General features: G+C 40.5%; 2 protein-coding genes across 2 annotated transcripts; one reads left to right on the top strand and one right to left on the bottom strand.

The window, feature by feature from the left end:
- Positions 1 to 1858: 1858 nt before the first annotated feature.
- On the bottom strand, positions 1859 to 4516 carry LOC124262873. The gene is made up of 4 exons (XM_046697457.1): positions 4333 to 4516; positions 3282 to 3316; positions 2510 to 2765; positions 1859 to 2100 (listed from the first exon to the last, which is right to left on the bottom strand). The coding sequence occupies exons 1-4, from the start codon at positions 4514 to 4516 to the stop codon at positions 1886 to 1888; spliced, it is 690 nt and encodes a 229-aa protein (XP_046553413.1). The 3' UTR covers positions 1859 to 1885.
- An 18911-nt stretch (positions 4517 to 23427) lies between these two features.
- Positions 23428 to 45843, top strand: LOC124262939. Its single transcript, XM_046697551.1, has 17 exons — positions 23428 to 23505; positions 24698 to 24828; positions 25326 to 25334; positions 29682 to 29939; positions 30357 to 30541; positions 31235 to 31273; positions 31499 to 31588; positions 32139 to 32267; positions 33026 to 33307; positions 33628 to 33708; positions 34083 to 34160; positions 34657 to 34743; positions 41153 to 41245; positions 41885 to 42227; positions 43926 to 43990; positions 44808 to 44970; positions 45560 to 45843. Exons 2-17 carry the CDS (start codon positions 24711 to 24713, stop codon positions 45763 to 45765), a joined length of 2226 nt encoding a protein of 741 aa, XP_046553507.1. The 5' UTR covers positions 23428 to 23505; positions 24698 to 24710; the 3' UTR covers positions 45766 to 45843.
- Positions 45844 to 52709: the final 6866 nt, after the last annotated feature.

The following is a 52709-nucleotide window of genomic DNA, read 5'->3' as shown; positions in this document are numbered from 1 at the left end:
CAGTGTTAAATAAGATGGAGAAGGTGATTATACAAGCCGTACAATAGTATCGAATGGGTCGAAGGTATTTTCATAATAGAATGACGAAACTGTTCGTAAGGTGTAAAAGAATGTTGAAACATGATGACAGCATCAGGAAGTATTCATATAACATAGTGTAGGCACAGCGAATATAATTGTTTCCCACTCACACACTGACCTCTTCAAACGAGACTTTAATTATCAGTCAATACTCGACCCTAACACGCATGAAAAGACAGCAGTGAGTGAGTATTTATTGATGCCACTGTCAAGCATTGCTACAGCTGGGATCCAGAAATGGATTAATGTATGCATCGTAGGAGTCTTGGTCTTCAGCCTGACGAGTGAATGGTCTTACCCCTTGACTACATCACTGATCCGAATAATGTGTGAATTTATCAAATAGTTTTACCTTGACATGACACACCGATCTTTACATATCATCACTGCAACTTCTTTTCCGCTGATGGTCTTTAATCGGGCACATGGGTATGCATTAGTCATCTTTACATTTCCCAAAGCAACGCAGCAGGGACTAAGTGATATTAAACAACATATTTGACACGAGAATGATAATCCGAGGAGAGTTTCTATGTAAATCATTCAACAATCGTTCCGATGGTACACGTTCCCAGCATCAACGCTGTGGGAAAATGACAATATCATTGTTGGTGGTACTTGTCAACGGGGTGATCAAGAATGTCTGAAACTTTAATCCCTGTATAGAAATATGATTATGTCGTCACCTTACGTGAGTATTCGGGAATATTTAACATGTGTTATTTTCAAAAGAAGAGGTGATTTGCTCGGCCTACCGTCGGGCGAGGTCTTTATTGTTCAGTCCGAAACGCCTACTCACACAATGAATGATCCACTTTGAACTGTAGAATGAACTATTCATTATCCTTCATGTGCATGTGATGTATAAACTGCAAAAGTAACTATTGTTCACCGTGCTTCATGTGCACGCATTGTATAAACTGCCAAGCAAACATACCATTGTTTATCATGCCTCATGTGCATACATTGTTAAACTGTCGGGCAAAAGAATCGAAAGAGAAATATTTCATGATGGCTAAACTTGAAACAAAAGGAAATAGCCATTCAGCCTGATGTATTTTATGTTGTTACAACGCTTTGAAATGGACCTTGAGATGGCGGTGTTTTAGCAACGTAATGTTTGTAATAGTTAAGTCAAATCTCAGATTCTTTTTCTTGAGAACACCGAATCTGTGATCGAGCGCTTATCCCCGGGTTGAGGTGCCAACCGCTGATCGAGAGCATACCTTTCGGGATCGAGACCATAACCCTTGGATCCAGAGTTTATCATTGTTATAGAGTGCTTTTGAGGTCGATTGTTTACCTATCATATCGAATGAAGATCTTGGATTGGGTGTCTGCCTATCGTATCATGTGCTTACCGTAGTCTGTTACTGTCGGATTAGAAACGAAGGCCATACATGCCCACAAGATGATGATTGTCATCTAGAATATTTTCAAATTATTCTTAAAATACAAACTGACAAGAACTTATTCAACCACCTATACATACATTTGTGATTCACTCATATAGTGTTGTAATTCAAACCCTGTAATATTTCTCACACACTCATAGGGCAACACTGTTTGCCTCCTCGAATGGAAGATAACACAAGGGCTTCTGATTTATTCCTGACTGAAGAGCTGAGAACAATTGCAGGAATATATGCGTTAACTCTATGTACAATAACGAGACACTAACACAGTACGTACTTATATACTTCTATTTACATATAATATACAATGATGTTTGCGAACGCGAGGTCCCCTGCAACATTCAGATACACCGACAGTAAAGCAGAAAGTTACATCCGGGGCCTTGGTGTCAGCATACTGTTTTATGCCGCGCAATTGATGGTCTTTGTGTGTCTGTGTCGTCCTGGATGAAAGCTGATTTGGATCGTTCAAGTTTAAACCCAATAGCAGTGACGGACGGGCGCTGGGGGAGTGGGCCTTTTTCCTCCCAGTACAGCGCCATCTGCAGCAAGTATTCCCGCCCGTGAGTGGCCATTTGCTTCACTTTCTCGTCATCGTTAGATTCTGAAATTAAATATTCATATAAATGTAAAAAGTCATAACCGATAAAAGAATTACTTAAGAACAATAATAGTTTGTGTTCAGTAAGACTTCTTCTATATCACGGCTATCTGTAAATTATTATTAAAGAACGGGCGTCTACACTGTCAAAGTGCATCTAAAGGTTAATTATAGCAATAAAACAATGCCTGTAAATATGAAAGCTTTTGAAAGTCCGACCAATGGGCCGTCCACGAAAACCGTCAACCAAGTCACCAATCCGACCGAAAATAGTCGCCTCCCACAATTAGGAAGTGCCGTTTCTAACCAAATGGAACACGTGCGGAACTGTCCCTTCAATACTACAGAACGTCCTTGAACTCTGAACATGGGCAATTCGTAAATACAAGGACGGGGTATGGACATCTGTTACCTTCTGCATCAATGATAGTGTCCATGTACTTCTTGTCCTTGTACAGCTCTTCCAGCAGCCGGCGTAGTCTGGCGTCGTCCATTGTCATCCTCTTGGGCGCCCGTATGCCTCTACAGTAGCTGGCATCTCTGTCGGTCAGGTGACCTGGTCGATCAGTGGATGTGTGTCCTCGAAGGAAGTTTAGGTAAGAGTGGAACTTTGGAGCTGATACTGTGTACGGGACCGTTGGCTTGCCGTTGCCAACCGGCCTTGGGCTCTGTAAGGAGGCGAGAAATTCTGACTTCAGCATGATAAACACCTTTTTACATCCTTTTCACGAATTTCCTTACTGATACGTTACGATATACGCCTCACAGTGTCCTTGAGAATATCCTATATGCAACATGTCTACTTCTTAATATCAATTATTTGGTTACTTAATCAGATAAACAAATGTCGCAGTTCAATAAGGGCCCTTCTGGCCCATTGGATCTTGAGACATTGACGAAATAAGCACATTGGTAATCTTAGAAAACGTTATGATATTTTCAGAACATTTACATACATGAATGGGATTTAGATTACAAACAGTTGCATGTTTTGGATCAGGTAAGGCTAACACTTTTGAGGAATTTTGGAGATTTGTTAGGTGTAATTTTTAAGTTATTTGAGTAAGTTTAGTAAGTGTTTTGTCAACATCTTTAGCAAATTCAGTGTTAGAAAGATAAACTAGCCCTCAGCTATTTGAACATGGCTATTTTCGAAACACAGTAAATGCTAGCAAACGACATACCAATCCATCATGGCCCCAGGCTTCACGGGTGTGGTCTGAGGATATAAATATGAACATTTTCATGCACAAAACAGTTAAAGTATTTTTTAAGTCTCCAGATTCATTTATAAGTGGCATTTATTTCAAAACGTGACAACTGCATGCAATCACTGCTTTACTAATTGCCGATCTAAATAACATCTCGTCACGTAATAACTGCATTTATTAGTATATCCTGTATCCTGTATTGCGTACTTCTGTATGATGCTAAAACAAATTGCTAAATACCTTTGGCGCTTGGAAAGTGACCAGTTTGTGGACCACGATTTTTCTGGGAGTCAGGGGCGATAGTCGGGAATGTCCTCCTATGTCACTCTCTCCATCCTTGGCGAATCGGAAAATGTAGACATAAATGTTGGAATGTATTGTCCACAAGAAGGCAAGAAATAATCTATTTGCAATATTTTGCCCACTTTTGGTTTATAGTTATGTTGTAGTTGGTATCCAGTACTGTTGATTCAGAACATGTCATTGTTGATAAGTGCTCGTTGGCTCTTTTTGTCAAATCAATGTATGGTATGACACACTAGATATTTATGGTACTTATATTTAGCCAAACGTTTATATGTTTTGATAGATAGGGTTTCAAATGGGCTACGTTCTCGACACATTGATGCTCTTTTCGAACATATATAGTGGAAAATACAACATTGTTACCTTCTAATATAGATATTAGCACAAACCGACAATATTCTCAAAATTAACAGGTTTAAATGCCAAAGAGTTTTTATGATATATTTCGAAGAACCTGAATAACTACATTACTATTGGTTCCGTTTCTTCAGTATACCATTGTATACTCTTCTTGCCTTACCTCATAGTCATTCTCTAGCTCCCAGGAATCTTCAGCTGCAATGTAGAAGAATATAGAATACTGTACCCATGTGTTAAACCAGACAGTGATTTTCGGTGTAAGGAGAGGACATTTTAACACCAGTCTACGTCATCTTCTTTAACATGTTGAATCTAAGAGTTGCATATAACGTCAGGATCACTGACAAATCCACCAGACCTGTCAATGCATCCACGATGTGTTTATCCTTTGCCAGGCCTTCTCTGTAGATGGCTGCTTTCTCGGGGTCCATTATAACTGGTCGTCTCTGACCCGGAAGTGACCCTTTGCCTACAACTTTCTTGATTGGTGCTAATTCTTTGCGTCTGCTAGTCTGAGTACCAGGGGCTTGTCTTTGTTTCATCTCCTCAACAAAGATGACACGGCCCTTCTGAAGAACACAACAGAAAGAGAAACTAACTGTTGCTTTCAAATTTCTAAAGAACAGATGTTGATTCGGCTTGTGATATGCAACATACGAACGTACTTGTAAATGTAAATTTCAGTGTTTTCATTATATTATGTAAACAATAATTTGAAACAAAATTATAAATAGATGTTGCTGGAGGAAAACACCCGTAGTGAGTCATCTGAATATGCATATCGGTCATTTTTTTAAATATGAATTTGAATTCGATGCAATATTTCAGCATTTCGTCATTTTTACATTAAGAATAACGTGCATATGCATCACATGTATTTGCGCATGTTCACAATCGGCGGTGTTGTTTTGGGATGTTACGTTTCTTTCAATGTTTGATCGGGATTCTGGGGAAATATATCCACAATACTTTATGTCAGAGTCAACTATGTGATTGTAACTTGTGTCCCGAAGTCATTTGGATGTTGTAACCCTGATGAAACAACCTGGGACCAAGAGCCGTATATAGTCCTCTTTGTAATGTTTGTAGAATAACACTGTGGGTACTACCTTTCTGGACTCGCTGAGTTTCATGGCTGATTTGACGTCTTTTGGCTGATCCTCCCCGAACAGCCTCTGAGTGAGGAGTTGACTCACCCTGGCTGTGACCTGCTTCCTGGTCTGGATGAAACAGGACAATAAGAAACACAGGTATGCACAGGTATGACAGGGAACATATTTTAAGGTACATAGAATGCTGGAAACAGCTAAACAAAGGATAGGTAACACTATATGTAACCGAAACGTACAAGGCAAAGTTTGACAAAAAATATAATTATAAAATTATATTTTATATATAATATAAGGCATCGCGCAACATACGCGTAAGTCAACAGTGCTAAAGACAATGTAATACATGAATACGTTTCAAATGACAAAAAACACTGAACATAATCGGTTTGCTTGAAGTAATTTAACAGATGGGGGTATATGAACAGGTTGCACAAATCACACCATCGACAATGTCGGAATATAGCATACGTGGGTTGATATGAACGACAACGGTTTATAATTAAAGTTTACTCTCGAAAGTGCCTGTACATGTCATGAAAATGTGTCTGTTAGAAATATGATACTGTAGGATTCAAACAAAATAGAAGACACTACCAATGTAATGAATCATTCATTATTATAGAGTCCTTAACCTGAGCAAGACCTAATTCAGTTCCGTGTATTACTCGATTTCTCCACATACTTGTCTAATGAACTCAGTGGTTACTATAATACATTTGTCAAACTAAATTATTTTTATACGGTTCCGCGGTTATTTAAAGAATTGACGTGAACCTTTTTCTTAGCCTACTGACCCCCAATGGTGATTGCTGATATCAAACGGATGGCAACAACGAATGTACGGTGTCACGAAAATTGAGAAGATTTGCATTACCTTGTCATCATCATCGTATTCTGTCTCAGATAGCCCGTCCTCCTTAAACTTCACCGATGCTTCATCCTTGCCCTAATATGAACACATTGACACAATGACCGAATAATTCACAATCGACATAAACATCTCAGGTAATCGTTAAAGTACCACATTCTACCGGAGTTAATCATCACCTTTGTAATATTTACCTTCTGTCTGACCTTGTCTTTGAGCCGGTTGATGGAATTCTTTCTCTTCGTTTCATCTTCAACAGTCACCTTCTGTGTTGATGTTTCCATCGCTGACGACTGGTGTAATTTGTGGACAGTGTTAATTCTTCACAGTGAAATAGATGAGTGAAACATTTCGCAATGATGGATGTTGAACATTTCACTTTTATGGCATATGTATACATGCTCAGTTGTAAGATGCATGTTTAACCTTTTCGCGAACACTTGTAATGACTCACCAGAGAGTGTCAGTAATCCATTTATATTATTTGTTACCACACTTCTCAGATTTAGGCCTACTGGACAGCGTTTCTGGAGATGATCGAGACTAGTTATTCTCTGACGTTAACTTTACATACAACATACTGCCTCTGCCTCTCACCTCCTCCTTACCATCGACTAGTGTTGGTATTCAGGATGAAGATGTTGAATTAACCGATTAATTAATACCATGTTTATGTCGACATACCTGTTCATCGTCGGCAGCCTCACTAACAAACTCTATGTCTTGGGATGCGGATTTCCCCTCTAACTCAGCCTCGAGTCGTTCCAATTCCTTCAAATAAAGACAGATAACATTCAAACGCTATCATTTGTAGACTCATACGCACATCTAAAAAGGAACGATAAAAGAAACTTACAAATATTTGTTCAGCTGTCTGTTTCGCTCTCTCCTCATCCCAGAATCCTTCGTCCTCCAGCACACCCTCAAGGCGCTTTTTCTTCATGTACTGTTCCATGTACTGGTCCCGCGCAGGGCCGTCCACATCTTTATCCTCCTCCTCCTCCTCCTCCTCATCCCTGAGCTCCTGCACCTTCTTCTGCTTGCGTCGAGCCAGTTTCTTGAAGTTGCCAGGCTTTGTGTTTCCTCGATGCTCCTCTCTTCCAGTTTTCTGTTCGTACATGAGTCTCGTGACGATAGGACCTTGGCGGGGTTGTGCCAGTTCAAGCTGTAAGGAAAGTCAGCAAAGCGAAAAATAGTATATTTGACATGGACTTTTGGTCAAAGCGTCAAAACGGATTCCTGGCTTCCATTCGTCCACGTTATCAATATCTGTCCCGGCAGAAACTTTTGATCATAGGTTAGCATACTAAATTGGCCCTGATAATATTTCTAGGTTGGCCAGCACCATAGCTCCATTCATGCTTGGTTAATGTTCAAGGTTCATCTCGGGTGACTCACAGAACTATTATTGATAACGGGGTTTATAAACTCACTCACTCTTATACTGCCCAGAAGTTATGCTGGCTGGCTTTCTAAATGTTGTTGATAAATACAGTTCTTCACTCTTAGAAAGATATTTACAACTACCATCATGTCATCCCTCTCCTTCTTCCGGCGAAGTCTCGCGTGGTGTATCTCTGCTCTGACGGGATCAACCTCCCATGATTCAATGCTTTCTTCAGAGCATGTGGACCAATAGTCACTCTCAACCAACTCCTTCACCTAGGTATATAGATGTTTGCAAATGTTATAAAAAACGAAAATAATGTATGACATCACAGATATATTGTTTGCAAATATACATACACAGAAATGTACAGGTATAAATGCGCAACGTGTTTCTTCCATAATTATATTAAGCAGAAATTATTCCTGTTGTACTGGCGGTGTACCTTCTTTCCATTTGGAAGTTTCCTCTCTTTGATGTACTTCCTCGTCTTCTTCTCCCGTCTCTTCTTCACCTGCCTGCCGTCCTCAGTTACTGTGTAGATCTGGTAAAGGTATGTATATAGAGCATAAGTCGTTGAAGAGGAATTGTCCTTCTATACATTGTAACGGTGGAGAAGATGTCAATGATCACCTAACCTGGGACAAATGGCGACACATGTTCACACACAGTCTCATCTCATTTAATACCCAAAACAAATACCTGAATTTACCTACCGTTTCATCACCAGAATCATCTGAGTCCATCGGTATTTCTTCCTGAAAGATACATTGAATATTATGTTACAACAATATCTTAAATTCAAAGTTGTACAACCGTAAACGTTTAAATTTTCGTTTACGATAAATTGAGGCATACCTCTCGAATAAGGTTGCCCTTTTCATCGTAGATCTTTCTGAACTTCTTTCCTAATTTCTTGGGTGTCGTAGGTCTTTTCTTCCTGATGATGGGCTTGTCATCTGTTTCCTCCAAAGTGGTGTTGGACTGTGTGCTGTAGCAGGAGTCGGAGTCGGAGACGCTGTCCAGGTCACTGACGGGGAGGCCTCCTGCAACACCACACGTGTCTCGAGCGATGCAATTATTGACGGTCTGACGTTACTCCACGTATACGTATCACACTTGTCATGAACTACATGCTCATACGCCAATGACAAATGTACATTTTACAATAATACCTTGTCTGAAAGTCAGTACATGGTACCTGATAATACTGTTATATCTTTAGCATTCAAGGGCGCCTCAATGTGCAGTTCTATGGAGACGCGTCAAATGAATGATTAGATGCACAGATTAAACGTGTATCATTAAGTGAGAAACTGGTGAGTAGACAGATAACTGTATCTATAAGGTGAAAATCTGGTCAGTGTAGATACATTCTTCTACTGGAGAGAACCTGGGGTGTAAGCACATATTTGCTGTCCTGAGTGATGCTTTGACACACAACTGTCTTGTTCATGTGAGAATATAGCTTGTAAAAATGTGCGTGTGTTGTTTAGGTCAGAATCTTGAGGTTTAGACATATACGTGCATTAGTAAGTGAGGATCCATAGAATGTAGACATATGCGTGTACTTAGATAATGAATGCAGACATTATATTTGTATCCATTAGAATTAGGACAGTATAAATATAATACTCCATTGACTGAATCGGGACTGTCGTCTTATTGTATTGTAAGGGAAACATGTAGAATATTTCCTTGCACTGGTTAAGTGGGAATCTAGAGCGTGCATATATCTACATGTCTAGGTTCAGGGGAACCTATAGGTTCGCTGATTAGCTGGAAATCTGGACAATATCGACATCTACATTTACTGAAACGTATCAAGGATGAGTCGATATTTACTTGTGTTGGATAAGTAGAACAGAAGGGCGGAGAAGATCTATATTTGTGTAAGATAGGTATGTAAACAATGTCAACATACACATGTTGGTTAAATGGGGCTCTCGGGAGCATACACCTCAACTCGAGTTGTTTCGTAGAGAACCTAGACAGTGTACACGTACTTCGTATTCTATCCTGTCTCTCAAGTCTCCGTCTTCGTCTCTCTTCTCTCCTCTGCGCTCGTCTCTCCAACCTTTTCTTCTCTTTTTCTCTCTTCTTTCTCCTCTTACAGATGATGATTATGACGATGACAGCGATGATGATAGTGATGACGATAATCGCCACCACAGCCCCGATAATCGACAGGACTGTGGCACTAAGTGCACCATCTTCAGGTACAACAGCTGCAACATTGCATATCACACTGCAGCATCACTTCATAACCAAAATACACTAACAACCATCTCGCATAAATACGATAGTTAACATATAAGATTAAACAATAAATATTATGGAAAGAATATCCAAATATATCCGGGTTAGATTCGAGTGGATAAAGGAGACATATTCCTCCCCTGAGATGTATAGATAGATTAACGCTTGGAAACTTCACAAAACACCCTTTCTTGTAGTCAAATGAAGATTGCAAGTTAAATATGCTCAGAAAGCCACTGAGATTACCCGTGTTCCTGGTAAAGCACTCACAGTCACAGTCGTTACATCGAGTCTGCACACTTGTTTCTGATTATTGATCAGGATACTTACGACAGGTTTCTGAAAAGAAAACAATGATAATACAACTATCTGGTTTAAATTCGGAATAAAGACATGAAAATTGACTTGATAATCTCTCCATTCGACAATTACATTTAGCATTCCGTAGCACAATCAAGGTGTTGATGTTATACTACACCAATGTCTCATGTCTCCTCAGGTAAGCTTGTCTGATGTGTACTGATTATGTTCTGACATTACAAAAAAAAATAACTGCTGTCACATGTATTATTATTACGAACGTGGCACTAGCACTTTACCTTTTCCAAATGTAAAGGCTTCACCCCCTGTTGCAGAAGTGGATGACTGATTCTCGTCGCATTGCAGAGGTCTTTGTGAGAAGCTGATAGTAGATGCAGATGTAGATTCCTTCACAACCTAAACAAATCCATGTCGACATTACATATGTGTGAGGCACTACACCATTGGCGTTCAGTCATCAGCTCTATCTGTCGCCAGCAAATCATGTGTACACTTGAGTAAAACAGCAGACATGTAGGATTTACGATACCTGAGCTCACAAAGAAACAGAGATCTTGAATAAAATAGGATACATGTATATTTTTTCAGAGATTTGTCCTTATTCGACATTATAGTGTCACTGCCGGAGAGTGAGTGAATGAGTGATTTTAGTTTGACGAGTTTAATCGAGTCTCGTGTTGTTGGAGGAAAACTCGAGAGGATATATATATGTCGGACTCAGATTTTGAATGTACCATAAAAAGGATAAATCGGGATGGCGACTCAGACGGTTTTTCCCCCTGCCCCGTCAAATGGGAGGAGAGATTGTAATCAGGAAACTTCGTTCAGTCTCTACAAGCAAGGTTAGTGATGGAGTTACATGCGAATGAGGCGTTTTGCTATATCCTTTTCAGTTTGAAGGTTTTCTAGCACATACATAGTATTACGATGCACTTACAATGCATATAAATCTCTGTGTCAGATCCGGGTTGATGAGGGTGACGTAGGACCGGCTGTTGGTAGTGTCTGTTCTGTTCAGCAAACACCTCACCGGACTTGTTGCTGGGACAACAAGGAAACGTAGATGTTAATTCTCATGTTTCACCAAAAGTTGATGATAATTTTGCACCAGTGAGTCCCCATTTAGTATTATTACAGTGAAACAAAAGAAACTCGCGGCGAACCATCTTTGCCTACAATTTTAGTGTCAACAATTTCAACACTGGACATGAGTTTCTTTTGATCTATTGTTTTAAGTTTACACAAATAGCAAAAAAGCGTCGGGTGTCATGATCGTGAATAAAGAATATTCGCAGTTCCGTGAATAATAATGATCTTAGATAACATCCTCATGTCGAAGACAGAAAGCAATTTGAAGTAGAGTTTATTATATTTCGGTAACTGGAAGGAATTCCCATACTTTGTTTCACGAAGCAGCGCATGTCACGGAATATGAAACAGTAAACTTACACGCGAATTGTCACTACAAACAGCTAATAACCCGCTCCAAATTTGTGAAACAGGTCTCATACAATGAAACCTAGTATACCTACATGTATTTATACCTACCGTAGTATAAGGGTGCGGCGCAGCCGGTGCAGCTGCAGGTGGTGCTGTCGCCCTTCTGCACTGACGTCGTGCTGCTGCAGCCGGTCAGTGACGCTGGACATGCAGTGGTCGGGCTGATGACCGTCAGTAGACCTTGCAGCTCCCCCGGGCAGGCCACGCCCACACTGCCGAGGACAGCTGTTGACGGGATCAGGTAAATGAGGGTAGCATCTGTGTATTGTTGTAACTAATATGAAATATTACCTAACTTTGCACATGTACTGGCATGTGAAATATTCGGCTGTAAAAGCTGACATTGTACAAACACCGAAATATTAGTCGATATTTTGTTCTTTGTAGAACTTCATACCAGCATGAGTGTAATGTGAGCATTGTCTGTCCACGTAGCGTCGAGTTTCCATTCATATATTGTCACCAATATATTGCCTTTTGCCCCATATGGAATCTGATGTAGCATAATGACTTGTCCGTAATGTAATACATTGTTAGTAAGAATCACTTTTAGAAATTGAGAAATATCACTTAAATATCTGGAGGTATCTGAATCTCTTAACGTGAATGTTACGTAAGTGGTCCTATACTTCTTCCCTGGATGAGGAGTCACATCCTTCTGAATACTTGTCAGACTAATGGATTGTAAGAGGAAGCAGGGCCCGGGTAAAAAGATAGTACACGGAACTGTGAATCAAATGGTCAATCATTACCAATCATTGCCTGTTTGATTACCAATATTACACCGCAATTCCAGGTAGTTTTCACAAAGTCTACCCCAAGGCCGATGATGACACCACACCTCAGAGCACAATCCTCTTTCACTTCTCCTTACGACAGATTTATGATTTCAATACCAACGAAGACTTTGAGACAATAGGAACGGTTTATACTACCTTCATTGACAAAGACATGGTATCTGTGTTCAGGGTAGGGCGTGGCCAGATCACACACGTTGTTGAGGTAATCCGCACTTAAAGAGGCCGCAGTGATGTACTTCATGAGGAACGGAGCTGTCGCCGGACCTAGAAACATAATCATTGAATAATTATCATTTGTTTGTTGTTTAACGCCACATTTTGCAACATTTCAGCTATATATGACGATAGCGTTCTGTACAATCGAAACAAACCAGAGCAATAAGAGCCGCTGACCAACCGATTCATTGGGTCACGACAAGTATAGGCTGCTAAGGAGCAATATGGACCGAAAAGGGGTAAAACATGCATGGAGCAATAGACTGACGTACAAAAGAAAGTACACACCTGATTGTTTTGAAAACAGCCACACGGTCGTGTTATAAATGTTACTTACAGGTACAAAATGGTGTGCGTCATTCCAAGCAATCAGACTGAGGTATATTTATCAGTACTACATTGGACAAACTGCCTTACAGTGTATGACTCTTGGAATGATCTGTGGAAGTCTGGACAAACTGAGTGACAGTGCAGCATAAGAGTTTAACTTGATTTCCATTGTATTTAATACATTCGTTGATAGACTTCAATTATCCGTAAATCGATATATATACAAATCCTTTCCGGACGGTGCTAACAGAAGCAATTATTTAGACACGGCAAAAACGTTCACGTGGAATCGGGAAACACTGTACTATATATTTCATGTACACACACTGAGTAAATGTATAGTTGTTACGTTGCATGGGTACGTGTGTCCGATCTGACAGATTATCTATGCATGTAAACATATAAGGCTCTTAAACAGATGCCATGAGAAGTACCTGTTACTGTTGCTTGTACAAACGTGGCGACATTTCCAGTTGAAATGAAGTGAAGGCAGGTGAAGGCGTATTGCAGACCGGCACCCTCCAACGCGCCAACGTTGCTCCTGTCAGAGATACAACCCGCATGTGTTTACAGGGTATCACAACATTAAACAGACAGTGTCATTTACCTACTACACTGAGGGGCAAATGAAATTATACATCACTTAATGTACCATATGTTTGATTTTGTTTTTCATTTGGAAATAAATCTGCGATCAGCCCTCGAATATGTTTACATTGTGTTTTGTTGAAATTATTACTTGAGTTTAACTTTTACAAATAAAACAAATAAGCATTATACACGACTTCAGACTGGTATGTATCCATGAAGGTCCGGGTTAGAATATTGATCTTCAGTAACCCATGCTTGTGGTAAGAGGCAACTTACGGGATCGGGTGGTCAGGCTCGCTGACTTGGTTGAAACATGTCATCGGTTCCCTATTGCGCAGATAGATGCTCATGCTGTTGATCACTGGATTGTCTGGTCCAGACTCGATTATTTACAGACCGACGCCATATAGCTGGAATATTGCTGAGTGCGGCGTAAATCTCACTCACTCACTCAGACTGGTATATTAGGCAAGGTATTCTTGAAATTCTATGAACTTGCTTTTTTAAATTTCTTATCCGAATCTTCATCGAAGCAATGTATTTTTACCCAAAATTGTCCATCTACAGGTTACTTTAAAAGGAAAAAAAAAGAAGTAGTGATGGTTAAATAGACAAAATCAAATTTGACAATGTTCCTATACATCAGAAACAAAATCAGTATACTTTGGATATATTTGCTAATGTCATAGTGACGATGTAGCAGATTCTAACCAATATGCGTCAAGTGAGTCGGGGAATGGTGTGTTATACCACTGCCAGCAATATGTTAGTCACATCACAATGGACCATATGTTAAGTACTACCCAGTAGTTGTTAGCATGAACAAAATTCTCTAATTGTGTAACCACCCAATCCTCATTTACATCGTCTTTTAAAAACACAAACAGATGGAATCCATCACATCACGAATTTCACAAGAATCTGGGTCTCATTATCATCCAAAGCCATCAACTTAGGAAGGCAAACAGATGCTTGGATTTATTCTATTCTTGAATTGAAAACATGCCCGTTATATATTCTACCTCAGAATACACACGAGGACACAAGGACATGGTATTGGGAATCACTCGTCTCTGAATCCCGACAGGAGTTCGTGGACGACATGCAGCAGTCATAATTATTCTACAAGTATCCAGAACTTTGGAAGGTGTGACGAGTCTAAGGTAGTCAACCTCTCCACCTGCATGGATGTATACTTGGTATAAACACAGCTGGAGGTAGCGTGAGGTTTACTTACTGTATAACAAATCTACTGCCATCGGTGGCAATACAGTTGTATGTTGATGTCAGAGTATTCTGAAGTAGAGGACCTCCTTCAAATGTAAAACCAACAACACGCGATCCTTGAAAAGTCAGCTTCTCGTTATTTGTGGACATATACCAGTTACCTTGTATAGGGAAGTTACACTGGCAATCTGTGAAAAGAAACATTATCAATATGAGTTTCCGGGAATGTTCACTATTAAAGATTGGCTTTAAATTACAATGGGTTAGTGAGTGAAGTTCTACAGTTTGGAGCAATATTTCAGTCATATTATGGAATGAAGGAAAACCAAGTTCTATGGACAGTCCACTTCTTTATTGCAATGAGTGCGACGTTTTGGTGTAGGTACTAACACCGTTATCAAGCAAGTGATACAACAATTTGAAACAAGGAGAATATATACATTGCTGCATTGTGAATATATACAATTAACAAGGTTGATTTACATTGGATTTTTGATAAGTGATTTGAGCTGAGGAGGTTGATGTACAGAGTGATTGATTGTGATTAGAGTTGAGATTATACAATTGATGAGTTTGACATGCCATGGGATGATGATAAGTAAGTAGGTTGAAGTACACTAGTTGTGATTGCAAGCACAAAGGGGAGCGTGGAAGCCAGATGGACAAAGGTGATAAGGAAGGATTACTGGTGGTGGTCTTTGATTAGGTGGTGATATAACATGTACTTCAACTTCTAAAATGCCTCTCAAAGAACATTTCATGGAATGGAAATAATGTGGAATGTAAGCGCATAGTGATGTCGCTGTTTATCCATAGATGAAACCAACGAGCACGGATATAGTGTCGACAAATGAAGAAACTAATCTGTTCTTATTGGGACATAAACACCTTGTTTTGGTGTTGTTTGATGTAGCAGTGTCCAACAGAGCAAATATCTTGACGAAAGCATTCGTGTAAATAACATCCTTTTAATGTTTTTTTATAAAAAATTATATAGACAGACATTCCCATAATTTTCTAAAACAAAACACACACGTTCACACATGACAAATGATATAAACAGTCATCTCATAGAATGAGTGGAGTTGACATCACCTACCCGATTCCTGAACACAGAGGAGGATGCCGAACAAGAATACCACCCACATTTGCATCTTCATCATCGTTATCCTGTCATTTCAAGACAACGAGTTCATACCCTCCAAGAGCAGTCACAATCAGGGGACCACACACCTATAGCAAACTTCCCTACTAGGTTAAAAGTCACAACACTCTATGTCACATAATGTATCTCCGACAACGACCTATAACATGGCACTAACCCCGAGTTAAACGTTTTGTATGACTGTGAAATGTGTATCACCTATAGCGGGACATATGCAAGCGAGGTGTTTGTGAGGAAGGCCTCGTATGTCAAAAGGGCGATTCACGGGGAGATATGTAAGGAGACTTTACTGCCATTGACGACCCTATTCCAAATTAATGTTGGTGGTTTGTTGTGTGAATGAAAGCATTAGTGTTTAGGGCCTGGCACGCTTGTATTGCATATTTGTATCAACCCTTGAACTGACGGGAAGGGTCATAATTCATAAGTCTTCTTGAACACCAGTAATATAATCTTTTAACAGGAAAGAACCAAATGGTCCATGCACGTGTCTGAAGATTATATCCGCAATTAGTCTGATAATATTTAACACTTTGTATCTATCGTTGGTTGGTCGTTTAAAGCCGTACTCTGCAATATTCCAGCTATACGGAGGCGGTCTGTAAATCATCTAGTCTGGACCAGACAATCCAGTCATCAATAGCATGAACATCGAAATACGCAGTTGGGATACGTTAACATGTGTCAACCAAGTCAGAGAGCCTGACCGACCGATCCTGTTAGTCGCTCCTTACGACAAGCATGGGTTACTGAAGATAAATTCTAATCTATTCTAATCTGTTGTATATAATCTTAATAATGAATGTATTCACAGCTGTAGCTGGATTTCATGTACAGAGAATATTTTAATAACATTGGTTTAATTTATGCATGGCTTTCACAGTCTCCTATTTCATCTTCCTGGATCAAAAATACAGCTCATTCAATTCAAATCTGGAGCTCAGAGGTGGAAAATTCCCAAAAAGTTCAAACATATTCTCTAAATATGTAAAAATATTAATTACTCTTTACATGTATAAAGGTATCTGTTATGAAAACTCTCAGTAAATTCTGTAAATATATCATCCAAATTGTAAAATCTTCCGGCTAACTACTATTATACTACTACCATAATATTATCATTTATTGCCATTTGTACCTCATGCCGATATGCCGATGATTATCGGCCTAAGTGGAATAAAGTTCTGTTCTGTTCTGTTATTTATTTTGCGGGCCATTCCAATTTCATTAAGAGGTAACAGGCAGGGGATTAGCTGTGCACTCATCCAGATGGTTTGTTGTTTTAACCTGTCTGACTATTGGGATATCTGACAAATGGGAGGGCCCCTCTCGAAGACATTTCCCATTTTATGATATTAGTAACAACAATGGTATCTGATGCAGTTCCCTTTTTATGTCATATGTTCCCGTATTTTGTGCGCTAGACGCTGAGAGCCTATGTTAAATTACTGAAAAATAACCGAATAACTAAAATTTGTACTTTACTAAGCAAGTTCAAACATTATATTTGTTACTTTAGATCATTAATGTAGTTGACACTCTAATGTCTATGTATGTTATGACACTTCGAAAAGGGTGCGGTGTGTTCCTTGAGTCTAGCGTATCATATGAATTGTTTTACATTAAACACAAAGTGAGTAAACACACACACACACAAAAAAAAGAAAGAAAACAAACAAAAACAAACAACAACAAAAAAAACAACAACATCTGGCTCGTTCATTAAAAAAAATCCAAAATAAAATGTTGAAATGATTTTTAAGGAAAACATATATTTGGTTTAGACGACATGTGATTAGATTACCTCATACTTGCCCTGATGAAGTCAGTTACTCTAGTAGAGCTTTTGAATTGAACCGTGAAGGATGTCAGGGCCCAATATGGAAGCAAGGGAAAATGTATCACCCTTCTAGAACACGGCACTTCTGACATTTTGTCTGATAGTGACATAACGGGTACATCCCATTAGATAAGGTTGAACTGTTTCAGGCGTATTATCACTGCATTGCCCATATAGATGTGATACTTCCTTATACACAAAATGTGTATGCATTCACTGCGCATTGACCAAGACGAACTCTAGTTAAACAACTTCATCGAGTCTCTGTCTATGTGTTACTGAAGGACAGAATCTGTACATATGTACATCCAACATTCACAAGTTTTGCCATTTCACAATGGCACATTGAAATTGCCAAGAAGGCAATTGACAAGGCCTGAATTCAGAATTATCAACCTCATCTTTTTGCAATCCTGAGCAAGCAAGATTGTCTGCTGTTTCACTACCCTGCCAACCGACATGAGCCGGAACCCATACAATATCATGTGACATATAATTAGTATTCAAAACCTTGTCTGGTATCAGAACTTTGTAAACAGTAAGTCTAAGACGCCAGAATTACATTGCCTATCCATCAATTGTCAGGACCTCCCAAAGAAGCACCGATAATGATCTTGCCTGATTGGGAGATTATTCTGTAATTATTCACAGAATACCTCATTATCTAACAATGCCATCAACAATAATAATGTGAGTGTAATAGTGACGTCGGTGATTTGTTAGTTTGATGACGCTAGTTTTGATGCCGTCAAGCCTAGAATTATTATCAGAGAAATTCTCTGATTCTTGCAAACGGTCATCGGTTCCTGGCACGCGTAAGGGATGTAACTCTGCAGAACGAATTGCTGCGCCTGAGATTTCTTTTCTACCAGTGGCTTTGGGTGTAACAATAGTGACACGATATATCAATGCATCACCGGGTATGCATCACCGGAATACTAGATACACTAGACATATATATTCTACGCGTTTATGAATAGAAATTCAACAACTGTAATACCTTAATAACATTGTCCACCTGATGAACGAGTAAGGATATACACCGAAACGTTGTGTTCCTCATAATATAGAAGTTGACATCCATAAAATCTCTCTTTCTTATGTGCATCACTTCTAAATGCCATTCAAAGACTTGTTTACGTGTTTATTAGGATTGAATTATGAATACAAACGAACATAAGACATACGCTATAACATAAAACCAGGATATCGACGTTAATCATTCACCTTTTTGTAACACTGAACGACTTGGAATTATCACAAATTCAACCCTTCATGTTTTCATACATTAAGGCATCAATACTTTAGTAACAGAGGAATTATTTTATCACAATAATCTCCAACCATTTTGAGTTTTAACCAAATATTTCTTTCTTCAATTGGTTACAAAACTATAATGGACATGTATATATACGGCATAAGTGTGATTACTGTCCTTTTCTCGGAAGAGACCATCTATCATGTCACCTGAAACGTCATCCTTCTTAATAATAATACAAAAATTATTATGATTTAACAGTACAAGCGTTTGAATACAATTCCGATATAATTTCCCCCGTACAGTAACAATCTAGTCAAGTGAAATCAGAGTTGGCTATGTGTTTTTGTATGACCTGCAAGCATTCACATAAGCCCGACATGAATCTGAATCTATTTAGCAAGACAAACATCACGTCAACACGCGTTAGGCAATATCCTTAATAAAGCCATGAGACTCAAAACACCAACACACAAAACAGACGCAGGTTCCTCAGAAGCAACCCGTAGTTATGTGTTTATATATATGCGAGATCACAACAGGATTACTCTCAACACAAGGTATGGGGCACTCTATATACAAATGCTCAATGGCGACAGTCAGACACTGGCCAATTGTTACCTCCAAAGATCACTACTTCTATCGCCACTGCTCCATGAAAGACGAATTCATTTATGGCTTAACATTCACCACAAGCTTTCTCTGAAGGCCAGGGCGTCAATCTCGGGATGTATACTGCTATGACACTCTGAGCCTGTAAGTAAGACACTATAAAGGCGAGAAGTTCTTCTTTTTCATGACTATGAGGTCGCAGGGTGAAGGTGTATGACACTTAAACATTCGGTGAAAGGAATCATTTTATAAGCGCTACAGGTGTACGACTCTACAATGGGGGATATTTGAATGATAATTATGAAGATTAACATAAGTCGGATTTTACCCCTAGTTCTGCTCCAAATTGCAGGTGAGTCATCAGTAAACTGTTCTTTTAAGGGATAACATAATGGATTAAAAATTATAAGAAGCAAAAAATATCAAAATGAGATGAACATTCAAACAGAGTAACGAGTTTCTTGCATTTTTGTGAGAAAGATACGGAAAGCGTCTTTGGGACCATGATGGGATTAATTCTCATACTGAATGAATAACTCATTTTATAAAGATAGATAGTACATGATTACAGCACAGTTCAATATTTTGTAAGCATATGGGTAATATATACTACCTGTCAAACGCGTATTAACTTGAAAATTGGATTTGACAAAAACATTACAAACTCTATCATAAAAGTGTCCAAAACACTGCAAACATGGTCCAATTCTCATCTGATATACTTGTATCAGACACATCACAGTCCAGCAACGATTTTTTGTTTGTTTTATTTTCAATCATCTTCAGACTTGTATGTGAGCTTTTAGTGCCTCGAGTTCTTATCTTAAAAAGGTAGAGAACACGGTATTTATCAGCATGTATCTACTATAAGTGCAGGCTACATGTTTCTGTACTCTAGGAACACAGAGCCTCTGTGAGTTTCCCAATTCCTTCCAAGGGACGTACATGCTGTCCAAATACAACTCAGTTGTCAACGTGAACGTGTCGCACATCGACGGACTGGGACTTATCAATGCACCACTGCTGGAGGGAGATATTGGCAAAGAGTATGAGTGTTTTGCAAACAATGGATCCAAATATGTTATCAGGTACGAAAGACCATGAACTTAATTATATACAATGAATTGTTTAGTTTCTTGGCGAATTTTCGAAACACAACGTCCAAACAATGTAATTTCGAAGAATACCACGAGATCAAAACCTCCGTATGTTTGTTTGTTGTTTAACGCCGCAATTAGCAATATTCCAGTTATATGGCGGTGGTCTGTAAATAATCGAGGCCGGACCAGACAATCCGGCATGATCTTCACCATCAGCACGTGCGTACTAATGACATCGTTAACTTCTTATTTATGCTTTCGGATTGGTTTTTCAATACCGAAAACAAAACGAATTCTTATCTCAAAATCTAGGTGTCATTCACCTAATCTGTGCACTTTTTGAATAACACATATTGCTTTTCTTGAATATATCTGAGTAATTCAAATATATCTAAGTAATTCAAATATAAACGTCCACAAGTTGCTACATAAGATCAGCATAAGATGACATAAGATCAACGAAAGTTACTTTTCCACTGTCATGGTTTTATTAAAGAAATATACCGTATTAAGAAATGAATTCTAAAAACTACAAAATATAATGCAGTCCTCGATGACAACTAAAAACCTGTCCTAAAAAAGGCTACAAGAATATATTTATGTTTGTGAAAATCTTTTGTGATGGGCATGGTGCTATGTATCATTTAGAGTGTATTGAAATACCAGTTACAACCACGGCAGCTCTTAAGAACTGTGACCTTGTCTTAATTGTTGTTCAATACAAGTTTGTGAAGGTCATGCTTTTAATTGTCATTTAGTGTGTATCAGCAAAATAATGGATTCAAGAAAAAATATAAGCTTTCTCCACATCACGGCACGGCATGAACTTGTTTGTGGACGCGTCTTGATGAAGGTGGGTGTTTGCAGGTCCGTCCTGGGAGACAAGCTGCCCAGTGAGGCGGAGTTCCGCTACATCTTCCTGTGTATGGACCTGACTATAGTGTCTGACATCAAGGCGACCTTTGTCCAAGCTACAGACACAGGTGGGAGCTGCACCTACTGCTGTATCTCGTTCAGTGCCTTGGGTCTTTATATAAACATTCATTCTGAAAGGTTGATGAGACATAAACACAAACTGTGTTCGTTCATTTCCTTGAGGGGCTGACACACAAATATGTCATAATCATTTGTCATATATATTTATCACAGAACATGGATACTAGGTGACCTGCTTTCATCATTTCTCCTTTTCTATATAAATTATGTTTAATGATAACAAGTTTCTTTGAAAACAGAGGTCAAACTATGAACATTGGTATTCACATGCTATCTATTTGAAAGTTGCTTATATGTAACACAACAGTCGTAGACCGTGTTTCATCATCGTCTCCTGTTACATACACCGCAGGCCCCGGATCTAGACCGAATGACGTCAAGTTCCTCAAGCTGTCGGAAGTGGGCTCGGATCCCTTGTCCAGCATTTGTGACATCCCCGAGTCCTCCTATCTCACCACCATGTACAGTGTCTTCCTCAAAACAAGTCAGTAATAACCCCACCCCTAAGTCGGTAACAACATCTCCTCATCTGTTCATCTGTGTCATCACAACACTCACCTGTTCATAAATTGAAGGAAGAAAGTATACGCCATTGTTTGATGTTGCCGAAAGAAAAGTATTCTTGAATTGGTTTATTCAGTGGTGATGTATTCGGTTAATTGTGTCATTTACCTTATGTTTGTACGGCGGCGATCTGTAAATATTCAAGTCTGGACCAGACAATCCAGTGATCAACAGCATGAGCATCGTTCTACGCGATTGGGATACGATGATGTGTAAACCAAGTCAGGAAGCCTAACCACCCGATCCCGTTAGTCGCCTCTTACGACAATCATGGGTTGCTGAAGACCAATTCTAGCCCGGATGTACTCGGGTTTTCATCCAAATTACTTTGTGATAACGTTTGTGATTCGTTCAATTCCCACATTGTCAGGAATCTACTTTTGGACCACATGAACATACACTTGGCGCTGACATATATCATTGTTTTCTGTTGTTTTTTCATGTCTTTTTTTAGTGATATATAGTCATGCCAATAATGGTTGTCACCCCCCTCCAATTAAAACAATTGAAGGGGGTGACAACCATTGTTGGCATAAGTATACCAATCTGTGTCAATATTCTTTATAACCCTCTCCATGAATCTGACTAAACGTTAATTGTTATCTACTGTGAACCAGGTAGCCAGTCGTCGTGGCCTCAGACGTGCCCCACGGAGCTGCTGGGTGTGTACAGCACCCAGGAACCCTCCTGCCCCGCCTCCTGGGACGCCTGTGTGGACAACTCCTACATCCAGGTGGACAACACCTCCTCCTGCAGCGTCCTGCCTTTGTTCAGTGGTGAGTGGACATCACTCGCCCTCATCAGCATCATGTAGTAGTTAATTGTTGGTTTTACACTGCACTGGAATATTCCAGCCAAATGAGGGAGGTCTGTAAATATTTTGGATCAGACAATTCAATGATTCATGAGCACAATCTACGCTGCAAGATACGGTGGCGTGGATCAACCCACTTACCGAGCCTGGCCGCCCGTGCCCACTCTCATCTAAAAGTTGATGGAGAAAATCATCATCCTCAACTATCTCGATATCAGTTTGACCTCTAAACGATGACATCATGCAAACGTATGCAGTGAGCGGTGAATGTTCGCTTATGCAGCGAGAATAAAATACCCAGCGTTGTTCTTGCAGTAATAGACTTTACGCATAAGGGAATCGAACCCGCCGAACCAATATTACTTACATACAACGCGGAGATAAGCACCCGCCACGTCCTGTTGACTACCAGCTACAGGAGTAATGGCAGATATACTACTCTTTGTGTTCACCAGCTAACGGCAGTGTGATCTGTGTGCATGAAGTTCGCAGTGGCAACATCACCTTCCTCCACGTCTACAATAACGACAACGAAGTCAACGACACAAGCACATTCAGATACACATGTGTAGTAAGTATATTTTGTAAATTCTGGCAAGTAAAAGAACTCTAAAAGTATCTATACTGGTAACGTCTCATTGACCGAAGATATACTTCCAAATGCGTCTGTGTAAAGGGTATTTAAAACAGTCCTTCATTTTGTGTGCATTCTGTAAAGTACGTACCGTCACAGAGTAAAGGCAAATTGTATGAACGTTGTAGTTTGCGTCACCCACAGCTTTTACAGCGTAAACAACTTCACATTTATAGAAAGAAATCTAACTTAATGCCACCTGATATACGATACATTTGTTTTAAGCATTGACAAGAAATGGCTTTCTTTTAGTCAATTCTTCGAAACATGACCCATCATTGAGTGACTGACAAAAATCTGAAGGTTCAAGTTTATACGTAATATAACTGTACAGTGTGACTATTCCGTGAAAGAATCATTCTGAAAATAATCATGTACCGTATTTAAAGGCATCATATTTTTGTGTATGCTGGAAACCAAATTCTGAACATGGGTCGGTCGGTCGGGAAAAAAAACTTAATCAAGACAAAATTGTCTTAAAATAAATTATCTGAAATAAATTTAGGGCCGGTCGGGCGATGAGAAACACAGAAAATTAAAAATGCTGCCCTAATGTAGTTTCCACCATTGTTAGATTTTTTGCTTGTCATCGATCTAACTTCATGTTTATAATCTTTAATCATCTCTCGATGCAAAGGCGGGCGTGCAAGGCGACAACATTCGCTGTGTAGAGTTGTCTCCCTTAAACATATCACCATAATTTCGAACCCCGGTTCGAGCTGATTATGTTTTTAGGCTTTCAACAGCATGGCTGTTTTTCTGGGTCTCACTTTGGGTTTTCATTCACACCAGTCTGACTTAATATAACTAATATACTGTTAAAAGCGGCCTGAAACGGAACTTACTCTCGGTCGTAAGACAACTGTACATTATCGATTGCCCGTAAACATATTACACATTAATCATACACTATGTATATGAGTTATCCATTTCATGTTTAAAGGGGGCGGTGGGGTAGCCTAGTGGTTAAAGCGTTGGCTTGTCACGCCGAAAACCCGGGTTCGAATCCCCACATGGGTACAATGTGTGAAGCCCATTTCTGGTGTCCCCCGCCGTGATGTTGCTGGAATATTGCTAAAAGCGGCATAAAACCATACTCAGTCAGTCAGTCAGTCAGTCATGTTTACAGGCTCTACAAAAGGATGGTGACAGTGTACAACTGTCCCAGAATCCGGGGGGACTGTGTGGCCAATCAGAGACCTGACACCGCTACTACCTTGGGGAAAACTACCTTCACCTTGACCCAGCCAGACCCAACCAGTACGTGGCACAACAAGCAGTGTAGTTTCTCAAGTTCTAGACATGATTCCATGAATACAACAAAACACTTTCCATAATCATAATTTGAAGATAACTTTACTAAAAGCAGCGTCCATTGTAAGATTACGACTGTATCATCAGAAAATATTCATTAGTCACTGTCAAATAGTGATGAGCCCAGGTGTTCACGAAAAGGGGAACGAGTCATTCTTCTGGCATGATATGTTCACAAAGGAAATCGAGAATTTAAAAAATAAATTAAGTGGAAGCTGCGATGGCTGAGTGGGTTAGATGGCTGACAGTGTGCGCTGGTGTGCTCAACCCAACAAGTACTAGAATCTGTACTTTACTTAGGAAGTGTAATCCTAAATATAACATATGTTAAATATATGTTTAACTTATATCTTGTATATTTTCATTAATACATGTGCTTTTACAACATTCCATTAATTGATAATTAACGCAAACTTAGTATCGACATTTTTCCTATTTTTCAGAATTATGCCGTGAGTATATCTATCATTTGAACTTTACTTTATATAAAAACAACAAAAACAACGCTTCCCGAGGACACGACGTCGACGGTTGCAGTCTAAGAGAGGTAACTCTGTCGTGCCTCTGTTGCACTGACAACACTCATTGATATACTCGAATGCTCCTGCTGGATGGCTTGTGTGCTGCTATTGGCAACCGGACTGTAACGCTTCGGTGTGAGTACACGCGGTATGTGGGGTGTAAGGATGATTTTACAGCAGCATCTTTGGATTTACTCCTACATCGCGACAGTCCAGATAACGTGGGATTAACTCAGCGTTCAAGATTATTATATTGGAGTGAGTGAGTGAGTATGGTTTTACGCCGCTTTTAGCAATATTCCAACAATAACACGGCGGGGGACATCAGAACTGGGCTTATTATATTGGAACACACATGCCTGAGTGTGTGTGGCTGCTTGTACCGGTGCCATTTCTGTGGCCCCCTTTATGATATTGTTGGAATACTGCTACAAACAACCTGTATCACCCGCCGGTAATATATATACATATTAAGACGATATAAAAGGAAATATCGCCTATAATAACCGTCGTCTTCATGGTGCATTGTGTCCTTAACAATAGTTCTAGTGGCACGAAAACACAGAAAGTAAATCTGGATACAATGAAACCCTGATATACCAACCTTTATCAGACCGATTACTTAGCAGATTATTAGCTGTCGCTACGTCCGTGTATTGAAGTGTCATCTGAATATGTGGTTCGTTATGAGGGACTCTTGTTAACGCGAGCGATATAACTCGGAACTGGTTCCTTAACCTTGATCCATTGCCTCGTCTCATCACAGAATATTTCTTCATCCATATACTCTCCCAAAAAAGAAACGCATATAGGAATTTCAACTGTATTTTTATGTATACATGTATTTTGAAACATCTTGTAGGCTTTATGAGTCAATGAAATATAGTGAAATTGCACACTGGGAATGCAGAAATTATCCGTCTTTGGCATCAACTCGAGGAAAGTCAGTTTGCGTGTCACATGGAGACGTGTGGTGGCGCTGAAGTCAATACCTCGTGGGACCACCGTGGGCATCCAGAATTGCACGGCATCGCCTCGGCAACGAACGAATAAGTCTCAGAATCTCGTGTTGCCCAATTGCAGCCCACTCTGCCTGTAGTGCCTGTGCGAGTTGCTGAAGTGTCTGGGCTGAGGGTTACGGCGTTGCACCCGTCTGTCCAGGGCATCCCACAGATGTTCGATCGGGTTTAAGTCCGGTGATCTTGAGGGCCAGGGGAGCACATTGATGTTGTGGTTCTGGAGGAAGTCTCTAGTGTGACGTGCTGTGTGGGGCCTGGCATTGTCCTGTTGAAACAACTCCCTCTGGCGATCAATGATTGGAAGGAGGTGTGGGCGTAGGATTTCGTCACAGTACCGTTGAGCTGTCAGGTTGCCCTGGATCATCACCAAATCACTTCTCCTACGGCAGGTGATCGATCCCCACATCATAACACTGCCCCGGCCGAATCTGTCCACCTGGGAAACGCAAGCGTCGGCGAAACGTTCGATGTCGACGATGTTGTTGTCGAAGCACAGGGCCAAAATAAGGTCTTCTGGCATGTACTTCGAGCGGTACTGGTCGCTGTAGCTGTTCGATGACGCAGGTGATGTACCCGGATGTAGCGATCCTGCGCCGCAGTGGTCGCTCGAGGTCGCATTCTGCCGGCGATATCTCTCCCAGAGCCTTGAAATGGTGCTTTGGTGAACATTCATGCATCGGGCAACTGCACGTTGAGACTGGCCAGCTTCAAGCAAACCAATGGCGATATGACGGTTGGCCTCATTTAGACGAGGCATTTTGCGTTCGTCAACAATATTCCAAATACAGTGAATAATCGACAGACTGCGATCAACCTTTTATACCCATCATTGAGACTATCTGATCTCCAACTTTCACGTGTATTGCATGTGAATTGTGTATTCTGTGACACTACACGCCAAAATTGAAAATCATGCTGTTAAATACGGGTATTTTACGGATGGCGCGTTTTGTTGTGATGTTTCAAAACATAAACACCATAGGACTCATAAACAGAGCACAACCTTTTGTAAAATGAATCCCGTTTTAATTCATTGCTACATGAAATTGCTATTTTGATGATGCGTTTCTTTTTTGGGAGAGTATATTATAAAATAACACCGATGTCCAAAAGTTATTATGTACGGGTTAGGTTTTACTCCCCTTAGAATAGTATTTCAATTACATCCGAGTGTATCAACATAATGCAAAAGGAATAAAGATAATAAAGTGATTCAGGTCTCAGACATATGGACAGGAGGACAATGCTGACGTACCAAGGTTTGTAATCAGGGGAAATCTGGGACTCAAATCCATGGTCACTGGATCCTGGCACGACTAAAGGGTTGCAACTCTGATGCACCGCCATCCGCCACTCTCTAAACATGATGTATCGAAATGTAGAGACAGGAGAGTTACCATGAACCAGTGCGACTGTCACCTACATGTGTACAAGAATGTACGTCATATTATATTCACTCTCGTGTTAGGGACACTGTGCGCGATACATTAGACACGGGAGGTACGTGTTATAATGTATCGTGCACAGTCATTGTTACTTTCAGTCTTGAAAATTCAGTGGAAGCGATTTAACAAGGCATTACAATGCGCATGTTGATACGACTGGAGTCAGGCGCTTTCAGGCCTCAACACAGCGGTTCACAGTACAGCTCGGTATTCACAACAACTTGAAAAGAGGAATTACCTCAGTGATATTGACTGTAAGCGTGTTTTCTTTTCAATAGTTAAAGTAGAGCACCGTTCTCTCAGAGCGAATAAACCCATAAAGAGTCACTGTATACAAATTGAGAAATATACGTATCATGTTGTTAGCTAGCCCGGCAACTATGCCTGTCAATGGGGTTCTATTTATGCTCCTTTGAAGCCGTGCGTAACCTGCCGCTTTCCCATTGCATACTCGAATTCACTAGGACGGGACGACTTCCATTGATATTTCCAAAATAACATTAAAACAGATTGAATTTACTCTGGTTTTGGCCTAGATACAGTGTTCTTATTTCACCCGAGCACGGTGTGTGACAGGGTGATTGCACCTGTGTGTGTTTGTTGTGTTAACTGTGCTGAAGAAAGTCCACCCGTCGTAATGGACAACGGTTCGCCATATCGGATGAATGGAGGCTAAGGAACCAGTGAAAGACCAGGTAATTAAATTTGATGTAAAGTTACCTAAAGTAGACTACACGTATTACATACGTGATGTTTTGTGGTGTTACCTTAGTAAGTGTACTGGGAATTGAAACACTGTGTCCATGGGCGAATGGGAAAGTAATATTTACTTAACCCCGACCACACAATTTATTGCATTTCCGAACCAAAAATATTAATATATAAATTATGTCGCTGATAAGATTATAAGATGTTACTCTTGTCAAGCAGGTCGTTTATGTTACAAAACTGTATCTGTTTATAGCAAGTATACACTGTGTCCTACCTTAGCTGAATGCTGATGAAACATACCTGAACACATATCAGCTGTAATATATACACTGTAATAAACAATGATAATTCGAAACCTTTTGATTCGATTTAGTATTGTTTTATTACAGTATATATATTACAGTAACTTCACCTAACGTATTCACAACATTGTTTTGAGATGGGATATGTTTTACCACAGCGTCATTTACCCTATTAAATTCACATAAACTTCACTGATATTTGATCTGTCAGCCTAATCCTAAGTAGTCGCGATTGATCTAGAACCAGTTGTGAACACCAACAGCAAGACAAATAACAATATTAACAACAATAACTAATTATGCATTTGACTTAAGACTGGTGAAACATCACATCAAGAGTTCACGTGCGTTCATAATACACGAGTTACATATGTAAGAAGTACTACAGTCAGTTATGAGCTGTGCAATAACACGGTGCCCTGTTCAAATGTTCATGTGGTGTGCCAGTACACCCTCTCCTGTTCAGCCTGACATCTGTGATTATATTCATCAACAACCATCAGCGACGAATCAGTAAGCAATATTAAACCATGTATCCCGTAAGTCATAGTTAAATGTTACTGGCAATTCTGTTTCTACGTAACTATAGGACGTTTAAAGATATTACGCTTTGAGTGTACATTGATTGGACCAAATGAATTTTGTTAGAAAGTCACAATACTTTTGTCAACTTCATCGACGTGTTTGTATAATTATTGTTCCAGAGGATGAGGTGTACACGAACCCTGAGATGAAAGATGGATGATTTCCATGGATAGGGTGGGAAATGAAGTAAAGTTCTCATCAAATATATCCTTTCAGCTGTCACATCATCAACAACAGCAGTTACAACTGCATCTACGCCTACATCTACAGCTGTTCCCGGCCTATCTGCAGCAGCAACCGTAGGTTTAGTTCTAGGTGTTCTAGTACTGCTCTGTCTGGTGCTGCTGCTAGTGGTTTGTCTGGTCCTCTGGAGAAGGAAGAAGAGGATGGAGGTAGTAGAGATCAAGAGACGGTCGGAGGGGAGGGAGGAGAGGAGGAGAAGAAGGAGAGAGCGACGACTTAGACGCATGCAAGGTATTCACTAACCCTTCAATATATGCCCCCCACCCCTTCTCCGAACAGTCTGATATAAATTTATATTGCTTGTTTATGTTTGTTGGGAACACGGCGCGCAGAAATATTCCGGTGACGGTGGTCTGTATTTGATCGAGTCTGGACATGACAATCCAGTGAGTTACATTAAGAGAAACCGATCCATCTACGCAATCGGGATACGATGGCATGCACAGACCAAATCAGTGAAATTTGAGCACGCCTCCTAAGAACCCGGTTCTAAATATATATGAGCTACGTTCACCGAGTGTATCAATTCATTCTAGAGAAGCTTTGAAAAAAAAGGTACTACTGGTATTTGTCAAAATGACATCACCTCGATCAAAACAGATCTTAGTGTAGAAGCCAGATATACAATAACATTTAACATATCCACAGAGGGACATGAACCTTGTGGCTCTGACAGCGACTCCAGTGACTCCGGCTACAGTGGAAGGTCGACGACATCGTTGTTCAGACCCGAGGAGAGACATGGAGACAGTAACGACCTGGATGAGGCGAGAAAGAGCCCAGAGCAGAAAACGCGACGGGTATTCGACGAGGAAGGCAACCTTCTTTATGAGGTTAGTATGTACATGGTAGTCATGACATCACGCTGTTTTATGTGATCATATCTCAAACACTCTGTGCGTACTGAAATGTAATCGATGAACAAATGAACACAGGATAAGATGAGGCGACTGTCGCATTGATGAGTTTTCTAAATGTCTAAATTCACACCAGAATTATATAATATTATGATGAATCCATTTTAGTCCTAGGCCAAATGTTAGAAAAGTCCCTATCTTTTAGGATCTCTCAGCAGCGGTAAAAGCGTTATCCAGTAATTGGTATGACAACTCCCACCCTCCAGAGATTCTTGTCAATGTGGAACTAGACACAGAATGTATCAGGTTGCTGAAAACAAACAAGGTTTACCCCGCTGTTGAAACAGTGTCCACATGTTCATAGACCAACTTCATGAGTATTAACCGCATGGTTTAATGGACGGTGACAAGCACTGATGTTCAAGATATGCAGTATGAGTGATAAGGCCTGGTGTATCATATTACCTGATAATGATGTTATCTCTACTTTTGGCCTAGGAGTAATTTGGAAAAATGATGCGTTTTTGTTTAGCAGCGCAACAAGTGATTACAGCTACATTAATAACGGTCTGAAAATGATCAGACCCAGAGCAGACAATCTAATGATTGATAAGATTAGGAGATGATTGTGACACGAAATTTGCAGTATTGCTAAATTACGTTTTTCAGCAGAATATACCACGTTCAAGTGACCAAGAAGAGAAAGAGGTATGTATTGGTTTCAGAGAACGTATTGTCATTATTCAGACATAATGATTTTGCTCTCCTGATGAAAGTTCATTTGGAAAATGACATTGACAATGTTGAGCAACGCATTGATACTAAGTGTTTTCTAAATATCCTTAGATGTTGATATAAACAAAAACATGTTGTTATCTGAATTCCCGTTATGAGAAATAGTGGAGAGCTATAAATCTGGTTTTACTGTTGCAGAATGACAATGGTGTTAAACGGGTTAAACAAAAAAGGAAGAAGAAAACCAGGAAGTACACCAAGATGAAGACGTTGCCAGATGGTACCGAGGTAGGGCCCTAACCACAACAACCTGTTTCCATATTGTTGCTACTCAAATAGTCTGAAGCATTGAAGGCATAGGCCAAATGCACGCTGGCCTGATCCAGTAACAGCCCGTAGACGCATCGCTTGCTCATAGACAAACAATGAATGAAATCAAGTAAATCTGTATTGTCATGAATAGCACCATACGTGGGTCTGTGTTGCTACTGTGAGTAGTGCGTGCAAACTATTGAATGTTTTTAGTGTTTACAGACGTAAACGATCTAGAATTAGACGTTTGTATTCAACATTATCTTTGTTTTAATACTTGATATAAACATTTATTTATATACATTTCTTGATTCCTTCCTTTGAGTATACATTGCAAGTGCAATACGCTAGGAAGAATGGTTACAAAGTATTAATACAGGCTTCAAAGAAATATAGAACTACATTTTGTTATAGTCTACATGTAGTGGTACACTATTAGTTTTAGAAAGTTTCTCCTATGTTCTCAACAGAAAAAACCGTGGTACATCGTGGTAAATCAGTTATCAATTGAGTGTTCAATCCGCAGGTCAAGGAAATGATTGAGAGTGACCACTGGTCAACGGATAGCGAGAACTCTCCCCATTCCGTGCACCAGGATCCTATTGACTGGCACCTTGCCAAACAGAGACGGGAGAAGGAGCACACGTCCATGGTGGTGAGGCTTTTTACCTTTTCTCGTTACAAAATCTCGCTCTCTGATTGGTCGGGCAACGTGTTGTGAAACCCAGTATAATTAGACTGTACTTAAAGGCATGACGTTATAGTTTTGGTGTGACGTCATTTGCTTGTTGCATCACAATATAGCATGTCGGGACTTTGACAACCACTCCTACACTTAAAGTCTGACAGCGTTCACGTGTTAAAATACAGATCTAACTGTTACATAAATATCCCATAGAAATAATATCTCGTAACTTGTGAACTTGCAGAATAGCACGTGCACGCGTAAATAGTGTGGTGTCTGGGATCTCCTTCGGTTGAACATTGATACCGGTTTTATGAGCTGCGGTACAGTTTAGTGAGATAAAAGAACCACGAATGCAACTCCCCTGAGAAAGTGTACTATTGTTTCTGCTACCACCAAGAAATATCACGACTGATTGTTTGTTGTTTTACGTCACACTCAGCAATATGGCAGCAATATGACGGCCGTCTGTACATAATCGAGTATGGACCAGACAGTCCAGTGATCAACAGCATGAGCATCGATCTATGCAACTGGTATACGAAGACATGTGTCAGTTAAGTCAGCGAGCCTGACCACCTGATCCCGTTAGTCGCCTCTTACGACAAGCATGGGTTACTGAAGACCAATTCTAACCCGGGTCTTCACGGGTCCCAGAATATTTAAAAAAAATTTTTTTATTAAAATGTCGCAATGCTAATACAAATGCTGGCTATGTCTTATTTAAGGAACGATCAACTGGAAGTAATACAAAAACTTTAGTAAGTCGACCCGATCACGAGAAGAGTAAGCCGAATGCCACCCTACCATTTTCTCTGCCGGGCATCTTCAAGTCTCTGGCCAAAGGGAAGAGGAAGCTGCCTGAAGCGCCACCTGGCGAGGAGCAGACCCCTCGAGAGGCTGACCGCTACATAGAGCAGTACCACGAAAAGAAAGACATTGAGAGGAGGCTGGAGGACGAAGGGTTCTGGGAGGATCCTAAAGCCAAGAAAACAGCTCTGGAGATATTTGTGAGTTCATGTGTGGTGTGTGGGGTCAGTTCGCTGTTCATTGTAAAGGTTCTGTTTCGAGACGGGGTAGGTTTCGCTCAAAATCTTGTCAGGTCTGTATGAATTATAACTGACGTGACAACATATACCGGTTAACGTTTTTTAATTAGGGTCCAATTTAGGGAAATGAAACCTTCTTGCGTAAAATATATCTCACTCTGTCAACAACTGACCTTGTCACGCTTGCATAACGAATATTGTCTGTTTTACTACTGCAGTGTGAAGCAATGAGTGACGATCATACATGGTGAGCAATTTCCGATTTTGGTTAATTGTTTCAGGATTTTGATAATTTGGACAGCCAACTGGACGAGTCTCATTCACCAACCGTCGACGACGCTGCAGAGCGAGACCAACACCAGGTCACGTACACATAATCTCTCACAGATGAACCTTGGTTGTTTAGACATCATAATTACGGAAACCAAAACAATCCGAACAATTATTGTGATTATGAAACTGATCGGTGGGGTATTGTACTCAGGCACCTAACCAGGGTGCATCGTACTGGACAATGGAATTAATGGAATAATGGAATATTTAACTTTAAAATATTTACAGAAAACGTCATCCACGAGACTCAGATGTGTAACCTAACGGTATCACCTACTCAAGGTATAATCATTAGATATCTAAATTGAACTGTTGTTTATGTAAAACGTGTGTAAGTGTTTCTGTGTCCATGTATGTGTGGGTGTTAGTGTTTGTGACAATGGCCTCCCTGCTCTGTCTTCAGGATGGTATGTTTTCCCGTCTGAGCCGCCAAACCGCGCACAGCACAGAGTCCAAGAATCAAACACTACCGGATATTGAGGTATGTTGTTATACTACCGGATATTGAGGTATGTTGTTATACTTTCCTGATCAACAGGCTACTTAAGTGAAGACATTCAGTATCCAGAGCTGGAATAAATTATTATTATCATTGGGGTGGTGGGCTAGCCTAGTGGTTAAAGTGTTCGCTCATCACGCTGAAGACCCGGGTTCGAGTCCCCACATGGGTACAATGTGTGAATCTCATTTCCACCGTAATATTGCTGGAACATTGTTAAAAGCGGCGAAAAACTATAACCCAGCTGATAAGCGAAACATGTCGGACATGCTAATCATAGTGCGTCATTGACGTTTTTGTTAAACACGTAAATTTGATTAAACATTGAACGGCGATTTTTACCCTGTAGAAAACATATTGCTAAAAGCGATGTAAAACCAAACTCACTCACTCGTTACGTGTCTGTATCCTACCCTTAAGCTTATCATGTAGGATATTGTTTCTATTTACTGTATTTGTGTTTTGTGTTGTATATCAGCGACCATCAAGTCTTGTGGCTGGTTCCCATGACGACGCATGTGACGACAGGTCTGTGAAAAGTTCAGACACAGACAGGAGGGCAACCGTAAGTAGCATCGTGATAATTCCAATTATACCTGTTTCGATATCAGCTATTTGTATGATGGTATTTTGTATGTGGATACGTCGGGTATAATTCCCCAGCAACGTTTCCGTAACATACCAGCTGACTTGATTGATCACGTGATGACGTATCTTAGGGCGTGGCTCTTTGCTAGTGATATTGACCACTGGTTTGTCTTGTCCAGGCTCGTTCTTCACAAGCCCAACGACATATATTCGAGGTAATATTGAGTGCGGAGTCAAAAAGGAAAGCAAACAATTGATGGTTTCGGGGAACGTGTTTCAACATTTCGGTTTTACTGCCTGTTATCGTATGAATGTTCTTTATTTCCACCAATGGTTTGATGAGTTATACATCCAGTTATGTATATCTTTTTAGAGCATAACACACATTTGTGACAAAATGGAAAGTTCAATAATATTTGAAAAATTCAACAGAACATAAAAAATCATAGCTCTTGGCAACAGATGATCACTGGGCAATATGTACAAAGCATTACATGCTATTCTTATAAATACAGAATGCTGGCTAGGTTCCATGCACTGATGCGTTTTGCAATAATGCTCATGAACCTAGCCCAGCTATCGAGAGTCATGTCCTGCACAACCGGAGTAATGGAACCAAGGTATGTGAGGATTTTAACCTCGTCTTCAGCATCTTCGAGTCTCATATACGTGTCAAGAGACACGTTATCAAACAGATGCTCGCTCAGTGCGTTCCTGTTTTCTACCAGCTTGTCACAGTATAGGAGTTGATGTTTTACAATGTCCTCACTTTCAGTCTCGCATATAAGACACAGTCCAAGTGTGACGGGCAGTATACCCAACTTTATCAGAGCATAGACAGGAGGGGTGGCCATGTTATACCACAAACACAGGTTCCATAGACGATGAGGAGAGAGGCGCGTATGAATGGCACCAAATCTCTGCATATTTGGACGCTCTTGGAGTTTATTTCTCCATTCAGTGTGTTCGTGGTGGCATATAGCCTTCTGTACCATGGAATTCCATACATTTTTGCATGGAAATTCTCCTGTTGTCATGAAGGTGTCAATGATATCTGAAAATCCATATTTGTGAGCTGCATTCAAGAGGTCATGGGCAATCGATCTTGTACTTTTTACCACAGTAGACATATATTCCGCGAATCTCAAATACATGATAGGCTTCACAATACTGGTACTGGCTGAGCGACAGAGTCGGCCCCAAAACAGGAGCTTTGATTTATCTACTCTGCCTTGCATTGACCAAAGCCCTAGTACCTGAGCTGTAGCAACTGTAGGAGATCTCTTGTGGAGGTTCTGGACTCTTCTAGCAAAGTAGCGCTGCACAATTTCCATTTCATTCATCTCAGTGCTGCTGATATTGCTCCATAGCTCACATGCGTAGAATGCAGAAGGAAAGATAACTCTTTGCCAGATATCGGACGATGACACAGGGTTTAATCCACCAGCTCGTAATCCTACATCTCGGAGTGAGTTTATTGCTCTTCTCGCCTTGGCACATGCACGAGTTGTCCTTTCTCTTGCTTTCTCTGTATGCATGATGGATCCCGCATACACAGTGTTGGATTTGATTGGCAGCCTTACATCCCCGATTCTGAAAACGGGTTTGTTGAGATATTTTGTAGAATTTGTGAAGGACAGGACACAGCTCTTACTGGCGTTGTATGTCATTCTCCAACGGCAGGCATATTGGTGGATCTTGTTAAGAGCCACATTGAGATATGTACAGTAGTACTGACGACTGTGGTGTCGTCAGCAAAGTAGAACTGTCGGGATGTGATTCGTGCCAATAATTAGTCCACATTGTAATTGGTCTAGCTCCGAAATAAGGTCATTGATGTAGACTAGAAACATCCATGCTGATAACACTCGCCCTTGTCCTACTCCTTGGTGGATATGAAAAACATCACTTGTCATCCCGTTGTACTTTACACGGGCTTGTGCTTCTTTATATGATTGCTGGATTAGATGCCATGCACGATCCTTCACACCAATAGTGTGTAGTTTCAGGAGGAGTCCGTCGTGCCATATTCTGTCGAAGGCCTTCTCGTTGTCTAGGAAAGCAGCATACACACTTGAGTTCCTATCCTGGTAGTATGAGATAGCTTCCTTCAGGACGTACGTAGCAATGTTAGCTCCATGCTCTTTGCGGAATCCACACTGGAGGCGGTTTGGAAAGCCTGGGTTTGCCGTTTTAAGATAGGATTCTATGTTGGTCAGCAACAGTCTCTCAAATATCTTGCCAATCACAGATGTCAAGGTTATTCCACGGTAATTACTTGGGTTGGTTTTGTCCTTATTATTTCCCTTGTATATTGGAATAATGGTTCCAGTTCTCATCATCTGAGGGAGTGTAGCAGGAGCTAATCATCATGTTGTAGAGGTGAGCCAGATGTTTATAGAGCAGTTCTCCAGCATTACATAAGTGTTCCGCTGTAACACAGTCAGGCCCTGGAGACTTGTTCTTTTTCAAAGATCCTATTGCTCCTTTCACGTCGACGGCTGTCACTGGTGTCTTCAGGATCGGATCATCCTTGGAAATCTGATGGGTTGACATTTCATTCACTCTTGATTTGGTGTCTTCGTAGAAGTCAGAGTCGAACTCAGGTCGGGTTAGTTGGGAGAGTAGGTCCTGGTAGTAGCCGGCCCACATAGTACATATGTCCTCAGGAGTATTAGCTGTCTTCTCCTTTGTATTCTAGGGACGTACAAGTCACACTACACCTTCTCTGTTTTCTAACGGTACGATAAAATTCGCCAATGTCCACTTCACAGGCAGAGTGGAGTTCTGTGTACTTCTCTCGGTCCCACTCCCTTTCAGCTTTTCTCTTCTGTCGTCGGAAGGCGCATTTAGCTTTCTTGTATGCTCTGTAAGATTCATATGAATCTCCTCTGGGTCTATCTTCGGATATCCATTGTCGTCTGGTCTGTCGCATCTGGAAGTGATAGTAGTCCAGACTCGAACCTCTCAGTACGGTCTCAGGTACGGCTTGTAGTGTCCTGTGGGTATATGCATCGCTGTTGAGGTGTTGATAGAGCTCACAATAGCGTCGTAGTAGTGTTCCACCATATCACCGTTACAATCCTTTAGACTCGGCATGGTGTTACCCAGCATCTTGTCGACCTCTGATGAATACATGTTCAGTTGTGAAGCATCAGCCTTTTTCCATTTGAAGGTTTTGGATTCCACACTTTTTGTCCTGTTAGGAACATGTCGCTTATAAGTTTCGTCACAACGGGAGTGGTCAGATATGTCGTATGTAACATCATTATGTATAGTTGTCACTAACACTGATGATTTCAGGGACACTGGTAAAAGATATAGTCAATCAATGATGACTGTGTTCCAGTTTTATTGTGCCATGTCTTCATATTTCCTTTCGTATCACCACAGTCGACTGACGACAGCATATTCCTTGAGTCTAGGTAAGTCTGAAGAATAACAGACCTACTGGATCCTGCATTGTGGACGAGGTCTGTGTTGAAGTCCCCGCATAATATAACATAGCCACTTTCCGATAGCTCGTCTACAATATCAAACACCTCCTTGACACTCTCTTCAAACTCTGCTATGCTGTGATTAGTGGAGGGAAGCAGAGCAGAGACTATATACATGTCACCACACTGGGGGCGAGACAGTCGCACAGCTACAACACTATCATACTCGCATTCACATTCATAAACCTCTCTGTACATATTTTTCTTAACTAGTAGTGCCACCCCACCTTCTCCTTTATATCCTTTTTTGATCTGCTTTAATTTTAGATGTAATATCAAACGTGTCATGCAGACAATCAAACCAGCACTGAGTTCTGTCATTAAGCCAATGCTCACACACAGCAAGGGCATCGCACTGATTTGCTAATGTCTCTAGGTACTGCCCACTGTACATTACACCTCTTGCATTCCATGTTCCTATGCACAGCATGTAAATGGAAAGTAGATACACTAGCATACACATTTTAACTAGAATGATGCACCACTACGACCTCTAGAGTATGAAACCCATTCTCTGCATCTAACATTTGAGGCCAGAAGTTCTCATCCTGAAGCACTCGCTCAGCTGCTTTAGTGTCTATGTTCAAACGCACAGTATAGGTAGGATTCGAGCCCTCCCAGCGTTTTAAGAGTCTTACGAGGGAGATATTCACTTCTCTTTTCCTGCCATATGCAATAATGGCATCATGTATAATCTCAAATGACTTATCAGCTCTAACGTTCGACAGTACAAGTCTTTTTCCTCTTATACCTGGGTGAAGCCCCTTTGAAAGATCTGTCCCATTCATTGTCGAAGCTCACCATCGGTTGTGCTGTCTCTCTGGCGGCCGGTGTTGGTCGATGATGTTGCTCCTGTGCTGCTGTCAGTTTGCGTTGACGGGACGTCAGGTGTTACCTCTGTGTGAAGCTTGAACCTCTGTCACACCTTCCCTGGGTGTTACAGCGTCAGGAGTATCACTCTCTGTTGTTGGCTCCAAGGACGGCTCAGGATGGATGTCTTGGCTCAGTAAGTATCCTGACTGACGAGGGTGAGTGTGATTCACTGCAGGGAGAGTCGAGGTACTGCTGTCTTGACCGTTTGTTAACGCATTCCATGTTAGTGGCAATATCACTAGTCTTTTTGAGATAATGTCGACACTGGTCTTCAATTCGTCTTTCAACAGATTTATTTGGGAGTCTTTATCTCGTGGTTGAAATACAAGAACTCTGATGTCACTTTGTAACTTCAATTCCGTGTTCTGGTGACGTTCTATTTCTCTCATTGCACAGGCAAGTTCCAGTACTTTTAGTTTCTAAGCTGCGTGAAACCCTCTTCATATCAGCGTCGTACTTTGTCATGTAGAGCTTCTATTTTCCTACTGAGAGTTACAGATTGTTCATTCATACAGTCCTGAATCTCCATCACCTTGGCCAGTAGCAGAGTTAAGGTATCTCTGTTTCTGTGTGTCGTTCTCTCCAGTGTATCCTGGATCACACCGTGTTGTATCACTGTTGGTGACCTTCTGCTTACTCAGCACCTCTCGCTGAATCACCTCTGCCGGTACATTCCCTGTTATGTAACCATATAGATGATATATATCACCAGCATATTTCTCAATAACAGTTTTCTTTGAGGTTCCTCTATGCACTCTCTTTATCAAGTATCCAATAGGTACGTCTTCAAATCTTTCTTTGGCAACGTCATACAGACTTTGTCTCGCACAGTTGATTTTCTCTTCATCATCTTCATAAAATGTCTAAAAGTTCATTTTCAAAGAGACACCCGGTCAGTTGGCCCAGCTTACGATGCACTTCATTGAATATGTCATTGTCTATATCCTCCACCTGTTGCGTAAAGTACCTGTCCTCTGGGTCATTACCTGCCCCGTTCATTGTCTACCAATCAGCTGCGCTCCACACACACAATAGCAGTTACACTGTTCAATTAGTGACCAAGCTGTATACAGCAAGTCTCTTTTAGAAATTGTTCATTGTTTGACTTAAAAGTGACATAAAATACATAAACGGCAGCAAACAATGCAACAAACAATTTCACATATTGTAGCCGAGTTCATGGGCTTCATTCACATACCATTTTCGGAAGACATCTATGGGTATAAGATGTCTATAATTCCTAAAACTGGAGAGCAGCTTTTCATGACTTCACCCAGCGACCATAGCAGCGACCGTTACGTGTCTGTATCCTACCCTTAAGCTTATCATGTAGGATATTGTTTCATTTACTGTATTTGTGTTTTGTGTTCTATATCAGCGACCATCAAGTCTTGTGGCTGGTTCCCATGACGACGCATGTGACGACAGGTCTGTGAAAAGTTCAGACACAGATAGAAGGGCAACCGTAAGTAGCATCGTGATAATTCCAATTATACATGTTTCGATATCAGCTATTTGTATGATGGTATTTTGTATGTGGATACGTCGGGTATAATTCCCCAGCAACGTTTCCGTAACATACCAGCTGACTTGATTGATCACGTGATGACGTATCTTAGGGCGCGGCTCTTTGCTAGTGATATTGACCACTGGTTTGTCTTGTCCAGGCTCGTTCTTCACAAGCCCAACGACATATATTCGAGGTAATATTGAGTGCGGAGTCAAAAAGGAAAGCAAACAATTGATGGTTTCGGGGAACGTGTTTCAACATTTCGGTTTTACTGCCTGTTATCGTATGTGTAAAACTTGGTGTTCTAGTTTCTATTCGCCCTGATTATGATTCAATGTTTGCCAGCACCATACCAAAATTGGTAAAACCTGGCACCTACCCAACTTTGGGATTTTTTTGCCACATAAAGCTTGCATCCCGTTATATAGCGTCTTTAAAACCGATTCACTCAGTCGCTCATTATAGGTTCTTGTGTGGCTGGGTTTCTGACATGATTCCTGTTTCAGGAGAAGGCTCGAATACTGGCATCGCTGAGTCGTCTTCTGACCGAGAGACTGTTTCATGATGATGAAACAGAAAGAAAATCAACGAGAGCTCAGGCATGTATTACATCTAGTTCAGAAGGAAGACATATTCCATTTGGATTTGATTATTCAGTGTCAGTGTATAATCGAAAACACAATTTTAATTATTTGAACACTTTCATTTGCATTAAAGTCACTCTGTGTTGTGTCTAAAACACTGAAGTTAATAATGGTCGTTCAAGTTTACTCTTGTTTCAATCTGTAAAACTAATTGCAACAGATTGTCTGTAAAAAGTAACCTATAATATCCATGTTATAACTGGCCTTCGGCATCTAATGCTTGTTGGGCTCTGATATTTTTCTAATGTCGTGGACCACTGCCTCAAAGTAATAAAGTTCAGTTCAGTTCTCACGGGATTGGCTGGTCTGGTGCGGTGACTTGTTTGATGTTTGCCATCGTTTCCATATTGAATAGATGACATTGTAAATCACTGGATCGTTTGATCCAGTCACGATATTATACAGACCGTGGTACTTTTGATGTAACATTTGCGGCCTAACACTTCAAACAGAATAAAAGTCTTGATCTACTATCTTGTCGTTTAGTAGTTTTTTGTGGGGCTTGGTACAATATGCAACCACAGAAGGTCTTTTCTCGAAAAATAATGTTTAAATATCAAATAGCATTTCGGTTATTTCTCTCCTATGTTTCAGTCTGGAAAGGTCATATTTGTCGACGAATGCCGTAATAGGACTCCAGCCTCGCACCCATCCAGCAGAGCGAAGTCACGTGGGTCGCAGTTACGTCATTCCCATCATGCCTCAGGGGAATCTGCCAATGATAATGGGAACGTACCAAACAGCAGACCCGATTCCCAAAGTGTGGAGTTACCTCCCGTGAAACGACCAGGATATCACACGCCACGACACACTCCTAGATACACCCCTAGATACACCCCTCATGGCAGGCGGCAGCTGGGACCAGACAAGGCGGCAGCACTGAGATATGGCCTGCAACAAGACAGAGGGTACCTCATGCATCTTCTTAGGGGCCCATGTGAGTATATTCAAGTCATACCATTCAAGTGCTCCTCCGTACCTCCCTAGACCCACCCCGGGGAAGATAATATGACCTACTCAACGTACACAGAATGTAGCTTATTCACATAATTAACTCGTTAATCTAACACGTGGTCATAAGTATTGTTGCGACCCGTTTCACCGACTACCCGACAGCAAGGTGACGACGAAAACACATTCAGAGTTGTCTCCCTTTCATTACACTCGGGGTAGGCTCGGTTCGGTTTCTAGATTATAATTGTTATATATTCATTATGATACTAGCAGAAAAACGAAGAGCTACGAGGAGTTTTAGATTATGTACCGAGTGAGTATATGTTGTAGGCGAAGAGGCTCGTCTGTTCTAATTTCAATGTAAGTGTGGAGTAGAAACTTCTCTCACGGCATAAGACGGACAGAGCTGTGTGAACACAGTGGTTACCATCTATGTTCATAACCAGTGCTTCAGCACTGTCCCTTTAATACCACAATAACTAGACGACACATAGAGTGTCAGGGTGCAAGACCATTGACCCGTACGCAGTCACGTACACTCTAAGTCAGGGTCTGATCACTTACAATATTGATTAAGTTACAAACAATAGAATGTGAATTACCCAGATTTTGTATACCCAAAACCTACACCAATCAAATGTCTCCTAAATGAACCTCCTACGGTTATTGTAACTAACAAATTTGCTATGTTGTATCTGCGTTTGTTCTTATATTATTTAATAAAGTAATCATAGACTTTATGTTAGGCCAATACCTGTTTTTATGGACCCGGAAAAATGCAATATCGACCTCGGGATCCATAAAAAACAGCCACTGAACTATTGTAAAGTTTATAACGATATAATGTGTGGTTTCAAATTTACCGGTGATATTGAGTATTCGATCCAGGAAATTGTAGCGGCCTCGGTAACAAATGAAATTTCCGGGGACTCATGGAACCCTGCAAATACTGGTGTTCTTCTAAATACATTCTGTTTGTGGCATAAAAACGAAGAGGAGGAATGTTGGGATAGGGAAGATCGATTTCAACTGATCGAGTCACGAGATAATTATATAATCAATACAGTGCTTACATTATTACAACATAACATTGATTATTTTATGACAACATGCATTACTGCATTGTTGAACCGTAAAGATAAGGATTTGCATTGGTTTCAACAACCCATTCTTGTCGTAAGAGTCGACTAGCAGGATCGGATGATCAGACTCACTGACTTGATGCATGTTTTGGTATCCCAGTTGAGTAGATCGATGCTCATGATGTCAATCACAGAATAAACAGTTCCAGATTCCAATATTTTCAGACTAATATTTATAGCTGGACTATTGCTGAGTGCGGCGTTAAACTGATCTTCAGCAAATGTGATCTTCAGCAAATCATACTTGTCGTATGAGTTCAGGCTCGCTGATTTGGTTGACAAATATCATCTTTTCCCTGTTGATGATCGATGCTCACGATGTCAATCACTGGCCTGTTTGGTTCCGACCGCTGTCATATATCTGAATATTGGTGAGTGCGACGTTAATCATATAAACAAACATTATTACAACAAACGTCACGTTCATGTAAAAATGGAGGCGTTGGTGACCAAGCAGCCTAAAACACCCCCGATTCACTCACTCATACACCACACCGCTACTCACTTTGACGGGTAATAACGTGTTATCACTTCTTCAGGGCCGACCAGAGAAGCCTGGAATGACCAACCAATGGACGGGACCGACAGACCGTGGACAATTCAGGTAGTTCAAACTTCAGTTACCATAAAAAACAACAAAAAAAAACAAACAAACCAAACAAACAAACATTTACAAGCCCAGGGACCTGCAAATCCGAACAGTGCGGTTCCTGATGAAATAATCCCGATTTGGAAATACCCAGAATAACTGATCATGTTTAAGGAATAATGTTCTGAAACATATCGAATTGAATGAGTGGTGGTGAGTATTGACAATACCAAAACACTGGTTTCGTGCTTGCCCAAGGAAGCAACTCTGCATGTGGCTGCGACGCCGTGGACGAGGGTCCTTAAGATATTGGAGAGGTTTATTTGGATTAACGCAGTTTCGAATTGTATGTTTAGTATCACCATGGCGTGTCAGATAATGTGCGAGGGAAGCCACAAGTTATGCAGGTTAGAATTGATTAGAATTGGTCTTCAGCAATCCATGCTTGTCGTAAGAGGCGATTAACTACATCGGGCTGGTTAGGCTACCTGACTTGGTTAACACGTGTCATATCCCGATTGTGTAGATCGATGCTCATGATGTTAATCACTGGATTGTCTAGTCCAGACTCGATTATTTACAGAACGCCGCCATATAGCTGGAATCCTCCTTAGGGCGGAGTTAAACAACAAACAAACAAATATATCTTCGAGCATGACTCTGGTGCTGAAAGCCTAGAAACACAATCAGAAAAACCCCACCTACACCCCATCCTCGATAACCTCGAGTGATCGTAACGTATACCCTGGAGATTATCGAGGATGACCTACACCCCTACTCACTCAATGATTGGAAAGCAAATACATGTGATGCATTATTGATGGTATTACAGCGCGGTGCGCACGGCAACAACACCCGTGATACCAGCGACATTGACTACACCACGACATCTGGCGACATGGGCTACCTCGACATTGATGATGCGAGGCTCAGACGTTTGCTGGAAGAGCTGTACGGAGACAAGAAGTACATGGATGCTCTACTTGCTGCCGGAGGTAGTCACTGATGACTTCATTCCCGAGAATATTGATGAACGTATTTATGTATACTGGACAAAATAAGTGAGGGAGTGGTGGTATGTTTATGATTGATATTTTATCAGTGTGTCAATGAATAATTAGATCATCATTCATAATTTCAAAATTTACATATATCCCAAACTATTTTTGTCCAGTATATTTAGTTATTTAGCCCATGACAAGGACTGTTTCTGTATGGCATGATTATTATTCAAAATATATGAGAGATTCGGGGTTGTCGGATGCTCATGATTTTGAACACTGGATTGTTTGGTCAAAATTGGAATATTATAGACCGACGCCACATAGCTGGAATATAGCTGAGTGTGGCGTTAACCAATAAACAAGTAAACAAGGGTTTCGGGTTATTATATCCCCTGATATGTCATATGTAAAGACATGTAATAATGTATTCATACATGACATTCCATTGGTTATATATAAGTACTTTGCTCTCCTCGTCAGGCACCCATGCGTTTTGGTTTCAATCCATCCTACAAAATATTCGACACTAACTCTGGGTCTACATTTTCTGGTTCGTGTGTAATTATGATTATTATTACAGAGACGTCTTCCAAAGAAGAAGTTAAGGCCCTTGCGGAACATGGACGGAACTACTTGCTGCAGATGGCGCTGTACTGGGAGGAGAAAGGTCCTCTTCCTCCGCGTCCTTCTGTCACGGCCCTCGGCTTCAGGATGGAGAGAGCTAAGACAGCTTCCCCGCAAGAGAACAAAACACCGACTCTTCAGAGAAATAAAACGATGGATTGAGAGCATTATGCACTAACCTTCACCGAAACTGATGTTGAATCTGTGAAGCGTAACATCCTTCTACTTGTATAATGTAAATCATTGTAAATATTTATATATTCTGAATATATATATTGTATAAAACAAAACAATCGTCTCAAAGAATATGGGTTTTTCTTACATCACTCGCGCATGTCAACATATGACCTGAAGCTACCAACCATATCGCACGCACGCACGCACACTATATTATATCTAAATGTTGATTTACAAAGTCTGGCGCCTGGCGATATAAGGAAATAATCCATTCTATTATTATGGAATATAATTCCACAGAGATCTGACCACTGAACTTCGACAGCGCCATACCAGTGCTCATCGTTTCACCAACGTCTGGTACATGTATGACTGCAAGCTAACACATCGTGATATAACTGAAATATTGTTCTAAGCAGCGTTAAACTCAATTGACTACGTCAGGAACTTCCTCAAATTCACCAATCGCTGTAGCGAGGAAAGTCATGATGTCCTCATTTGAACTGTAGACATTGGTTGACAAAGGGACTCTGATCGGTTGTATGAAATAAAGTTGATCAAAATCCGCTATACTTGTTCCAACAGGAACTCAATGTGTCACAATGCCTCGCTTTGCTGCGTCGTTACAATTCTTCGGAAAGGTCTCCGCATCAGAAAAAAGCATCAAGTTCTATTTGATGGTTTTGACACAGGGCCGTCTGTTGGACTTCCGGGTTAGAACAGATTTCCCAGCAACCCATGCGACTAGATCGATGATGTGGTCAGACTTTGATGATTTCATGCTATCGTGTCCCACTTGTCTTGTATCGATGTAGATAATCAATCACGGGGGCGATAACTAACAGACCGCGGTCATGGAGCTGTTGTACTGGAGACTGTGGTGTTAAGCAACAAACAAACAACATAAGGCTTGTCATTTTTCTACATGGACGGTGGCATCATTGTCGGTCTAGCCGCAGGCAAGGCAACATGGTCACTGCCACTGGCATTGTCCGACTAGCCTATGCGTACAAGGCGTGGGTAAACCAGCAGCAGGTATCAAGTGAAACACATTGCATTGTACGTAAAACCACATCCGATGGTAAGGTGTGCTGACACTGTTGTAAAATCAGAATATTTGAAATATTCAATTTGTTAGGACATAGGAAAGTTTAAAACACTTATAAAATCGGAATATGTAAAGCACGTTTGTAACATCTGAACACTGTATTTACAGGGGACTGTTTAAAACGTATTTGTGACAACGCAAAAAAATCCATATGAAAATGTTTTGAAACATCGAACAAACTTATAACATCGGATCATATGTTGCTCAATTATAACATCGGCGAAATGTAAAAAATGATGTAACATTGAAACATTTTACCCGTTCGGAACATCTAAGGTACTGCTGTAAAATCATAGCCTTGAAAACACACCCTTGTAACACCTGTAACATCTGTAACATGGGGTGGTCAGGTATGTGAGACGTGGTTGATTTCGTGTCTTATTTGCTTTTGACCTATGCGCTTAATGTCAGTCACTGGAAACCAACGAAAAATTGAGTGAGTGAGTTGGGTTTTACGCCGCTTTTAGCAATATTCCATCAATATTAAAGATATTGTACACATTAAAAAAAGCGACAAACAATTCATATTTCATACGAAATGTTCTTGCAAATGCACATGTATTTAGTATCTAATACATCACATCATAATGATGCAGTTTAATTTGAAACCTCATACCGATGTCTCAATAAATGTAGCTTATAATTTTTCATGATTATTGTATGAAACTCAAGTGTTGATAGTGTTGCTTTGATAGTGGAAATGACTGAGTGAGTTTAGTTTTACACCGCTTTTAGCAATATTCCAGTAATATCACAGCGAGGGACACCAGAAATGAGCTTCACACATTGTACCCATGTGGGCAATCGAACCCGTGTCCTCGGCATGACGAGCGAACGCTTTAACCACTAGGTTACCCCACCGCCCCACGACACGACGACAAATTAGACACACCAGAACATGTAAACCGTTCTCGTGCAACTGGAACATGTAAAACACTCTTCTGAAATCTTCGCCTTCAAAGCACTCTTCTAAAACCAGAACATATAAACATTTAAAGTTTAGACATAGTTGCCATTACAGAACTAAAATACTTTTCAAAGTTTACTCACTCACTCCTCTCACATAATTGTAGCTTAGTTTCACGAACACCTGGTGTTGACTTTCAGTCAGCGGTTCATAAGGCTTTAAACACCCCGCACCCGCGAAGGTCCGGGTTAGAATGAACCTTCAGTAACCCACGCTTGTCGTAAGAGGCGACTAACCGGATCGGGTGGTCAGGCTCGCTGGCTTGGTTGACATATGTCATCGGTTCCCAATTGCGTAGATCGATGATCATGCTGTTGATCACTGGCTTGTCTGGTCCAGACTCTATTATTTACAGACCGCCACCATATAACTGGAATATTGCTGAGTGCGGCGTAAAACTAAACTCACTCACTAATTAACAACCCCGCCGTGATATTGCTGGAATATTGCTAAAAGCGGCGTAAAACCATACTCACTCACTCGCTCCACTCCTTTTAACAACCATATGTGTTCTGTTGCAACATCTGCCTCGTCGGATAAAGGAGACTGGCAACCGTTATTTAGTAGCGTTGACGTTTTAAAGTGTAACGGTCGGCATGCAATACAGTAAATATAGCGACAAAACCCTTTCCACATCCATAAGAAATCTTCGATTGAAGAAGTCGATTGTACAATTGTGGCAATATCATAAGTATACATTTGTTTCAGCAGTATTACCACTGTACGATGTTGTTTGTAAACAAATCGAGTCTGGACCAGACAACCTTGTGATTGCCACCCTGCGATACGACGACAGAGCATGTGTTTATGAATCACAGCGAAAAAGTGATAATACCAGGTGTTCGCGAAACGGTGAACGCATCCTGCCCCACCGGCGGCACCTGTCATAAACACATGCAAAGTCAAGTCAATTGTTCACCTGAAACAAATCGGGAACGTATAGCTCAAAATATGAAATTGCATCGGACATCATTTTTGTCGCTGATGTATTAAATTTCGAAATTTCCTCGACATGTCTACCATAAAACCTTTTGAGAGATTTACTGAGGCCTCGAATGTTGTATCCTTGATCAAACAACTTCTGAGCCAGAGTAGTATGACGCTTTTGAAATCATGGTAAAAGAGCGTGCTCGATCGTATCTCAAAATTTGTGACATGTAAATACCAAAGGCTGGAGCTGTTGGAAAGGAAATTTGACTATATTGGGAAGTTGAAATCATCCCGTATTCCAGTTCTGTAAAGGCGTGTCAGTTTCAGGTGGTAAAACAACAGACTGGTAAAACCCGCCAACTTAAGTACGTACTCCGCATTCCTTATGATATAGAGAAGTTGCCCTGATGTTAATAGCTAAATAATTACTACTAGGTGAATACTACAAGAACATGCTGTATTTAACATGAAACCAGGTAGTATACACACGCACGCTACTTACGCACGCACACGCACACACAGACACGCGCGCACGCACACACACATCCCGAGTAAACGTATAACTTGTAATTGTGGGTGTTTTATCACGCTAATACGTACTTTGTATGACCTTCTAGTAGTAAGTGAGACTTCCTGCATCACACGTTTTCCATTTATAGCTATATTGGTGAACAATGAATGTAGTCATGTTGTTAAGTGCAAACAGTAAATTTGATTTTCATGTCTCACAATTCCATGGAACAATACAGATTTGAGGTGAAATCGAATCTTCATGTTTTGGCTTTAAAATTTGAACTATTGCGTATGGATTAGTTATAAAACATACCCAACCATCGTGTTTGTTTCCTATGGAAAACATAGTTGTTTAAAACCATACCAGTGATACAGACAAGTTCGATAACAATCAGCCTCTGGGGCAACATATGAACCACATCATGTCGTTTTCTGATCTAATCAATATAGCCAGTTAGGTTCGATTCAGTTGATAACATTTACTACTTTGCCTGAAACATACAATTTTATTCACTCATCAGATATAAACAGTTAACAAAAGGCTTGTATTAATGGAATTTCAATTTTGTTTGTAATTCAATTCAGTATAACAAGAGTAGTTTAGGGAATACTTATATTTGGGCCTTAATAGGCTGGAGAATAACGCGATGATGTAGCTTTCATATTGACCGTAACGCGTGGTAATCAGCCTTTGTTTACCCACATACAGATATAGGAAAAACGCACGACGTATGACACACACACAAGGTCGGAAAATGTCGTTTTTACATGCAACTATTATCTAGTAATCTGTTTTCCGTCAGACAACAACGACTGATCACGATCGTCGCCTTAGAAACCATAAGTGTCGAATCACAGGGAATTAAGTCAATAATGACATCCGGCATGACGTCGTTTGGAGAGACGTCATTCAACATCATGTGACGTCAACAATGCATTCTGATTGACGAACAAAACTGGATCGCGTGATAGGGTGCTTTCACTAGCATACCATCCCAAGTTTGTCTCCTGTAACATAGATACTCTGCACCAGGCGGCAAGACGTGCCTGTCGGTGAGGTTGGAGCAAAATTGAACGTATCGGATGTTGTGCTCCCTCAGTCGGTTCCGTAAGCCAGAAACGGTCCGAGAAGTCCAACTAGCAGTCTGGAATCGATTCCTTAGATGGGTCAGCCGAATGTAGTTGTCTTGCTGATGTAACGGCACGTGTGGACGACCAGCCCCAGGCAAATCTTTCGTATTTCCATATGTTGAAAACGTCTCCCACAGAAATGGGCACAAAAAATGGCTCATTTTGGGCCATTTCCGATCTCCAGAATACCCACGGCGCGGGGACGCTGATTTTCTGTGAGCTGTGGCATGACCGTTACGTTACACGCAGTTTAGGGTTGAAATTTACGTGTTTTCAACAACTTTCGGAGGCTAGAGAATTATCAACTGTTCTTCAAATTTCAATATCAGGTCTGTAAATTTCAGGTGTCAAAAAGTATGCAAAAAGTGATTAAGGTCATTGTGCACAAAGTGCAAGTGAAAGTGCAAATCGCGACACGTTACATGAAATTTCATGCAAAGTGCTTTTCTACACGTTTATCTAGGGTTATTGTTATAACGTTTCAAATAAAGTTTATCTTATTCATATTTATGTTATGCTCAGTATGTTATTTGAGTTGCGTGCCATATTTCCGAATACCTTCTATTGCCCCCTTAAAGCACGCGTTACAAGAAATGTTTGCTGCTCCCCTATCAACCGATTCTCTTCTCTTTAATAGTGGGGGGCCTATTGTACCTAAATCCCATTTAGATGAAGAGCAGATAAAGCGATGATGAATAGCACGGTTAGGTGAGAAGTTAATTACATATATTAATAAGTTATATTGCCAAGGCACTACTCTAATCAGCTACAACTATGGTTGAGGATAACATAACTGGTCACCGAGGAGTTAAGGATCTCACGCAGTGACTCGGTCGATGGCTACCTCGACCGAAAATTACATTCAAGAAACATCGAATATCATTCTTATATGGCAGGATGGTCCCGATTGATCTGCTCGCCGTACATGGATTTATCGACATCGCGAGTCACATGACACACAAAGCTGGGCTTTTAGTTTACTCAAGCAGTTGCTGAGTTCGTTCTTCTGCGGATGTTGTTGTTACAACTGTAATGAGAAAATGTGGACGTATATTCTGACACTTTGTCTGATTTTGTTTTATTGCAGCATAGGTAAGTAAATTATTACTAAGTAACATAGCAATATTTTACTGATTTTTCTCATTTTTGTCACTGAAAGTACGAACACTTTACAACTGTACAAATATAAATACAACTAAAATGTTGATACTTTGTTTTACAGATGTTGAAGGGGTGGGTCAAAATATTGAAATCTGACACTGTATTAGTGATCAGCGGGCATCGAAGGGCGAGTGCTGCTTCAATGTGTCTATGGGGGTGTCGATGCGCTTTGGCGTGTCAAAGCATCTCGTCCTGTCCAAGTAAGATAGATATACACTACTTGTGTTACTGTAATACTATAATTGTTTCATCAAAATTGTTTAAAATTTACATTTTATTGCAATATTTATCGCTCAGTGGCATATTAAGCATAATTTTAATGCAAGCATAACACCAAATTAGTTCGACGACTAAAATTCATGAGATGTTGTATCAATGTTTTGTATGTGGGGAGCATTATGATACATTTTCACTGATCAACTTATTATTATTATAAATGTGGGGAACACTGAGGCAGATTTTCACTCATCAACTTTATATCAATGTTGTTTATTACATGCAATGGTTGCTTTTAAAGTTGAAGTTTGTACGTTTGTGCACCAATTGTGTCCCAAAGTTTACCCTTGGGAGTCCCAAAATTATACCCTGACATACACCTGACTTGCATTCAGATCATCCACGTGATGGTCATACCGACTGTTAGTAAACGTGCACACATTCTCGGCATCTGTTCTAAATATACCTAACATTTCATATCATCCAAATGATGGTGAGAGCGATTGCTTTTGTAAAAGTGCATATATTCTCGGCATCTGCCTTTACATCTACCTAACATGCGTGAAGCCCTTTCTGGTGTCCCCGCCGTGATATAGCTGGAATATTGCTAAAAGCGGTGGCTAAAACTGAACTCACTCACTCACTCACATATACCTAACATTCTAAAGACCATCCAAATGATTGTGACAGCACGGCTACTTACGCTTGTAAAATAGCACATATTCCTCGGCGTGTGTTTTACATATACCTAACATTCCAGATCATCCACGTGAGGTGACACCGACTGCTTGTAGTAAAATTGCACACATTCTCGGCATCTGTTTTACATCTACTTAACATGCGTGAAGCCCCTTTCCTGAGTGCCCCCCAAGCCGTGATATAGCTGGAATATTGCTAAAGCGG

This window comes from Haliotis rubra, unplaced genomic scaffold, assembly GCF_003918875.1.
Source record: "Haliotis rubra isolate DU_JTF1 unplaced genomic scaffold, ASM391887v1 Scf86, whole genome shotgun sequence".
NCBI lineage: Eukaryota > Metazoa > Mollusca > Gastropoda > Lepetellida > Haliotidae > Haliotis > Haliotis rubra.
This window is presented reverse-complemented; position numbering and strand designations above follow the sequence as displayed.

Excerpts from the sequence above, each read along its gene's own strand:
- LOC124262939 (XM_046697551.1), top strand. The coding sequence starts at position 24,711 with ATGGTGACAGTGTACAACTGTCCCAGAATCCGGGGGGACTGTGTGGCC. Across the intron at positions 32,268-33,025 it reads AGGAGCACACGTCCATGGTG|GAACGATCAACTGGAAGTAA; the intron begins GTGAGGCTTTTT and ends GTCTTATTTAAG. Across the intron at positions 33,308-33,627 it reads AAACAGCTCTGGAGATATTT|GATTTTGATAATTTGGACAG; the intron begins GTGAGTTCATGT and ends TAATTGTTTCAG.
- LOC124262873 (XM_046697457.1), bottom strand. The coding sequence starts at position 4,516 with ATGAAACAAAGACAAGCCCCTGGTACTCAGACTAGCAGACGCAAAGAA. Across the intron at positions 3,317-4,332 it reads CATCGTGGATGCATTGACAG|ACCACACCCGTGAAGCCTGG; the intron begins GTCTGGTGGATT and ends TTATATCCTCAG. Across the intron at positions 2,101-2,509 it reads CACTATCATTGATGCAGAAG|AATCTAACGATGACGAGAAA; the intron begins GTAACAGATGTC and ends ATTTAATTTCAG.